We start from the raw sequence: 72,089 nt of genomic DNA, 5'->3' as shown, positions 1-72,089 counted from the left end.
TGGACTTGATGCTTTATTCCCCAGCTCTCCAGCGTTCTTGGTCTCAACGTTCTTGGGGTCCACAACCACATGTAGCTGCTGTTGTTTTCGATGTTTTCTCCTCTTTTTCTTGGTGAGTGAAGGTGCATCTCTCAAGGACTCAGGACCCTGGACTAGGTCAACCATTGATGTGCTTGGTTGGGCCTCAACATTCTCTTTCTCTAGTGTGTCCTTATGGGACATGGCCGTGGCCTGCTGAATAGCCTCGCTAGGTTGTGAGAGCACAACTGCCTCCCTTTTCGGAGAGTCTAGCTCTTCAACCAACTCCCTTGTGTGTAACTCCTCCAGCCTAGGCTTTAGGCACTTTGAAAGTGCTGGAGTTGTCGAGGAAGTTGGTTGTGACACCTCCTCCACAGGTAAACTTCTAAGGACATGTTCCACAAGGGGCATTGTCATGGCCAAGGGCTGTGACTGCTGTGATCCCTGATTGGAAGTAGTAGCAGCTAATTTAGTGGGCTAGCTACCCTTGGTGGATTGCGGTGTCAAGTCCCTAGGGCGATCAGAAGTGGTTGTGTCTTTTGTTGGCCTTTGAGCACTCATCTGTGTAGATCGAACATGAGTTGATCTAGTCACATTAGGTGGCTCAGGCATATCCTTGGGTCGAGAGCTACAGATGGCGTTATGTCCCACCTCTTGGACGGTTGGAAGCTTAGATGGAGATAGAGATTGGAATTGAGCAGTTGCCCTTGACAACTGCTGTAGTGCTTCCTGTGTCTGTTTGGGAGAAGAGGGCATAGGAGATCTAGGACTCATAGGTGGATGTGGCACTAGCTGAATGATTTTCTCAAGGCTATTAGACGATTGTGCCATTTGCTTTGTTGAGCGAGTAGCCTTGCCATGAGTAATGTTGTGCCTATGATGTTTGTTCTCCCCTTGGGAAATCAAAGGCTCATTGGGCATTAATGATTTTTGTGCATGCTCAATGGGTACATATGACATCTCTCTATTTAGCATGCTAGGCTGAGGCTCTTTCTTTTGAACAATCATGTCTAGTTTCTTGCCTCAAGACCTAGAGTTTCTCTTAGATTTCCTCCTGTGCTTCATTGCTTTTGATGCACTTTGGCCTTTAAATGATGGAGGCGGTTTAGCAAGGGATTTTGGTACCCAAATCCATCGGTTACCTGCATAATACCCTTGAGCACGTAGCAACGCTTTGGCTATCCATCACGGCGTTGTGCTGACCCTCCATCGATACCTGCATCTATAAGGCTTGGGCTTCTTTTGGGGTCTTCTACAATATTTGTAAGTCCAAAGCCCGTCCTTGGCATTGTCTCTTGACCTTCTTGGTTCAGGCATGGCCTCAGTCATTGGCTCTTGTTGTTCGACCTGTGCTTGTATTCACTCTTCCAACAAGTCCTTGCTCTCGTCAGCAAGCTTGACTGTTATGTCAGCACCTTGCTTGCCTTTCTCTTGAGGTTTGATGAGGTCACCCTTGCTAAAGGTTGTGACTATCCTCACACCCGATAGTGTCAGGTGTATCCTTTGTGCTACATAGTCAGCCTCACACTTGGTCGCCCTTTTGAAGGGTCTTCCTAGGAGGGTTTCTTTCCCGCAGCTAGCACTATTTGGAGGAACATGAAATAGGATAGGCAAGATTTCTGTTTCAATTGTCACAAGGATTTTGCACTTCCTTACGAGTGCTTGTGGGTGTCCCCCATAAGGGCTAAGAGTTGCACTAGTCGGTGTGAGCTCTGGTTGGCCTAGTAGAGTCCATGATTCATAGGTCAAGATGTTAAAATCTGCTCCTTTATCAATTAGAGCATCGATAGTATGCTCTCTTTTTGCGGTGAGTTTGACCCTAAGATAAGCAGGTGGTACTATGTCTTCATCTTCCAGGTCTTGGCTGTAAATTTAAGCCTTCTGACAGATGCCTTTGAGCCCCTAACTGCACAGTCAGACGTGGATTCTCTACTGAGGTCTTGGGTCATTTGTGCAGCGCTGCTCAAGGTACATCTATCGTCAGGACTGCCATGTCTAGACATCCTCGCATTGATAGCTTGATGATGCTGTATTCTGCTCGACTAGACGCAGTTTGAACACAATGTACATGTGTTCTTGTGGTGTGGCCTTTTTGCCCTGGATGACTAGATTGGCCCGTTGAGGTTCTAGGGTCTGTGTTTCTCTCTGTTCAGGTATGGGCTTTTGGTTGCTCTTTTACAAGTGAGGATCCATGCTCGTGTAGAGCCATTACTACACTAGGGTCTAATTTGGAGGACCTGTCACGATGCGCGTTTTCCCTCCAACCTACTTGGGGGAGGTGCGGAGGGGGCAGAGCCCCCTCTGCTGGGGTCCGGGGGGGGTAGCCCCCCGGCCCGCAGGGCCATTATGGTAAAAGCCATGCACAATTTGGAGGACCATTTATAGCCAAAATTTGAACTACGTGCTCTAAATTTTATGATGGATCTGTGATGTGCCTTTAGCTCTACGTAGCCTTTGGGGTCAATCTCGGGGTTTAGAAGTGTGAAAATATGCGTTCTAGATACCTGTCTGATTTTCAAGAATTCGATTATCAGAATCGGACGTCCAATTTTGGGTTGGTCCGATCGGCCTAGTGGTCCGATTTTGGTCACGTCCGATTCTGGGAGTCGGATCGAAAAAGTGGTCTGATTTTCAAAGTGGTCCGATTCTGGGAATCAGATCAGATAGGGTGGTCCGCTGGTCCGATTCTGATTGGCCAATTTTGACTGGTCCGATTTCCAAAGTCGGACGGGTTGGTCCGAGTGGTCCGATCGGACAGGATGGTCTGATCGGCTCCCGAGCGTCCGAGTGGTCCGAGTCCAAGTGCTCTGAGTGGTCGGAGTCCCAAAATCGGACGGGTTGGTCCGATCGGACGGTTGTCCGAATGTCCGATTCTCAAAATTGGACATCCGATTCTGAGACTCGAACACTGAATCGGGTGTCCGATTCCGCCGACCCGAACGCACTTTTGAGCATGAAATCGTCCATAATCTTAAGGTATTGCTTATTGTAAGCTACAAGATTCCACAGGAATGATGCTGGAGTGATGGGGAAGAGATCTATATGCCTGGGATAGCCAATAAACTCCAAAATGCAAATCAACAAACGAATCAAACCCTCATATCTTGTTATGATAGCAGAAACCCTGATACTTGTTTTTCTTATTTTTCTTTGTTTTTTCCTATCCTAATGCACCCAAATCACAAAGTAAATACCTACACTACTTCATTCCACAACATAAATCTCAAGAAAGGAAAAAACCTACTTGCCAAGGAGATCGAATACCATCTTCAACCCCCTCGCTTCCTACCTATCTCAAGCACCGGTTCGGGGAAAGCCCTTACTTCGATGCTCAATTCGAAGCGCGCAAGCACTCAAGGCTTGAATCCATTGGTCCCGCCAATGGAACCAAAATGTGGGAGCTTTCACTCAACCGCCAAGACCCACGGACTGCTTATTGTTTCAAGCGTTCCAAGCCGAGCACTAATGGCTACCTCTCACATAGCCGATGCGCCATCCATACCTACGAGTGTAGTGAGCTTATCTCCATGCCGTTCGAGTTACCTCCTCTCCCGCGCACTCCAGTAGCTCCACGATCCAAGTGCAAGCTTCAAGCAAGCTCCATCCTCAAGCTCCATGCTCCAAGCTCCATTGCCGCGATCAAGACAAGAGAAGAGAAGAAGAGAGGAGAAGATGGAGAGCTTCTCCTCCTCGGTCCCTCACCCACACACCCTCACACACTCACTCCCTCACACTCTCACACTCCCTCTCTCAAGCACAAGCTCAAGCAAGCAAGAAGAAGAAGAAGAAGAAGAAGAAGAAGAGGAGAGCTACTTTTTGCCACACACAAGAATGAGCTTCTCATTCACTTTTCCACTTTATATACAAAACCCTAAATCCCTTTTGGGCGGTCATCCCCTTTTCCCTTTTTTACATGGCTGGCCGTAGCCTAGGCCCTTTTTCCCATTGTCCTTCTATCTTCTTAGCTTCCTTTCCACCGCCCATCTACATTTACAAATTGCACGGGTGAGAGCTCGGCGCTCCTTGAATTAAACCATGATGCGCTTGCGCTCTTTTATAAAAGTTTTGACTTGTGCTTTTCCTTGTGCACCTTTCTCCCTTATTTAGGACTCTTCTCCTTGTGCGTCTTTGTCTTCTGCTTTAGCTTTTCCGGATTTTCCACCTTCATTCGTTTGAGGGTTAACATTAGGGCTAACTAAGGCCATCGGACATGCCTAACCTGAGGACCCCTAGGTGCAATGTTTGTGGCACTCTTATATACATAGAAAAGCTCATTGTTTCTTTCCTTTTTCTTTGTGGGAGTCTTTGTTTATTTGCGCTTTCTTTTTTTTAATTTTTTTTGTTTTGGAGATGCATTGGGAGGGGGCATGCTAGACATCATCTGTGAGGTGCCCGCTCATCGGCTTTCTAGGCACTCTTTTGGCGGTCTATCGAGAAACGAATCTAAGCGTCGCTGCTTGGCACTCCCAGGGAATGTTCCGAGTTTCGTTGCCTAGGGTTTCCGGAGTCCGCCTCGCAACGGAACGTTCATGACCGAACCCACTAGGATCGACCTGAAATTTGGGTTCCTAGTTGTCAAGGTCTCATGTTAGCATTCTAGCGTCGGGTTTTGGACATCCTACTTTACATAGAGATACCCAATCCGAAGCAGATCCATGCTGCACTTGGTTAAAAGAGAATGGGAAACAAGAGGGATGCGTTGCTCAACCTCTCTGCCCATAGGGCATAGTCCTATTCCGGTCCCCTAAAACGGCATGAATCGAGGTTCTATCCTAACAATTTCTAAGGTCGAAGATGGTAAACCTTGTGAGAAGCCTCCCAGTTCTCTCGGACCACCCTAACATAGGACGGACCTGTTGGGGGTTCCGCCCACCCGCTTCCCTTTATAGCTTTAGTTTTCTAATTAGGTCCTACCACATTTATGTGTGACACTTAAAGCCAGCTTCATTAATTAAGCCTTTTAGGGAACAGGGTTCGTTCGCATAACTTATAGCACAAACACGAAAACAGAGCAAAGCAATCTATTGACAAACAAGATCAAACAAGTTCCTTAACTTATCTTCAAGTTAATCTTTGTCTCCCGCCCATACAAGAGAAATTATGTATCGCTTTTGTCCAACAGAAGTATCCCTTCTGCCCTATAGAAGTAACTAGTCCAATTCACATGGCACCACAAACTCAATCCTTTATCTAGAATAGGATCTCCCAACATACCCAGATGTTGGGGGCCACGGAGGTCTTCAACTCCATTCTAGACCTAGCAAGGGGTGTCCAGAGCTCCAACTGACCCGCAAGCTGTCTAGGAGCGAAATATCATTCCCATGGTTGGCCTTTTTACCACTCGACCTTCGGCCCATGAATCAAGCAGTGCCCTCTTGGGTTAATACACGGTGCGACCATGGAGGTGATCCACCCGTACAATATATCCTTCCTTAATTAAATCCTTTAAGAATCAAGCACAAAGAAGGCATTCAGCCTAATATCATTTTCCAAGAACTGTCATCACAGACCCTTGCCATGCATTTACCATAAATCACAAGCACTTCGAATAATCATCCAAACAACAACTAACAACCAGTTGAATATAAAAGCATTTAGGATGTTGCTCGATCAATCAACAAAACCAATTGCATTCTTTCCAACCAATGAAAAAATAGACTATATAACATTTCCATCGTATATTTGCTCTCTCCCTTGGGATCTAAGAGCAATACCATGCAAACATGTTCTTAACACTTCCTTCCTTTGGTTAGGGCATATGTTAAGGGTTCAAACACTATTCATGATGTAAGTTCTATAGGTCACTTATCTTGCTTGATAACCCAACCCTGGATTTGGATTGGCAAAGTCATTGTTATCCAACGGATCTCAAGACATCTTAGTTTTAACCCTTATGATTAATTTCTTGTACTAGCTCTTAGTCAAGTCATGAGGCAACTAGAAATTTATCCTCATATATCAAACATGTTATAGGCATAACGTGTGAATACTTAATAAGATAAGTGCGAGATGATCTCAAGCAATTGGACTCCTAGGCTCTTAGGCTAAGTACTTTTGAAGTATCTAAACTTTAAACTAGTACTTTCTATTCATGATTCTCAATGTCATATTCTTTTAGTAATTATGCTATTTGTAACCCTTGACTATACTTTAATCTAGCACTTGTATGCACAATCTTTTAATGTCGTTCTTTTGACGGCTATGCCATTCATAATGCTTGACTAATTCTTCCTTGTAATTACTATGCTAGCAAATAAATCATATGTAACTAGGTGCAATTATCTTCCCTTGATATATACACTTTACAAACTCCATCTTCCGAGTAGGTGAGATGAAATTTAACCTTTCCCATAACCTATACTCATGCATCGTAGTATGGGGCCTAACGTATCTCATACGAGAATCAAAGCAAGCATCTATCAATTTGAAAATACATTACTTACGAACGAAGCTGCAGTTGGATTGACAGTGATGCCTTTGCTCGAAGCCTTGTTGCTGGTTGCAGGATTGTCATCCGTACGTGACATTCTTCGCTTGGAGGCCATCGACCACAGGTAGACTCAAGAGATTAAGAAGGTAGAATAGATTCAAGATGGGAGATCGTAAGAGAAGATGGTTAAGTCGAGGATTGAGATAGAAGGAATTGAGCTAATTCTCTTCCTTGTAGGCTCTCGGGGTAACTCTTCTCTCTCTCTCTCTCTCAAGCTCTCTTTCAAGCTCTTCCTCACAATCTCTTAGAGGAGTATCCTCCTCTCTACCTCTCTCTCGCAGCCTCTCGGGGTCTCCTTATGATTTTTTATGCCTCTCCCATGCCTCATATTTATAGTGAATTAGAGAAGAGGGCTTGTGGTTGAGAAGTAGAGCTCTTTGTGGAGGGGGATCTTGGAAAGATTAGTGATCTGATGCTCAGATCATAAATCTGATGGTTCCATTGGCTCCGTAAGGGGGGTAAAACCCCAAGACACTTATTTAGAAAGCTCTCAGTTCACTCCTTCTTCTTTTTTCTGTTTCGAAGTGCTGTCCACTGCCTATGTACTGCGATCGTGGCATGCGCGATTTCGCAAATCCTCTTTATTTTTTCTTTTTATAAAATCTCCAAACTAACTTAAATATCACTTTTCTTTTCTTTTAAATGACATCCAGTTCTAAAAATCTCCATATCTTTTTTTAGGATAATATCTAAAATATCTAAAATATACTAGCTTTGCCCAAAATCTAATGTTTTTGGACCATCTAAACTATACACATGAACTTAGTGATTAATATAACTCATAAGTCTCGATCACATTGTAATTAACGTGAAGGGTGGCTACGGTCCTTGCCAATTCGAGAAAAATATCGAATTTACGACTCTTCATTTTTCTAAATAAGATATTTTAAATTAAATAAAAATTATTAATAATTAATGTTAGTTAGTTTTTACCTTAGTTAGTCTTTAGTTAGTAATCTTACTAACTTATTAATTGACTAACTAACTTTCAAACTAACCAACTAACTTTTATTGTGTGGAAATATTACATCATCCTAATGCTCTATAGTAGTTACATTACGAGGGGATCTAAGAGATTTACCTAAGGAATGCATGGCTTAGCATGGAGCTCTTTTCTCTTTTAACTGTACTTATTGTGGCCACACGGAGGGGGCTTGGTTCCTATACTTGTTCTTTCTTTTGTTGATCTAATTTAAGTTATGCCCTTCTTCATGGACTAACTCCAGTGGCTCTTGTTGAGGTGGCTACATTTGCTGTTTTGGATCTCCAAACCCCTAGCAAGGAGAGTTCTTGTGAGGTTCAGCCAGTTGTGATTAGGGGAGCATATTGATCCTCTACTCCTAAGCCAGTGTTAGGCTTAGGTGTCATAGCATGGAGTCCATGTTGTAGTGATGTGCTAGCTTGTAAGCTAAATCTTTGATTCTATCTTCATTAGAGTAATCTCCTCCTCTCTTTTACCTTAGTCATTCTTCTCCTCTTCTCGATTTTTCTTGTGCTCTTCTCCTAATCTCCTCAATTCCTCCTCCACCCTTTGTAGCTATTTGTTTTCTTTGGAGGTGGATTGAGTTATTCTTATGGGGATTTTGAGGGTGTGATCTTTCCTTTCCACTTGACTTGACAAATTTTGGGCCTTGCTACTCATGAATTGTCCTCTTTCTCTCTTGTTGTTGAGATGGTTGGTCATTCTCCTTTTCATTAGTAACTCTCTCCATGTTGTCCTGCTATTCCTTATGGACTTTGTCTCCCTCTTGTTCTTGGATTGGTGATGGCTCACCCCCAGCATATTATAGACATCCCTCCTTGGGTGTTTCTCAGTCATGCTGCTGCTGTGGCTAAGCCCAGGGCCTTCTCCACCACCCCGGGGCTCCACTCCACCTCTACTTGAGGAGCTTCTCTTCCTCTTCTTACTGTCACCATGCCACAATTTCTTTCGGCATCAAAGCTCCTTGGAAATTTTGTGCACTTGCTGTAATCGATAGCCTGCCCGATCTTCTCTACATACTTCTGCAAACTGCACTGGTCCAGGAGTTGTTTTAGGGCTGGCTCCTCCATATTGGCATATTTTAGGTTTGTGGTAAGCTTGAATGTAAACTAGCTGAAACCCCCCGTTTTCACCACTAAGCTGTACTTTACTTGCTCTTCCACTGTGAATGGGAGCTTGCCACCTTAATCTTGCCCTGAATGTAGAGTGTGGCCAAGAAAGAGAAAGTAGCCAATGTCTATGCTTTGGGCCATGCTCAAATGCAATGTGTGCTTTCTATAGGATTGACTTTCTCTTCCAGTAGCAGGGCTTCCATCATGGCTCTTTGTTCTTATGTTTCTTTCTCCATAATGGTCCTTTGTGGGGTTGGTGGTCTTGTGGTGACTTGGACATTGAACGCTTTTATACAGAGACCTGTGTCATCCTACATTCACTTGGAAACTTGTGAGAATACATGCAAGTCATATGCTTTGACCATAATGAATGGGTGCAGCTCAAAGAGACATCACTTATTTGAATCCCATGGTGTTGACTTCGATGCATATCACCTATGCTTGGTTATCATTGCTTGTGTGTGTGATGGCTTTGTTTTTCATGTGTTATCTATACACAGTCACAAAACACATTGCTTATTCATATACACATTTATAAATCCATGTCACTTTGTGAGGATAAAAACCAATTGTAGAACTCAGGATTGTACTGGAGTGTGGCACACGCATCTAGTACTCATGGTAGCCTACTTAATAACAATAAATATTTTGCAACATTGAGTAGCATGGTACCTTGTTTGGGTCTACTTGCAACATGTAGCTCCTCCTCAGTGAGAATTTTATCAATCATAGAGTTTTCTTGGCTAGTTTCGGCTAAGTCCATACCCGAAATGACAGTCAATTACTCGAAAGGAAGTTGGCACCACATAGGTCGGGTGTCTTTGAGACCGCCATTTGGCCAATCGCTCCTCTGAGACTGTCATAATTTGGGCTCCAAGTTGAGCCTTTGTAAGCACGATTTTCAAACCAACATTTTTCAAATTGACTTTGACCCTCTAATTGTTGCTTTAGCATCTCTATCTCTAAGATATTTGGTTGGCAGAGCACGTCATTGAATGTCACAGTTAAGCGTAGCTTGTCGGCTTTCCTTGTCAGAGATGAGTTGCATGTGTTCATGTAGGCACTTGTCATAGTGCTCGTTAAGATATTCTTGTTCTTCCCAAGATAGCAAATATGAAAAGTATTCTTCAAATTTCTCCCTAGGGAATGTGCCCATGTCTACAAAGGACGTAAGCACGTGCAAATAATTTGAGTTTAGTATCCAACTTAGTCAAGCACTCTATGACACTTCTATGTTCTATGAAGGCTTGCTTAGTTGCTATCTCATGCAAGGTTTTGGGAGTTTTCCTAGGTTTTAGCATAGTTGGGGTCTCAGACCTAGATGAGCAGGATTAGTCACTGCTAGGATTGCTCCTGCTTTTAGGTTTTTCATGTTTCTCCTAAGGCTTTGTTGCTATTGTGTCACGGTTCTCCTCGGATGTGACTGGTATAGTTTGTCAACATGTTGTCACAATGTTGTATCCACTCTTGATTGATCAATGTAAGTTTTACTGTCGGTGGATTGAGTGTTGTAAGCAACAGTTGATGGTAATGGTTGCTTCGACTTATCAAAACACATGCATTAGGGGAGTTTTGAGGTCTCAAAATTTCCTTTTAAGAGATAGAAAGAGAGTGCTCTAGACCAATATGAGCAAAGCCTCCGTAATGGAACTTCTATTTTAAAAAAGGCAAAAATTTATTTTACAAATATATATATATATATATATAAGAATATTAGAAATTTGTATTATCAATTTCTATTTTTAGCCTCTTATATTCATGATTATGATATTCTTTGCATTAATGATATACAATCCCGGTCACTTTTATTTAACGATATGTTTAGATTAATGATAACGATAGGTTTTGCTCTAAATTCAAATTAGTAAAAAGTTTGGCACATATTTTTTTCCCTCCTTTCTTTTGTTCATCTTGTGTTTTTCCCTCCTTGGCAGTAGCCTAGTCTTCTCTCTCCCCCTCTCCCTCTCTCTCTCTCTCTCTCTCTCTCTCTCTCTCTCTCTCTCTCTCTCTCTCTCTCTCTCCCCTTGTGTGTGCTATGGATATAGACATTCAACCTTCAACAAGGCATCCAAGCTCTCTCTCTTCCTCTCTCTTTGTGCTATGGATATCGACATTCGACCTTCAACAAGGCATCCACGCTCTCTCTCTCTCTCTCTCTCTCTCTCTCTTCTCTCTTTGTGCTATGGATACAGACATTCAACCTTCAACAAGGCATCCAAGCTCCCAAATCCATCCATATCAATGTTTAACTCATTCCAAAAAAATGAAAGATGGATTTCTACAAGCATTAGCAAAAGTGTTTGGATCACCATGCAACATGCAAAACATGGAAAAAGGCGAAGATATGAGAGCTCGTTCATTTTTTCTTGGAAGGGTAGAATCCAAGATTTCAGGCTTGGAGTAAATAAGAATAGCATAAAAGAGGTATTGGTGCAATATGTGTTTATGCATAGAGAGCTATATTTAGAACCTGGAACTTCAAATCTTCTAATGTGTAGACCAAATTTTGAGAATTTGATTCTTAAAGTCTTTCTTTTCTTGAACTTAGTTTAAGGTTTTCCATTATAACATTTGTTTGCTTGTCTTGTAGATGTCTATCCCTCTGATCTTGAGGAGTGGCAACTGGTTGAGCCTATTGTTGATGTTATTGATGTGATGCATGGTTCGATTGGAGAAGAAATGTACAAATGTAGAGAGAAGATAGATCTTGCAGAGAATGGAATATTCTTTTATGATCATTCTTATATTTTTCCCATACCGCGCAACCAATGGGGATCAATATCCCCCCTTCCTTTGCCCATTTTTTCAAGCTTTGAGTGCTTTCATATGATCATGTCATACAATTTGTTGATAATGGATGGGACACTAGGACAGGAGGAAAAATTATGTGTAAGATAGATCAAAACTCTATAGCTTGTAAATATATGATTACTACTCAAAATTTCATCCTTTGCTTTTATTATAATAGATGGCATTATGTTGGTGGTAGTCTGGTTGCTTTAGACCAAATCTTGATAATTCAGCAAAGATCCTATAGTGGATCTTGATGTTTGGTTCAATGAGGACATTATTGCAATCCTAAAGGTTAGATCATCATGTATGCTACATCATGTGAGGATGGATTTACAAAATGAAGATATTGAACTACCATGCTCATTTGTGTTCCAACTTAATAATACACGAGTAAGTTTTTATATCATATTATATCCACGTAGGTGTATATCTGATTCCACTTCCTGATTATTAAACATTTGCGACATATTTTTTGCAGATATCAATAAGGAGAGAGAAGAATATACAATGCAAGGATATTGAAGAAAATATCTCTTTACTATCAATATAAAATACATGTACAAATTTTGTGGCAATTTTTTATCAGCCATCTCCATGACTTATAGACACATGGGCTTACAAGCAATGAAGCAAAGCTACTTCTTTTTTTGAGAACTTTGCTTAGGAGAAGGGACATCCTTTTTAGGAGTCATTTTTCATTTCTTTAATGCTTTGGTTGCCTTGGGTGTTGAAGGCATAGCTTCACCTACTGCAGTTACGTGCACCTCCTCTCCTTCAATATCCAAGCCCCCACTATTGTCCATTCTTGTCGGTTGCATACAATTTTCCATTATGTACTTCATGACCTTTGCTCTTATATACCAAACATGCTCACTTGTATAGCAATCCCTTGTAAACTGTCATACATTTGTAAGAAAAGATTTTTACTTTATCGTTATTTTTTACAATGGACTATATTATTACCATCAATGGACTATTTTGCAACGAAACCTCAATATTAAAGTTTAGTGTCTTTCACATTACCTTTATACGTTTATCTTCATTGAGATAAATAAATCCAACCAATCTTTAGGCATTTTCAATTACTCTCCAGCCACAAGAGTGACTATCATCATAATGAGGACACTGCAATCAACAATATAAAGTAAAACTATGAAACTTGTTTATGGTAGTTATAGAATAAATTTTCTTATTATGTTCCAACCATTCAAATTAAGACCTTACAACATCTTGTTTATATTGCATTGTTGCAAGTAAATTAGAAGGCATGGGAGGCTTTTTCTCTAGCACTTCAATCAATATTTTTATAGCTATGTACCAGAAATACAATAAAATTTAGAGTAATTACAAAAAGAAAGATCAAAATATCAATGAGACATTGGATTATATAACTTACAACTTGGCATTTCCATGGCTTCCTTTCATAGAATTGATGAGGAAACATTGCGTCTCCACACAATCTATTCCAATTAGGCTCCAATGAGTACTAAAAATAAAAATATTTAAATAATCTAACAAAACAAGATCTCATAAAATCTAACAAAATATCAAATTATTTACTTTTCATTGTATGGAATTAGAAGAAGCTCCAAAGATTCAAAGTCAATTGAATTGAACCAATGGTCAGATGCATTTGCATCAAGCTCACTCCTCATATAGTATGAGATAGATGGACCAAGGACCTCAACTTTTTGTTGTATATCAAAGGGGAGCTCATGCATTATACACCTAGCAAAGAAATAGATATCATAGTAAGAATCAACATGAAAGCCTATTGCTAGAAAAATATAGTGAGTAAAAACAAATGTTGATATATTATACCTCATATCCTAGAAAGAAGAATAGAGTCATTTACTTCTCTCATTTTATTCTTGAGGATTTGAATACAGTCAGAGTGAAAAAACATCATATTTGTTAATATCACTAGGTAAAAAGCAATAGACATCGAAGCCCTTAGGGTCAGCCCTTTCAAGAAGGGAAGATAGCTATTCTTCAAAAGATAGGAGCTGCTCTGATTTCTTTTCTCATTCCTTCTTTCTTTTATACTCCCTCCATTTATTTGCTTGCTCTTTTGTGGCCTTTTCATCTTTCTCATGTAGTTTTCTGTCTTTTTCATATGTGACATCTTCAACCTTAGGACCTGGATCACCTTTCTTTTTTCTATATGGAGGCACATTTAAAATATTGAAAGTCCTCGCATCAGAAAGGGGGATTGGCTCAAGGACCTTTGAAAACCTGTATATCTCAATGTCCTAAGAATTATTATGTCTTCGTCCATATGTGTAAGCCTATGTGCATGAGCAACACACATATAGGAATCTTGAAAAAACTCAATCAAAAAATCTTCTACAACATCTTGAATGCAATTGAGAGCTGCCCTTGTCTATCTAAAACAATCAAGTCTATTCTTGTCGCAAATTTCATTGACAAGCCTCTGAAAAGGTAATTTTGGAATTGTATTATCCGGAGCCTTCATTGCACTTCTAATCTCCTTTAGACATCTAACGTGCTATGAAAAATTTTCTCCTTGGCCTTGATTTCCTTGTAAGTTTGGAAGGCTTGTAGGACTAAAGCAAGACCTCTAGGATCAACTTTGTGCTTTCTTGCAGTAGCCTTAGTTCTAGCCATTTGACATCTCCAAATAAAACAAAAAATAACTCAAAATTAGAAAAGATCCCCAAAATCTAATATAATGTCATTTGCAATCACTTATTGGTAAACAAACACTACTCAAATAGTTTCAATCCCAAGCCAATCATATATTTACACTTTGACAATAACTTATTTTATCAAATGATAAAATTAAACTTTAATAATTCATTAAAGTTCTACTAACCTTCCAACTTGACTTTCTATTGAACAATACAACCCTCTGAGTTATGAAACACGATCTGGGACTTCTAGGTAAGGGAGACATATGCTTTTTCGCGTTTCATATGCCACCTTTTTTTTGTGAAAATTTTAGTCAAATTCGAAAACAATTTGAAAAATAAGTCCGTAAGCAAGTAGAATATGATTTTGCTTGTCAAGATATTTTAAATTTGTTGTTTCTTGAACACAGAAGCATAGTAATCAATGCATTTAGTTACTCAAACCAATCTTAGCATAAGATTGAGCTATTTTAATCAGTTATAGAGCCCTTCCCAATGTATGAAACACGAGATGGAAAATTTGCATGGGAAGAGCTATGCCTTATCACATTTTAGTCATCAAACTTTTTTGAAGAAAAAATTTTGGCAAGTTCAGAGAAGATTTCACAGATAATTTCGGTAAAATGAACATTGCTATTGAACTTACTAATAGTTTTTAAAAAAATTACATTTTTGAGACTTTAGCATGTTTTGTGCGAGGTGATGAAGTCTTACCTTGTCCTGGAGGGTGTTGAAGAATTTTTAGCTGTGACAAAGTCACCTCATGTTGATGTTTCGAAGGAGGGAAAGGGCTTGGTCTCTTCGAAAAAATGCTTTTTTGGTTTGAAATTTGGTTTTAAAAGGACCTTTGTTCACACATGTGGTTGCTATAATACGCAGTAAACTTGGCATGTGCGCCACATAGACCGTTGTTGCCTCAAAACTTGTGCTACGTGTCACTGACATTTTTGGACATGATGGTGCTTTTATGGCACTACTTTTCGGTGTAAAAGAGAACTTTTAGCCTTTTCATTTTCATTATAAATACAACTCTTCTGAACGAGTGTAGGGTTTTTTTCTGAACAAATGCATGGTAACCGTTATATAAGAACTCAGGCTCGTGTTTATGCAAAATTTTCTTCCAAGCAATTTGATTTCTCTTCTACAACCATATAGTAGTGAGGCTCTTCGTGAGCAAGTCTGCAGGATTCTGTTCAGTCGGAATCTTGACAAGGTCAACAGATCTGTCCTCAACGACCTTGCGAATGAAGTGATACCTCACCTCAATATGTTTCGTCTTCGCATGGAAGACCGGATTCTTGGCCATCGAATGGCACTCATGGAATCAGAATACAATGTAGGCATGAGTATTTGGAGGAATCAAAGATCATTAAAATTGATATTTTTCATCTAAAACGACTGATTGCTGTATGAAACACAAAATTGTCAACAACCTGTAGAGGGTTTTGGAAACCTATTTTCACGTTTCATAAATCTTCTAGCTAAAATAGTGTCCACCCGATAAAACGTGAAATGTTATGCCTGCTCTGCTGCCCAAAAGGGTCAATTCGCATTTCATAAGGCATTGTTGTTTTGTTTTGTACAATTTAACATGTATGCTATGTTATCCAAGAATTTGCAAATGTGGAGTATGATATAAGGATTTAGATATCCAAGATGAATGAAATAAATTGTCATTGTGGCTCATTGTTCTAGTTTCACATTGATGGCTTGCCCAAGTTTTCTCAGTGAGCATGTCATACATAGCTTAGAAATTTTTTTTGGCTATGAGAAAATATAAATTCGTATATTTTTTCTCTAAACTTGTGCTGTTGTTTCAGGATGACTAAAAGGAAGTTTTCTCTAGAGGGAATGGAGGAAGAGGATCTGAAGGATACCTGTGATGAGAAGCACTTTGATTTCCTCCATGCAACTGGAAATTCAACCAAATTTGTTTACATAAGATATATGCTTGATGTTTCTTTTGATTTGCAAGAGCTCTTGAAGAAACTTCGAGACAAACTGAAGGATTATAGGAAGTTTTATGATGGACATATTGAAGGCCTAGAGATTGAGGGATTTGTCCATTACAATGATGTAGTGGATGCTACCAATGTTGCTAGAACAACTTTCAACAAATAAGGTTGAGCCTTATTGATGAGAAATTCAAGAAGTGGGAAACAGATTGCCATTTTCATTGGAATCAACTATGGATCTACGCGGCTGGCTTAAACTGTGGTTCCTTGTTGTGCCTAGAGGGAGCTCTATTCCAATTTCTTGAGTTCAACTCTATGGCTGGGGATATGTAATACAGGCAAGGAGATCTGGAGTTGGCTCCCTTTGATACATACATTTGAGTGTCTTTAAGTCACCAGTTATGTGCTACTCAATCTTGTAGTTCCCAAATCCTTCGACAAATAGCTCTTCTCTTGCTTGTTGTCTCTTAATAACATTAGGTATTGGTGTTCGATGAAAAACCCAATACAATACATCAAAATCCTCTGTATCTACTTTGCATGCTCCTAGCTTCAACAAAATCCTTCAACAAATAGCTCTTCTCTTACTTGTTGTCTCTTTCTAACATTAGGTATTGGTGTTCGATGAAAAACCCAATACAATACATCAAAATCCTCTGTATCTACTTCACATGCTCCTAGCTTCATCAAAATCCTTCAACAAGTAGCTCTTCTCTTGCTTGTTGTCTCTTAATAACATTAGGTATTGGTGTTCGATGAAAAAACCCATACAATACATCAAAATCCTCTGTATCTACTTCGCATGCTCCTAGCCACCAGATGTTGTATTCTGATTGAACACTAAATGACATTGAGTGATTGCAGTGATATGATGAAAGTTCTCTATTCATCAAGGTAATAGAGACCCTCTCTAGTTTTGTGCATTTTAAAATCTCACTTTCATCAAGTTTAACCACAAATATACCCACTCCTTGCGCCTCTTCTAGTGACAAGTTATAGAATCTGATAATTAAACATTGTAGGGTGGGCAAGTCAAGGAAAATATTGTTAAATTCATTAAATACAACTTCCTTTTTCTTACCCTTGAAGCTAGCCTTGATATGGAAAGGCTCACCTAGAATCTCTATCACTTTTATTCACTCTCTATCTGATAGTTCTAACCACGAGTGGCCTTGGAAGTATGCAATTGCATACTTGTTCTTGCTTCATATTTGATTGTAAAAGTTAGAAAAGTTTTATATAAGCATCTTGACTGCTACCAACACTATATAGCGTCTTTTGCACTAACTCACTATCCAAAGAATGATTCTTTATAAATGACTCCAAGCATTGTTTCTTTGCCTTTTTAAATTTCTTCTTCTCCAAAATATCTTTTGAAACTACAAGACTCGGGACCCTGAACTAGGTTAGCCGCTGATGTGCTTAGTTGGGCCTCAGCATTCTCTTTCTCTAGTGTGTCCTCATGGGACATAGCTGCAGCCCTACTGAACATCTTCGCTAGGTTGTGAGGGTACAACTACCTCTCTTTGTGGAGAGTCTAGCTCCTTAGACAATTCTATTTCGTTTAGCCCCTCATCCGATTGCATTGGCAATTGCTCTTGGTCAGGGGATGTTTGCTCTAGGCTCTTGTCCTTACCCATTGTTGGAACATGCCTCCATTGCTTCTTATCAGTGCAAGTGTTGTGTTTAGAGTTTTTTTTCTCTTGCTCAAGAGGTTTGGGTGATTTTAATGTAGAACCAAGAGACAGTTTAGGATTCCTATCATGTAAGCTTGGATGAAACTAGCTGAAGAAGTCGGGGTTGTATTGATGGGAAGCATAGAGATCTAGGATTGCAGGGACTTGAGTGAGGCAGAAGATATATACACTAACATCCAATACCATGCTCCCTACTCCTAGCGTACTAGCCACATGTAGATCTTCTTCTAGAATAAGTTTATCGTACAAGGGATGCTTTTGGCCAGTGGGCAAAAAGATGGACCTCATGGGCCATTTCCAACACTCTTAATGAGGTCGGGGCAGTGTATGTGGGATCTTGTAGTGATGTCCAAAGGGCTTTCCTTTGCTCAACGAGTGTCATTAGTCGGTGGCCAATTTTGGCTGCCAAACTCTGGTTGGAGAACCATTTCTGCACAAAGTTGCCTTGTCCTTTCCCTTTTCATTTTCTTGCTTCGAGCTTTTCCTTGTTTGTCTCACATTGAGCAATATAGAGTGAGGGTATCAAGCACAATTCTCTAGCTGTGACCTTTGGGATGCCCTTTATGACTTCTTTAGCGATAACTACATAGTGGGACCAAACATGTTGTTGCTTGTCCCAAGTCAGGGGTTTGGCTATGAGATTTTTGTGCTTTGGTGTTGGCCTTCCAATGTCCACATGGATGTATGCACGTGTGATGGTTGTTAGGTTGTGATCAAGCTTCATCAGACACTTCATCTATGGTTCATGGGTTAGATGCGCCATCTCCTTGGCCAAATCTTTGAGAGATTTCTCCTCAAGCCTAGGATTTAGGTGCTTTGGAAGTGCTGGCAGTGTCAAGGATGCTGGTTGTGACACCTCCTCCGTATGTGAATTGCTAAGGACATGTTCCGCAAGGGGTGTCATCATGGCCAAAGGCTATGATTGCTGTGATTCCTGATAGGAAGTAGTAGCGGCTAGTTCAATGGACTGGCTACTGTTGGTAGACTGTGGTGTCAAGTCCTTAGGAAGATCAGAAGTGGTCGTGTCTTTTGTTGCCTTTTGAGCATTCACTTGTGCAGATCGAGAGCATCAGTTGAGCTAGCCACGATGGATTGCACATGCATATCCTTAGGTTGAGAATTAGGGGTGGTGTCATGTCCCACACCTTGGACATTTGGAAGCTCAGATGGAGATAGAGATTGGGATTGAGTAGCCACAGTTGACGACTGTAGTTGTGCTTCCCGTGTCCATTTAGGGAAAGAGGGTGTAGGAGATTTGGGAGTCCTAGGTGGACTTGGCATTGGATGAAAGATTTCATCATGGCTATTAGACGATTTTGCCATTTTCTTTGTTGAGCAATTAGCCTTATCATGAGCAGCACTTGCCTATGGTGCACATTAACCTCTTGAGAAGTCAAAGGCTCCTTGGGCACTAGTGGTCTTTGTGCACACTTGACGGTTATATCAGACATCCGCTCCTTAAGCATGCTAGGCTAAGGATCTACCTTTCAAATAATCCTGTTTAGTTTCTTGATTTCAATCGTGAGGGGCTCAGTCACTCCAGTGTTGTTGACCCAAGACTTGGATTTTTGTTTAGATTTCCTCCTGCGTTTCTTTGCTTTTGATATGGTTTGGCCTTCAACTGACATATGTGGTTTACCAGGGGTTTTGGTACCCAAATCCATTGGTTACCTGCATAATACCCTTGAGCACATAGCAACACTTGGATTTCCATCGTGGCATTGTGCCGACTCTCCATTGATACCTTCGTCTATAAGGCTTGGGCTTCTTTTGTGGTCTTCTATGATATTTGTAAGTCCAAATCCTATCCTTTGTATTGTCTCCTGACCTCCTTGTTTCAAGCATGGCCTCGCTCATTGGTTCTCTCTGTTCAGCATGCGCTTGTATCAACTCTTTCAACAAGTCCTTGCTCTTATTACTAGGCTTATCTGGTATGTCAAGATGTTCCTTGTCTTTCCCTCGAGGTTTGATGACGTCACCCTTACTAAACGTTGTGATTATCCTTACACCCGGTAGTGTCAAGTGTATCCTTTGTGCTACATAATCAACCTCACACTTTGTCGCCCTTTTGAAGGGTCTTCCTAGGAGGTTTTCTTTCCACAATTTGCACTATTTGGAGGAACATGGAATAGGATAGGCAAGCTTTCCATTTCAATAGTTACAAGGATTTTGCACTTCCCTATAAGTGTTTGTGGGTGTCCCCCATAAGGATTAAGAGTTGCATTGGTTAGTGTAGGGTCATAGGTCAAGATATTAGAATCAGCTCCTTCATGGATGAGAGCATCGACGCAATGCTCTCTTTTGGTGGTGAGTTTGACCCTAAGATAAGCAAGTGGTACTATGTCTTCATCTTTCGGGTCTTGGATTATAAGTTCAAGCCTTCTGATATATACCTTTGATTCCCAAACGACATAGCTACATTTGGATTCTCTACTGATGTCTTGGGTCGTCTGTGTAGTGCCATTCAAGGTGCATCCACCCCCAGGATTGTCACGTCTACTCATCCTCGCAGTTGTAGCTTGATGTTGTTGCATTCCGCTTTGACTAGATGTACTCTGAATGCAACCTTTACATGTTTTTGTGGTGTGGCCTTTTTGACCTTGTTGGCTAGATTGGCCCATTGAGGTTCCAGGGTCTCTTTTAGTCTTTGTTCAGGTATGGGTTTTTGGTTGTTGTTTTGCAAGTGAGAATCTTTGCTTGTGCAAAGCCATTACTACACCAGGATCTAATTTGGAGGACCTATCACGATGCACGTTTTCTCTCCAACCTACTTGGGGGAGGTGCGGAGGGGGTAGACCCCTCTGCGGGGGTCCGAGGGGGCAGCCCCCCCGGTCCCATAGGGCTATTACGCTAAATACCATGCATGATTTGAAGGACCGTTCATAGCCAAGTTTTTACCTCCATGCCCGATCAAGTTGCCTCCTCTCCCGAGCACTCCGGTAGCTCCACGATCCAAGTGCAAGCTTCCAAGCAAGCTCCATCCTCAAGCTTCATGCTCCAAGCTCCATTGCCATGAGCAAGAGAAGAGAAGAGAAGAAGAGAGGAGAAGATGGAGAGCTTCTCCACCATGGTCCCTCACCCTCACACACTCACTCCCTCATACTCTTACATTACCTCTCTCAAGCAAAATCTCACGCAAGCAAGAATAAGAAGAAGAGAGCTACTTTTGGCTACATACAAGAATGAGTTTCTCATTCACTTTTCAACTTTATATAAGAAATTGTAAATCCCTTTTGGGCGGTAATCCCCTTATCCCCTTTTTTACATGGCTGGGCCGTGGCCTAGGCCCTTTTTCCCTTTATCCTCCTATCTTCCTAGCTTCCCCGTTTTTACATGGCCGTGGCCTAGGCCCTTTTTCCCATTGTCCTCCTATCTTCCTAGCTTCCTTTCTACTGCCCATCTATCTTTACAATTTGCACGGCGGGTGAGAGCTCGACGCTCTTAAAATAAATCATGATGCGGCTTGTGCTCTTTTACAAAAGTATTGACTTGCGCTTTTTCTTATGCGCATTTCTCCTTGATTTAGGACTTTTCTACACTTCTTGTATTTCCATACTTTTCTTGGCGCACCTTTGTCTTCTGTTTCACTTTTGCATTGGCCTTGTCTTTTGCTTTAGATCTTCCACCTTGTTTGTCTGAGGGTTAACAATATGAGATACGGTACTTGCAGGGAAGATAGATCTCCTACATGTCATAATCAAAGACCAAGTAGCTGGTATCTTTACCAAGTCACTTGGTAAAGATAAGTTCAATCACTTTAGAGAGCTTCTTGAAGTACAATGTCTGTCTTGAGCTTGAGGGGGAGTGTTGAGAATCAAGATCTACTGACTCTTCAATATAGTTATAGTCTTACTGTACAACATGTGTGATACCATAAGTGAGTTAGTGACTCAACCATAGTTAGTTAGTAAGGTAAATTAGACCTTTGTCTCTTTTCACTATTATATACCAAGTGTGTGACTGATGAATAATGAAGATGGAAGAATGAAGATTTTGAGAGAGCACTCTGCTCTTTGTTCTAGCTCCAACCCCTTATCTCATTTTCTCTCCTGAATTTTAACAATAAGGTATCATTCTCTACTTGAGAAATATTGAATATGACTTTTTTTATAATTTTATTTGATTTGTAATATTGATCTCATTTAGGTCTCTTCTTCAACCAAGTACAAGTAAGAGAGATACTTCAAAGGCATCTCTATTTTATTATCATCTTCTAGCCTTGACAGTCCCAAAGGACATTCTTGAGAGAAAGAAATTTCAAAAGGTAAATAAACTATGCTTAGATTGTTTTGTTAAGCATTATTCTTTAGATACTAAGCTAGTGGAGAATACATTAAACAATATCGATATTAGTCAGGATGCATACATGCAAAATTTTTAGCTAATGCAATCAAATATGAAAGAAGGTCAAGTATGGAATTATTTACTTCCAAGACCATCTATGGGGAAGTCTATCAAACAAAGAGTTAATGGTAAAGTGATAGAGGTTTTGGGTGAGCCTTTCCATATCAGGGCTAGTTTCAAGGGAAAGAAAAAAGATATTCTTTTTAATGAACTTAATAACATCTTTCTTGACTTGCCTACCTTGCAATGTTTGATGATTTGATTCTATGAACTCTCTAGAAGAGGCATAAGAAGCATCTAGGTTTGTGATTAAGCTTGATGAAAATGAGATTTTGAAGTGTACAAAACTAGAAAGAGCACTTTCATAAAGTCCATGTAGTGATTCAATGCTATTTAGTGTTCAATCTGAACACAATATCTAGTGATTAGGATTTTTTGAAGTAGATACAAATGGTTTTGATATACGATATTGAGTTTTTCATCAGACTTCAATACCTAATATGATTAAGACGGTGATCTCAAAGACTTCAAAGACAAATTAAACCTTTAAAAATAGATAATGATAAATGCCTAGGATAATCAACACTTTACTCACTATATAGTAAGGATCTTGCATTATTATACATCTCTATTGTCCAACTTAAATAATATTTCTAAGTAAATATATTTGTTGGTTAATTGTGTAACATATTTTAAATAACCATACCCCATATTTCAATATTAAGTAATATGGAAGTCTATCTATCTCATCAATTCAAGACATGGAGAAGTCACATTATCAAGCAAAAATAAAATACTTTAGATACACAAGACATGGAGGTGGAAGAGTTAAAGAAAATAGGTTGCTGGAGGTCTTTCAATGGTTCTATAGACAAATTTAGCATAGATTGAAGCTTAAAGATACAACCACTTCAAGTAATATATCATCTTTGATAACAACTATATAAGTGGTTACCTAAAAAAGAAAAGAGGGATATCTAAACTCTTGCTTGTGCACATTGAATATTTTTAGAATGGCTACAAAGTAGGAAAAAAGAAGGAAAAAGATGGATTTCAAGGAATCCTTGACCCTTTAATGTCTTTTAGTTTAATTTTGTTGTTCTAGAGGACTCTAGATCCACTATAACTAAACATATAGCCAAAACCTCTTGTGGCTTTTTGCTTCTCCACCAAAATTAACTTTTCCAATCCTTTATGGAAAGCTTAAGATCTAGTAACTTTGGAAATATCTTTCAAGGCCATAATTGATAAAATTGGATAGATTAACAATTTGGTGTGATTAATTGCAATAGTTTGATTATTCAAGCTTCCAATGTAGTGACCAAAGGCTCTAACCTTTTCCAAGATTTAGGGGTGTAGAACCATTAACTCTTCTAGGAAAGTTATCAAGGACTTCAATCTCAATCTACATACTAAGAAAAAAAAAATCTCTCTAGATCCACTATAACCAAACATATAGCCAAAAACTCTTATGGCTTCTTGCTTCTCCACCAAAATTAACTTTTCCAATCCTCTATGGAAAGCTTGAGATCTACCATTGATAAAATTGGATAGCTTGACAATTTGGTGTGTTGAATTGCAATAATTTGATTGTTCAAGCTTCCAATTTAGTGACAAAGGCTCTATCCTTTTCCAAGATTTAGGAGTGTAGAGCCATTAGCTCCTCCAAAAAAGCTAACAAGGACTTCAATTTCAATCTACATACCAAGCAAAAAATTTTCCTTTATCAACAAGTGAAAAATCTTAAGCCACTTATCCATTAAGTCTAATAAAACATTAGCACTTTTCTATATAAAAATCTTTAAAATATCTTACACACCTTAGGGTTTTTATCTTCTTCAATAAGTCTCTAATAATAAAGATTTATTGAATTCTTTAGCTCCTCCACTTGTGCTGAAGCTGGATTTAGTTTGTCTTCATACTCCATATCTTCAATACCAAGCATTTTTTGAACCTATAAGAACTCTTCATCAGTGGGGGAAACCCCTTCTTTACATAGTCCTTTACACATGCATTTAAAGCTATAGAGCAATCTTGAAAATTTTTCTCCTTCACATCAAGAGTTGCAAGTGAGCATGGTTCATAATTCATAAGTCCTTGTCATTTTGGTCCCACCTTGGAAGGATAGACAAGCAATAATTTTGGCTAATACTGAAAATATGTTGAATATCATTGAGCAAAGCATATCTTATCTTGTGAATAAGCTAACTTGGGAATGTTAGCACATAAAAAGGAGTGTCTTCATAAATTTTTGCGTTAAAGTCCATATTATTTTTCTCCACTTTTGTGATGTTCTCAGTCTTGAAGATAGCATGATCAAAACCTTATACCAACTGGTTCTCAATCTCCTCCTCAAATATCTCTACCCTCTCTTCAACTTCTTCATCTAGACTTGCAGCATCTTCCTCCTCTTTCTCTTGCATTGCATTTGAAGAAAAATCTTTCATATATTGATGGAAAATAAGAAATCCTATGTTTTTGTCAATCAAGAGACATTGTTGTTGCAACAAGGGAAATTCATCCCATTCTTTTTGAACTCCTCATCAATAAGGTTCCACCTAGTAATAAGAGTTGTCATGGGTGCATTGCATAAGAGAAAGGCAGTTGATTATTTTGTGGAAGTGCTTCGAGCATTGCAGACAATTTTGCACAGCTCTTAACCCATGGAAGTGTGTCTTTGGGGTGCCTCTTATGGGCTATTGTTAGGCCATGTGGTCAGTTTAGTAGGGATTGTGACTGACCATGAAAAGATCAAGGTCATAGTTGCCATGAGTCCGCCGCGCGTACTCCAAAGGAAGTACATAGCTTTCTGTCAGTAGGGTAGTATCGAAGGTTTATAAATGCCCTGGCAGAAAGAACGTTGCAACTTACGAACCTATTGTCCTTTAACTATTTTTTTGCATGGAGTGATGCTTGCAATGTATCTTTTGATGATGTGAAGCAAGAGCTTGTCAAAGCACCTGTTTTAAAAGCACCTAAAAGGGGTGAAATGTTTTATATATTTTCAGCAGCAACAATGCATAGTATTAGCTGCTATTTGGCCCAAATTTGGAAGTAAAAATGGTACCATTCAATAGCCTTTGCTAGTCAGAAGTTGGGCATATTGAAAATTAACTACACTTGTATGGAGAAGTTGTGCCTTGCAATGGTATTTGCGACCAAAAAGTTCAGGCACTACATTCTTTATGAGAAGGTGGTTTTTTATACGAAGGCGGAAGGGCTTCTATTGTTGCTGAACAAGTTACAACTACCTGATTGTTTAGCAAAGTGGTTAATCACTTTGCAGGAATTTGATTATGAGATTAAGAGCAAGCCACCAAAGCTATAAGGCATTGTAGAATGTATTGTGGATTTTAGAGAGCCAAAAGAGGTCTTGACTGAAGGAAGTGACATGGAAACATTGTTTAAGATTGATACAATGTCTATTCCCTCCTGGTATACTGTTATAACGTACTATCTATCTACAGGAGAGACTGGAGCTACTCTATCAAAATCCGAGAAGAGGAAAATTAAACAACAAGCATTGAAATTTTCCTTAATCGTAGGAACACTATATCGGCAGGGTGTTGATGATATCTATCACTGATGTGTGATGCTTGACAAGGTTCCATTTATCTTGGAGGAGTGCAATGACTCTGCTCGTGGAGGTATCATAGCCACTGATTACTTCACAAAGTGGTCACAAGCACAGGCAACAAGGCAAGACAATGCAAAAGAGACTTCAAGTTTCCTACTTGAGCAGATCATTTGCCATTTTGGTCTACCAAAGGAATTAGTATCGAACCATGGAACCCATTTCCTAAACAAGGTGATTAAAAATCTGACTAAAGCTTGGCAAATCAAGCATAACAAGACGACCCCCTATAGTCCACAAGCAAATGGACAAGTTGAAATTACCAATAAGCAGCTTGTGGGTATCCTTTCCAAGATAGTCTCTACAAAGAAGCGTGACTGGGATACAAAATTGTATGTGATGGTGTGGGCGTATAACATGACGTTTAAACGAGCCACTGACCACACCCCATTCAAAGTAGTTTATGGGAAGGAGTGTGTCTTTCCCCTAGAAATTGAGTTACAGACCATAAGATTTGCAATCAATCATTCTTTGGGTACGAGGATACCATGTTCGAGTATTTTACGACCATAGCCCATCTGGATGAGCTCAAATTGCAGAGTCTGTTGCACCAGAAAGCATCTAAGTGTCGAATGAAGCAATTGTATGATTCAAAAGCAAAGAAATATACCTTTAAAAAGTGGCAGTTAGTTATGCATTATGATGCATGTAGGGAGCTATTTCCAGGGAAGCTGGAACCTAGATGAGATGGCCCTTACAAGATAGTAAGGATAGGTAAAAATAAGTCTACAGATTTACTAGTTGATCTACAAGGAGTGGAATTTAAAAATAAGGTTAATCTTAATAAGATTAAACGTTATTATTTATGAGTATGCTAACGCGATAAATGCATTGCAGGTCCGTGCTAGGGTTGATCTGAGACCTGCAAGAGAGCTTAAACTGGTTGATGGGACGGTTAATTTCTTATTTGGAGCACCCATATCTAGAGCAAAGATATCATCAAGGAAAGCTTATCTGGTGGAGCAAAGGATACAAAGTGGTTGAGCAAGAAGACGGAACCTTTGTGTGGGAAATCAAAGTTTTTTGCCATCACTACCTACAAATTTTGACAAGCATCCCTGTTGAGTTTAATGAAGAAGGTGGGATGGAGCCGTCAGTTCATCCTCTAAATATGTTGAATTTTGACTATTATAATTATGAATAGAGGATTTCGTGATGGCTTGTTGTGTAAACCCATGGTGGATGTACACATTATACTTTGATGGAGCGTCCAAGGGGCCCTAATAAAAAAGGGAGCATTGGAGTAGTTGTCCAAGATCCCCGACTTGGAGTTACAATGAAGCTGGCTATTTATCTCGGGGTAGGATTCACTAACAACATAGCAAAGTATAACGCCTTGATTACGGGGACTGAATATTGCCAAGAAAGGTGGTGTTCGACAGTTGTTAGTAAAAGGGGATTCCCAACTAATCTTAAATCAACTAAATGGGACATACACAGTTTGGAATCCTATCCTTTGCATGTATCATCGAACTGCTATGACCCTACTTGATGAAACAACAACCTCCCACTTAAAGGTGGATTTTCCCCAGTAAGGAGAAAAAAGAAAAAGGAAAGACAAACAATGTACACATGTACAATAGGATGAGGAAAAACATCATCTCATCCAATGCCCATCAATCTCCTGAGGAAGGCAAAGCGCTCAGTAGTGAGGCTTTTCGTGAGTAGATTTGCAAGATTTTCATCAATGGAGATCTTGATAAGGGCAACAAACTTGTCTTCCATGACCCCACGTATGAAGTGATACCTCACCTCAATGTGTTTCGTCTTCGCATGGAAGACTGGATTCTTGGCTAGCTAAATAACACTCATAGAATCCGAATGCAGTATAGGGATAGTATCAATCCCAAGGTCATGAACCAAACGGCCCAACCATATGGCCTCCTTGCAAGCCTCAGTGACTGTAACATACTTGGCCTCAGTGGTAGAGAGAGGCATACATTTATGAACCCTGGACATCCAAAAAACAACACCTCTAGCATAGGTAAAGACAAGAAGTGGACTTCCTACTATCTGCATATCCTACATAATCGGAGCCTATGTAGCCTACAACTCTTGTATCTTGGCTGCCATAGAAAATACACATATCTGCTATGCCCTTCAAGTATCTCATGATACCATTTACGACATCCCAATGCTTTTTGCTAGGTGTAGCCATATAACATGCCACAACACCAACTGCAAAGGCAATATCTGGACGAGTGACTATCATGGCATACATCAAACTGCCCACGGCTGATGCATAAGGGATCTTGGCCATCTCGGCCCTTTGCTCATCTATTTCCGAACAATCGGCCTATGAAACCTTCACATAAGAAGGTAATGGACAACCAATAGGCTTTATGTCTTGCATGCGGAAATGCTCAAGGACTTTATGAATGTACTCCCTCTATGAGAGGTAGAGTAGTCCATGATGCGTGTCGCACTTAATGCGCATAACAAGAATGTGAGAGGCATGTCCCAAAGCCTTCATCTCAAAGCTCTTCTTCAGATAAGATTTAAGAGCATCTAGCTCATTATGAGATTTTCTTACTATCAGCATATCATTCACATAAAGTACCAAAATAAGCAAGGAGCCATCACAGGCTATCTTCGTGTAAAGACACTGATCCATAGCACTCTTGATGTAGCCCTTAGGCTGCTCCATAGATATCTCATCATGCAAATACCCATGCAAGAATGTAGTCTTGACATCCATCTGATATATGTCCAAGTCAAGCTGCACAATTAAGACCAAAACCAAGCGTAGGGTGGTCATCTTGACCACAGGAGAAAAGACTTCATCAAAGTCAACTCCATGCTCCTGTTTAAAACCCTTAGCGACAAGTCTTGCCTTATAAGCCGGCTTGGGATTTCCAGAGGGTACTTTTCAACTTGTACACCCATTTGCATGGCAAAGCCTTCTTTCCTTGAGGCAATGAAACCAAATCCCAAGTCATATTCTTATGCAAGGAGTATATCTCAGACTGCATAGCCCTCTCCCATGAGTGCATTAGGGGAGTTTTGAGGTCTCGAAAATGCCTTTTAGGATGTGGAGAGAGAGTGCTCTAGACCAATAAGAGCAAAGCCTCCGTAACGGAACTTCTAATTTAAAAAAAATAAAAAATCATTTTACAAAAATATATAAATATGATAATATTACGAATTTGTATTTTTATTATGTATTTTTAGTCTCTTATATTCGTGATTATGACATATTTTGCATTAATGGCATAGAGTCTCGGCTACTTTTATTTAATGATGTTTCTAGATTAATGATAATGACTGATGTAATCAAAATTCAAATTGGTGAAAAGTATGGCGCTCAGTTTTTTCCCTCGTTTCTTTTATTCCTCTATTGTTTTTCCCTCCGTTATGATAGCCTAGTCCTCTCTCTCTCTCTCTCTCTCTCTCTCTATCTATCTCTCTCTCTCTCTCTCTCTCTCTCTCTCTCTCTCTCTCTCTCTCTCTCTGTGTGCATGTATCTCTCTCTTCTACCATGGATACAGAAATTCGACCTTCAACAAGGCGTCCAAGCTCCCAAATCACATCCATATCAGTGTTTAACTCATTCCAAACTGATGGAAGATGGATTCCTACTATCATTAGCAAAGGTAGTTGGATCACCATGCAACAAGCAAAACGTGGAAAAAGGCAAAGACATGAGAGCTCGTTTATCTCTGCTTGGAAGGGCAGAATCCGAGATTTTAAGCTTGGAGCAAATAAGAATAGTATCAAAGAGGTACTAGTGCAACATGTGTTCATGCATAGAGAGCTGTGTTTGAAACCTGGATCTTCAAAGCTTCCAATGCATAGACCAAATTGTAAGAATTTGATTCTTAAAGTTTTTCCTTTCTTAAACATGGTTTAGGTTTTTCCATTATAATATTTGTTTGTCTTGTAGATGTCTATCCCTCTAATCTTGAGGAATGGCAACCAGTGGAATCTATTATTGATGTTATTGATGTTATACATGGTTCAATTGGAGAAGAAATGTATAGAGGTAGAAAGAAGACAGAGCTTGCAGAGAATGGAATATTCTTTTATGACCATTCTTATGTTATTCCTATGCGGTGTTGCCAATGGGGATCAATAAAACTCCTTCCTTTGCCAGATTTTTCAAGCTTTGAGTGGCCTTTGCCAAGTCCAGCTACTAGTGAGGGCTATAGATGTAAGATATTTTCTGAGATCCAGAAAGCACTAAAATCTAATATCTCAAGTAGGCTAAGCAAAGTTACTTTATTTATGCCTATTAATATATTTATTGATTTCTTCTCTAATATGGAGATAAGAATAACAAAAACCATGCTTTCAGTGAAGAGACTAACATATGATCATATCATACAATTTGTTGATGAAGGATGGGATACAAGGACAGAAGGAAAAATTATATGTAAGATAGATCAAGACTCTATAGCTTGTAAATATATGATTGCTACTCAAAATTTTATCCTTAGCTTTTACTATAGTCGATGGCATTTTGTTGGTAGTAGTCTAGTTGCTTTAGACCAGAATCTTAATGATTTCAGCAAGGATCCTATTGTGGATCTTGATATTTGGTTCAACGAGTATATTATTGCAATCTTAAAGATCAGAAAATCATGTACGCTACATCAAGTGAGGATGGATTTACAAAATGAAGACATTGAACTACCATGCTCCTTTGTATTCCAACTTGACAAGAAACGAGTAAGTTTTCACATCATATTATATCTACTTAGATGTATATCAAGATCTCACTTTCTAACTAACAAACATTTGTAATTTATTTTTTGCAGATATCGAAAAGGAGAGAAAATAAAATACACTGCAATGACATTCAAGAAAAGATATCTTTACTATCAATATAAAATACATGTACAAATTTTGTAGCAGATGTCTATCTGCCATCTCTATGAGATATACAAGGGCTGAAGGGCAAATTTCTATATATGAAGGCCTACAAGGCGATATGGCAAAGCTATTTCTTTTTTGGAGAACTATCCTTTCTAGGAGTCCTTTTGCCTTTCTTTGATGTCTTGGGTATAGAAGGTGTTGAAGCTGTGGATTTGCCTTCCGTGGTTAAAGGCACCACATCTCCTTCATGGTGCAAATCCCCACCAATCTCTGTTGTTGGTTGTATACAATTGATTATCATATACTTCAAGAGCTTTGCTCTGATGTACCAAATATGCTCAGATGTATAGCAATCCTTCGAAAACTGTCACACATTTATAGAAAAAAGAGTTTTAGTTCATTATTGTTCTTACAATAGACTATATTTTTATCATCAATGGACTATTTTCAATTAATATCTATCTTAAAGTTTAGCATCTTTCATATTACCTTTACATGTTTATCATCATTAAGATAAACAAAGTTAACCATTCTTCTAGCATTTGCAATCACCCTCCAGCCACAAGAATGGCTATCATCCTGATGGGGACACTGCAACCACCAACACAAAGTAAAACTATAAAGAGGACGAATGGTAGTTCATAGAACAAACTCATGTTTCAATTATTTTAATGAATAACTTACTGCAACTTGTCTATATTGCATTGTTGCAAGCAAATCAGATGGCATAGGGGGTCTTTTCTCTAGCTCTTCAATTAATCTTTTGGCACCTCTGTATATAAAATATGTTGAAATTTAGAGTACTTACAAAAAAAAGAATTGAAATATCAAGGAGCCCTTGGATAATATAACTTACAATTTAGCATTTCCATGGCTTCCTTTCATAGAGTTGATTAAAAAGCATTGCTTATCCACAAGGTCTATTGCAATCAAGCTCCAATGAGAACTAAAAGCAATCATATCTCAACAAATTAGTAGGATAAAATCTCAAAAACTCTAATAGAATATTGAATCACTTACTTTTCATTATATGGAATTATAAGCAGCTCCAAAGTATCGAAGTCAATCAAATTGAGCCAGTGCTCAATAAAACTTGCATCAAGCTCATTCCTCATAAAGAATGAGATAGATGGATCAAAAACCTCAATTTTTTGTTGTATATCCAAAGGAAACTCATGCATTATACACCTAGAAAAGGCATAGAAATAGTGAGTATAAACAAGAAAAATCTTATTGCTAAAAAAATATCAAAAAGTATAAGTAATTATGGATGGACATACCTTAGGCCAGCAAGAATAAGACTGTCATTTACTTCTCTTCTTTTATCCTTAAGAATCTGAACACATGCAGCATCAAAGGAGATAACCTCAGTTCTTTTGCCTAAGTCACCAGGTAAGAAACAAAACACACTGAATCCTTTTGGATTAGTTGCTTCAAGAAGGGTGGCTAGCTCATTTTCAAAGGACTCTAGTTGCTCTATTTCCCTTTCTTCAACCCTTTGCCTCCTATACTCTCTCCATTTATCTGCTTGTTCCTCTTTAGCCTTCTCCTCTTTTTCATGTTGCCTTGTATCCTTCTCATGGGTGACATCCTCAACCCTGACACCAGAATCATCTTTCTTTCTTCTAGCTGGGGGCACATTAAGGATATTAAATGTCTTCATATCAGTGAGGGGAATTGGCTCAAGGACCTTTGAAAATCTATATCTTAGCCTCCTAAGAATTACCATGTCCTTGTCCATGAGTGTGAGCCTATGAGCATGAGCAGCACAAATGTAGGCATCTTGGAAAAACTCAATTAGAAAATCCTCTGTGGCTTCTTGTATACAATTAAGAGCTGTTCTTGTCCATCTGAAACTATCCAAACTATATCTGTCACAAATTTCCCTGACAAGCCTCTGAAAAGACAACTTTGGAATTGCATTATCAAGAGCATTTACTGCCTTCCTAATCTCCCTTTGACACCTGACATTTTGAGAAAACCTTCTCCTTGGCTTTGACTTTCTAGAGAGCTTCTGAGGCTTTGAAGACTGATGAATCTTTGATGCTAAATCCCTAGGATCAATCTTCTCTTTTCTTGCTGTTGCCTTAGTCCTAGCCATCTGCCAAAAAAACATATGTTACTTATTCTCCAGCATGTAAAGCAAAACGCAAGTCCCAGACAAGAGTTATCTATGCTGCATGGCGTTTTCTCGTATCAGCTGAATTTTTCTCGAGCTGTCTAGTGAAACGCGAGTGTCAAGCAAGGCGCCTCCTTGCAGCTGCTTCTTTTCGCGTTTCACCGGACTTGTTGTCCATTGTGTCCAGTGAAACGCGAATTTAAGCCAGGAAACCTGCTTGAAGTACCTTATTTTCGCGTTTCACCGGACAGCTCATGAATAGCATAAAAATTGACCAAGGAAAGCTTTTAAGATTACTTAAAATATCCATAGAATTAGGGAGGAAAGAAACAGTCACCGAGAGCATGGAATTCTCAGATAAGTAATTATTTACAGCAGCATGGATTTCAGATAGCTCATGCAGATCACAGTAAGATTTTCTTAAATATCCACTATATTAAGGAATGCTTTCACTGTGGAAAAAATTCTTTTGTAGTGGTCATGAGCTAATAATAACATAAAGGATTAAGGAAAAATATCAAAACAATGCATTGAATGGAGCTTGTTATTGAAAAGCAAGATGCAGAAACCATACCTTCTTCTTAGCTTGTTCTTCACAATTTCAGCCTAAAGATGACAATATGCTTGAAGGTTTGCTTTGTTGGGGAAGCAGTGAAATGCTTGGAGATTAGAAGGAAATGCGTGGAGACTGGAAGGAACACCAAAAACAAAGATGGAGTAGCGATGAAATGCGATGAAAGCTGAAGGCGGTGAATTTGCATGGACTCAACGTTCTTCGCAAAGTGTTAATAACACACGTGTGACGTACCCTCGCTTATCGGAATTTTTTATTTACTTGGAAAAGGGTTATTTAACACACGTAAAACGTATTTTTGGAAAAAGAGAATGCGCACGTCTTCTGAGGAGTTTATTACGCTGTGTTAAGTCACACACGTGTATTTCCATTATTACACAAACTTTTTCGTTGGAACTATCACCACATGCTTAACGGTCGATATAAAAGCATTTCAAACCCATTTCTCCGACATTGTCTTCTTCTCTGCCAAAATTTCGTCTCGACTTCCCTTCAAGGTCCTTGCATCCTGTGTGGAGAGCAGTTCAACAATCTTTGATAGGTAACAATTTTTTTTATTACAAGCATTTTAACAAAATAAATTTGATTAATATAGAAAGAATGTTTTATAACACTTAAACAATTAAAGATGTTATGTGCTTTCTATCTTTCAAATGCAGCATATCTTTTCCAAAAATGATTATATCATCAATTTGTGTGTTTCCATAGAATTTATTTATTGTTCATGTTTCTTTTCTTCATTTGCAATTTTTGACAAGTAAAACGCGAGACAATGTCTCTGTTGATGATATTTTTCTTAGTATCGCGTTTCACCGGCCACATTTTAGAATAATTTTTGTCTTCAAGCTAGTGTCTGATGAAACGCGATTCCTTCACAGGCATTTGCCTTACACACTTGAATTTTCGCGTTTCACCGGTCAACTAAAAAAATTCTCCTGTTTTGATTTTTTTGTCTTGGAAAATCAATGTTGGGGCCTCTTTCCATGATATCATCTTGTTTTATTGGATATTGGTTCTTTTCTGCTTTTTTTTTTCAGGGATAAATATTTTTCTGGTCAAAATGACAAAGAGGAAGCTATCTCTGGAAGGAATGGATGAGGAGGAGATAATTGAGACATCTGATGATAGGCTCTTTGATTTTTTACACATCACTGGAAATTCTTCCAAGTTTTGCTATATCAGGGAAATTTTCAATGTTCCTTTTGATTTGAAGGAGTTATTAGAGGATCTTGATGATAAACTTAAGGAGTACAGATGTTTTTATGATAGACATGTGCAAGGTTTGGAAGTCAATGGATTTGTTCATTATAGTGATGTCATGGGAGCCACCAATACATCCAGGTCAACTTTGCTCGGCAGGTTCAACCTCATTGATGAGGAATTCAGAAAGAAAGAAACATGTTGCCCTTTCCACAGGTATCAACACCAATGCCTTCTAATCCACAAGGACGTTGGATTTATTGTGTATCTTCAGTACATGGAAAATTCTTCTCCAGATATAGACCAACAGAGAAAGCTAGAGGATATTGCAAGTATGGATAAGGAGGTCGAAGAGAAGGAGGAGATGTTCCAAGAAGATGTTGAGAATCAACTTGTCCAAGGTTTTGATGTAGGTTTATTCAAGAGTGACAATATCACAATGGTGGAAGAAAAGGAGATTGAGCCAAGTGCACAGGTTGATGAAGAAGGTCCTCTTGCCTGTGTTCCAACATTTCCCACTTATCTTATCAACAAGAAGAGATATGTGTTGCTAAATGATATTCAACATCTTTTTGATCTTAGAGAAGATTATTGCTTAGCAATCCTTGCAGGTTGGGGCAAAAATGACATGAATTTTATAGGTTATGAACAAGAACCACTAGCAAGTCTTGATGTTGAGGGAGAGAATTTCCAAGATAGCTCTATAGCCTTACATACATGTATTAATCAGATCATAGAATACGAAAAGGGGGGGCTACCTACAGAAGAAGAGTTCTTGCAAGTCCAGAAGAAACTTCATATTGATGATGTAGGGTATGAAGAGAGATTGAAGTCACCATCAGATGAGAAGCCCAAGAGTTCAATAAATCTTTATGATGATAGTCTTCTTGAAGAAGATGAACACCCTAAGGTATGAAATATAATTCGAAGTTACCCATTGAGTTTATGTTAGACTTTATTATGCATTATAGATAAATATCTTATATCTTGTACTGTTGTGGTTTGTTCTATAGATTGAGATTGAAGATCTGGACAACTTTCTTGGAAGGGCCAAGGGCTCTAGGCCAATGAAGCTTGGAAAAAATCAAAGCCTTGGCCATTATATTGGAAACTTAAACAATCAAACAATTGTAATATATCATAGTAGATTGTCAAGCTCTCCAAGTCTACCAATGATGGCTTTGAGAGCTATCTCAAAGGTTATTGGATCTCAAGTTTTCAGCAGAGGTTTGGACAAGATCATTTTGGTGGAGAAGGAAGAAGCCATAAGAGTTTTTGGCTTTATGCCTGGATACAGTGGTTCTAGAGCTGGATATTTTGGAGTTCTTGGCTCCTATTTGCTCTCTTATGTAGGAGATAGTAAGAATTTGAAGCTTCTTCCGGGCTATCGAAAACAAGAGTTTTTGAAATACAGAGGTCTTATTGAGTGGGATGAAACAAAAGATTCCTCTAGAGGCCCTGTCGAGCTACCTGAAACCAAGGACTCCACTGAAGGCCCTGTTGAGGTGCCTGAAACTAAGGACTCTTCTGCAACACAATCAGACTAGAAGATGCCAAAGATTAAGGGTTTCTTGAAACCCATCTTTTCCCAACTCTTTGTTTGGTTTGTAACCATTCTGTAAATCTTTGCTTTGCGCAAGAATTTAAATATCTATCTTTTCTTCTTTGGGTAACAATTTGTATAGTCCTTGCTAAAGATGATGTATTGCTTGATGTGGTTGTATCTTTAAGCTTGAATTTATGCCAAATTTGTCGATAGAACCATTGAAAGACCTCTAATAAACTGTTGGCTTTGTGTCTTCCACCTCCATGTCTTGTATGTCTGAAATATTTTGTTCTTGCTTGATAATGTGATTTTTCCATACCTTGGGTTGACCAGATAGATAGAGATCCATATTGTTTAATAAAGTATGGAGCATGGTTGTATAGAATATGCTGCATAGTCAACAAATAAGGAAAGTTATTAAAAAACATTATATGAGTTCGACAATGAAGAAACAAACATATACAAACTTCTTACCATATAGTGAGTAAAGTGTTGATCACCCCAAGCTTCTGTCATCGCCTTTTTGAAAAGGTTCAATTGGTTTTTAAAGTCTTTGAGATCATCGTCATTCCATTCAGTCTTATCACAATAAAAAAACACTTTGTCTAGTGTTTCCCAAACTTTAGCTTTTCTATTTCGAGCTTGTCCATTATCAGTGTGATCCTTAACTGCATTATGTAGGGATTTCCACTGATTAAATTTAATAGTTGAGCCACCATTTCTCGAGTTTATCTTGCCAAGTCTCCCATGAAAGCCTAGAAACCTTCTAGCCTTCACTCCACCAATAGATGGTTTTTTTGGGACACAATTACCATCCTTAGACTTTTGAAGATCTGGTTCAATAACAACATTGCCACCATGCAAACCAATTGCAGAGAGAACTTTTTCAACCTTTGTTATAGCATCTGTTCTAGTTGATAATGGCTTCAACTTCCATGCAAATCCTATATAGAGATGAACAAGCTTTTCGATTATCCTGCAAAGTGCATGAAGTGTACAAATATGGGCATTCGCTAAAGGAATGTCCAAGACTGGTTTAAACTGTGGATCCTTATTGTGCCTAGAGGGAGCTCTATTCCAATTGCTTGAGTTTAACTCTACAGCTGGTGACATGCAGTATAAGCAAGGAGATCTCGAGTTAGCTCCCTTTGATACATTATACATACATTTGAGTGTCTTTAGGTCACCAGCTATGTGCCACTCAATCCTGTAGTTCCCTAATCCTTCAACAAATAGCTCTTCTCCTGCTTGTTGCCTTTGAATAACATTAGGTATTGATGTTTGATGAAAAACCCAATATAGTATATCAAAATTCTCAGTATCTACCTCAAATGCTCCTAGCCACCAGATGTTATATTCACATTGAACACTAAATGATGTTGAGTGATTGCAATGACTTGACGAAAGTGCTCTATTCATCAAGGTGATAGAGATTCTCTCCAATTTTTTACATTTCAGAATCTCACTTTCATCAAGTTTAATCACAAATCTAGCCACTCCCTGTGCCTCAACTACTGACAAGTCATAAAATTTGATCATTAAGCATTGTAGGGTGGGCAAGTCAAGGAAAATATTGTTAAATTCATTGAATGTAACCTCCTTTTTCTTGCCCTTGAAGCTAGCCTTGATATGAAAAGGCTCACCTAGAATCTCCATCACTTTGTTATTAACTCTCTGTCTGATAGTCCTAACCACAAATGGTTTCGGAAGTATGCAATTGTGTACCTGTCCTTGCTTCATATTTGATTGTAAAAGTTGGAAAAGTTGCATATAAGCATCTCGACTGATACCAATACTATCCAGTGTCTTCTGTACTAACTCAGAATCCAAAGAATGATCCTTCACAAATGACTCCAAGCATTGTTTCTTTGCCTTTTTAAATTTCTTCTTCTCCAAAATATCCTTTGAAACCACTGAAGGAAGAAGATGATAATAAAACTGAGCTGCTTTTAAAGAATCTCTTTCACTTGCATTTGGTTGTAGAAGAGATCTAAGCAAAATTAACATCACAAATCAATGCAAGTAGTTTAAATAAAGCCATATTTAAGATTTTTCAAGTGAAAAAAAAAATACCTTGCTGCTTGGATTCTTTTACCACAGCCTCCTCCTCCTCGTTTGAGATTCTCAATATTTTTAAGAGCTCTTTGTCGATTTCGAAGGCCTAATAAAGTTTGCTTTTGTTGATAAGCTTTGATACGCTTTTCCAATGAATTAATTTTTTGTTGACAATCCTCTAGCTTCTGCAACAACTCTATATTGTGTTTCATCAAAAGATGATTCTCTAGTCCAAGGATATCCTTTTCTGCAACAAGATTAAGTGTATAACCTAAAAATCCATTGTAGCCATCGCCAATAAACCTCATTAATGACGAGCTATTATAGAAAGGAGGAGTGCTATTTCTGCTAGGATCTTTGGGATATAGCTTTCCATCTAACCAAAGATCAATATTCTTCTTTCCTTCAAACCTCAGTATATGTTTCATAGACTCTGTAACCGTGATAGATTTTGTTCTCTTTCTTATCGGTTCATACTCACTGTCCAACTCAATATGAAGATGATAGAGAGGTCTTTTATGAGAGCTACAGAGATCATTAGATGATTGATCCATAGCTGAGTTACAGAGATCATTGGGTGATTGATCCATAGCTAAGGATATGATTAGAAGCAAGAATGAAAACAAAGAAGAGACTAATAAGGAGGAGAAAAAAAGAAGAGAGAAACGATGGAGGGAGGCAATCGAGTATCCACCAAAATTCAAATTGAATATTACTTTTCACTTTAATGAGGAGAGGTAAGATCTTCATTATGACAACCTTGCCAACTTTATGGCGACCTAGATTTCTAGGTTTGATGTGACCACGAGAATATCACGACAATGACTTATTAACGAATTTTGATATTTTAACTTACCAAAATATAAACCTTTTAAAAATTCTATAAAATGATTTTATTTCGTAAATTGTTTTCTCTCTCTAGGATCTCTTACAGGGCATTTTCGAGACCTCAAAACTCCCCTAATGATTGTCACCCCTACGCATAGCCTCATCATAGGTGAGAGGCTCTCTTGCATCTATAACCAAGACATAATGCATCAAGGGCTCAAATCTATCAGGTGGATGTCTAGCTCTAGTAGACCGTCTCACGGCAGGCTTTGCGACTGGTCCAACACCTTGGCCATGTGTACCAATTGCTATTGTAGGCTGTCCAATTGGCTGTGCATGAGCACGAGGCTCCTCCTAGAATATAACCTTGCATATCTCTACCACCCTCTCAGGCCGCCTATGCATCTTATCTTCATGGAAGACTACATCATGGCTGCGGATGACTTTCCTCGCTTGCGGATCCCAGAGGCGGTAACCCATCTCGCTTGCATCCCCATAGAAAAGGAAAATGCATTTGACACTTTTAGGATCCAACTTAGTACGCTTGTCTTTGGGCACATGGTAGAAGGCCTCACATCCAAAGACACGTAGATGCACATAAGACGGAGGTTTCCCAATCCATACCTCCTTTGTAACTTGGAAATCCAAACCACTAGAAGGTGATCTATTTATGACATGCACAGCTGTACTGACTGCCTTAGCCCAAAATTTTTTAGATAAGCATGCATGGCTAAGCATCTCCCGGATGGTTCTATTCATCTGCTCAGCCAAACCATTCTGGGGTGGGGTATAGGGGGCGGTCAACTGATGCTTAATACCCCTCTCGTCACATAGTTTCTCAAATGCACATGACACGTATTCTCCCCCATTGTCAATCCTAAGGCATTTTAGCCTATGCCCAGTCTGGTTCTCAACCAATGCAAGCCATCTCCGAAACACAGCCAAGACTTCGGACTTAAGCTTAATGGGGTAAGCCCAGACTTTATACAAAAAATTATCAATGAACATCACAAAGTACTTTGCACCACCCATAGAATAACAGGGCATGGGGCCACAGACATCCGAATATACCAATGCCAGGGGCTCACTCATGCATGTCCTACCAAACTTCTTGTGCTTATTCCTAGTCTGTCTGCCATAAAGAAAATGCTCACATGAATCAAAATATGTGTAGTCAAGGGGCGGTAAGTATTGCAAACCAGAAAGAATTTTCATTCCCTTCAAGGACATATGGCCCAAACGGGCATGCCAAAGAGATACATGTGGGATGGAACCCACTGACAAAACATGGTCAACAGAAGACCCATCAACTACAAGAGGATAGAGGCTACCAGCTTTGGCGCCTTTAGCAAACATGAAACCCATCATTATCAAGCTGCCCTACAGACATAAGACTGCGTCTCAACGCAGGTACATGACATACATCCTGTAACAGAAAATTACTGCCAGTAGAGAACTGTAGACGTACATCCCCAATGCCAACAATAGCAAGTGACGTGTCATCACCCAAGCAAACTGAACAAGAGACAGTGCGGTAGGAATGGAACCACTCATGGCATGGTGTAACAAGAAATGAAGCACCAGAATCCAAAATCCAACACTACGCTTACATAGAGTGAACATCGGTCAACGATGTAGCATCATAAGAACTAGCTGTAAGTATGTACTCCCCATTGGAGTCATCAGTCTCCATGACATTTATCTCCTTAATTTTCACACTGGATTTCACAGGCATAATGCTGTGATCAGAGGACTTTTCATGTACTCTGTCTTTCCCCTTCTCATTGCGCTTCTCATTGCGCAACTCATGACACTGTGGGCATATATGACCCTTCTTACTGCAATGATGACAAATCACATTTGCATTTCTCCCATAAGACTGTCTACGAGACTTACCACGCGACTTAGACCTAGACTTGTGTGAGTCTCTACCATGGCCATTCCCACGGTCATTCTTGCCATTGCCATCTCTGCCTCTAAGAGTCAAAGCATGCAGCACATGAGAGGCATCCAAGTTCTTACGGTTAATCTCTTCCTGCTCTGCAGAAGAGCACTCTCTACATCAAGCAAGTTCAAAATAGTAGGAGGAGCACATAAGGCAGTGGGGAATACATCCCATGACTCATTTAGAGTCCCAAGAAAAAACAATGGAGTAACGTCATCATTAAAGGTAATACATGCGAAGTCAAGTTCTTGAGAATAGCATGGAACTGGCTCAAATGAGCAGACATTGTCATATTCTCCTTCATGCGCATGTCCATAAGCTGCTTCAGCCAATACATCTGGCTTGCTGGACTTTTCTTGTCATAGAGGTTCTTAATTTTATCCCAAAGCTGCCAAGTACTCTGTGCTTTCTCAACGACATTTTAATGCACCTGTTCAGTGAGAGACAAGATGAGGGTGGACTTGCATAACTCATCAAGATCATCCCATTCGTCATCAATCATAGTTTCAGGCTACTCGCCATGCATCCTTAGTGGCTTTATCTGCGATTTCTGCACCAATACCTACCAAATTTGGCTCTTCCAATAGGCATAATTAGTATCATCAAATTTAGTGATGTTGAAGATAGCACTGTCAATGGAAGAAGAACCCATAATGCAGTCCAAAATTGCTTGCTGTTTTCAGCTGCTGTAAACAGTCAAAATACCACCAATACCAAGGCAAAATGACCATGAACTCATAGCTAATGATGTTGCCCACCAAGTACCATCAAAAGTACATAAAATTAGGATGCTTCGGCATGAAAATTCCACATCAATCCATACATAACTGCTTGCTATAATAAATTACAGCCAAGTACAATGAGAGCAAACTATAGGCAAAATCAATGCACTAAGTCAATGATAGCAGACTGTCAAAGCATAACCAGCATCAAGTGGGCATAAATTAGCATATGATAGGGACATTGAGCAAACACCCAAGCATGTCAAAAAAATCCATCAGTAAGCTAGCACACCCCCTGTGTAATAGGGCAAAGTGTACACAACACTGGCAAGACCTAACACAAAGAGGTGTATGCTCAGGGAGTGCGAAGCCCAAATAAGCCCAAGTACATGTATATGGACCACGGCATATCAACCATGCAACATCCAAGTGAAGAAGATCCCATTCTTAGAAGACTCAAAGCTCAATAGCATAAACCACCTGTTCTGTCAAACATCCAACGATGCTCCCACTGGCACAAAAGCCATATGGATCGAGCCAAGAAGCTTAAGAAAGGCATATGAGAGCACCAGTGATGAAAGATCTAAGACCAGACATCAATAAGACACCATGAGCATATAGGCTTTGTAGCCTCCAAGTATAGCATCCATATACATCAATTGTATCCCAAACACAACTCTGGCAAGCCAAGAAATATCCCAAGTAAGTTTCACGAAGCCAGATGGAAGCCAAGACAAGGCACTAGTAGAAATCGGCTCCAAACAATGTAACTAGCATGTAGTAGTGGCATAGGCCAAGCATGTCAAGTCTGATCAGACATAGGTAACATACATGCCATATGTACATCCAAGATGGAGCATGAAATGCATTCCAAAGCCGAGCTCAAGCTCAAATAAAGATCAGGAACCAAAGACAAGCTCGATGTCATAACCGAAGATCACTACTTCATTGCATATCCCAAAGACATAGCCCGAAACCAATAGGAATAACCAAACATGCGGTAATAGGCTTTAGCCCACTATGGTACAGAAGTGATTTACTATTCAACACTGAGTATTTTCAGCAAGAAAATCAGTCCAAAATGATGGCATTCCATGTGCCTTGCATCCCCCAAACAATTGTTCATCAACAGGTATCAAACCGCTTAACTAGGAAGCACCAAACAAGCATAGGCATCGATTGCTAGTGTAGCATTGAATTTTAATGTTTGTAGGCTGCTGTAAACTATTTCAAAATAGTGCTACAGGACCTTAGATCAATGTCCAAGGCTTGGGAGGCTTCAAAGCATATCAAGCATCAATGATAAGGGTGCCACATTGATCCAGGAGCAGGGCATGACCTTCAGCAAGTGGGAGATGAGCTATCCAAGGAGCTTGTAGATCAAGCGCAAATCACGATGATATGATGAGGACTTCTACTGTTGTTTTTGTGCTAGTCAGGATGGTAAGGAAGCTCCAGGGGGTGCCCAAGGAGGCACACAACAAGCCTCAAGGGTTCAATTGCAAGAGGGAACAAGATCCAAGCTCCAAGGGTTTGAGCTATGGCTACCCTGATTGACTGCAACCTAAGAACTGAATAGAAGCACTAAAAGAACACTTCAATACCTCTGCAGCAATTCCCTAAGGGTGCCTCAATAGGTCGGGAAGGTGCTCGGGAAGTTGGGGAGTGACGGGAGCTTGGGAAGGTCGACTAGGCTGGGAAGGAGACCCAATGTTGTAGGTATTTGAATGGAAGCTAAGAATGCCATGAACCAAGCTCGAGAACTTGGGAAGCCTCGCTTTGATACTAGTTGGAAGGTGAGAAGGATTGAAGCTTGCTTAGAAGTGAGCTATGGCAAAGAGCAAGAGCAAGAAGAGAGAGACACAAATGGGAACTCCAACAGTCACAATGTGTGACTGGGCCTTCCTTTATTCAAACTGTCACAAAAAGAATAAAGAATAAAGTGACAGTGATGGGCGCCTGCCACCTGCAATGTGCAATGGCGGGTACTATCAGTGTAGTAATACATGGGCGGCTAGGCAAAGGCGCCTTCACCCCCAACACACTGTGAGGAAAAACCGTGTTCTATTGGCATGCTAGGCGGCTCTTCTAGGAGTTTTTGTTAGTTGTGAGGCAATTAGAATAGTCTATTAGAACAAATATATGCAAAGAAGAAAAATCCTACATAGCTAAAGGATAAAAATATAGTGTGTAAAAAGGGGTTCAACCCCCCTATAAAAATAAAAAAGGAAAGAAAGAAAAATCCTTGAGCAGTTGTTTATCGCCTTGAAAAGGCCTAGTAGGTTCCTAGGGATGAGACAAGACCCGAGACCCGGGGCCAATGCCTTGTCTTCCTAGGGGTGGCATCTAGCTGGAAAAATAAGAATAAGAGACGATTGGAGCGAAAATAAAAGTGAGCGTCAAAAAAGGATTAAGTGTTGCCTTGCGAGGGCTTGGTAGGTTCTTGGGTACCGAGACAGGACCTGAGGCTGATGCCCTATTCTCCTTGGGTCACTATGCTCAATTCCCTCCTTTTTACACGCCCAAGTATGGAAAAAATAAAAGCCTCAAGGACCAATATGCTAAAAGAAATAATAAAAGAATATTTCCATCCTTCCAAATAATCAAATTCATTCTAAAAGCATCTTTGTATGACTCATAGTCTTTGGGGGGTCATTCTCTGTACTAAAAACAACCCTCATAAAATATCTCGTTTTAAAAATGGTATACACTTAGGGTCGAGATAACAAGTATAGGTAGTTGCCTCATGACAACAATTTCATGCCATGAGCACTACGATACAACCTTGCATACTATGAGACCACATCTGTCAAGTACATAATTCAATCATAGAAGCTTGACTCACCCCCCAAGTTAAAACACTACCCGTTTCTTAAGAAAATCCTCATTGAGTCTACAAAATATACCAATTGATTTAAGGGACCCTTCTTGCTCTAAGACATCATATCCTATGTATCTATACTTACAATTCAAACTTTTGACTTAGATGGACTAGTAGAGCTAGAGTACAATCCTAATTTTCACAATTAGTGGATGCCAAAAACAACATCCCCATCCATTGTACATAAATACATGTCTCCATTCTTTTGTAGACACTAATGTATCATTTGTTTAACATAAAAACAAAGCAAACAAATTTGCATACACTATGATGTAGCTCATCAAGCTAGGAAGCTTGAGAGAAATGCATTTGGTGCTCCAATCATGGAAAATGTTTAAATCAAGAGGTAAAGGTGAGTAGACTATTGAATAAAATTTCATGCCATATAATTGTCATGAAAGTGTTTTGTTGTTCATGCAGATAGTCGTTCCTCAACCATTTGAATTTACAATCATACCTTAATCATACTCATGCCAGCCACCATGCAGATCAAGGATCCTTTCAATGAGGCTAAGATCATGTTCATCATTCAGCAATGCCAAGAGTTCAACATGGAGACAAAAATGTAAGGAGTGGGACCATTGATATTTGAATTGTTGAGTAATCTTGAAAATCTTATCGATAGATACCAGTCGACCAAGGAATTGATAGCAAGTTGTGGATTGGTAGAGTCTGCTAGGGATACATGGACACCAATGCACCTCATAATAGGCCTAGATTTTATAAAAAATTGTGGCCCTGATAGTAGAACCAACATCCTAATCTAGAGGGCGGGTAATGTCTAGATATTTAAAGAGAGATCAGTAAAAATATAGCTCATGCCAAAGCTAATAGAATAGACCTTGGGGGGTCTTGGAAGCATAGAAAGGCACATCAAATACCCCAAGTATCTCAAATATTGGAGGATTTACTAGAGCTAATCTATAATGGACTCCTACTAAAATCTATATAGAGGAAAAGCTAAGAGTCTCAGCTCATGTCTTGCACCACTTATTCACATATAACAAGACCACTATGTACATGGCAAGTCTACAAAAGTGGCTAATGGAAGATGTAAAATGACATGAAGCATCAAGAATCAAGATCTGATGCATTAAGGTTGGAATATATATGTGAATCCCTCGCATGATCCCACAAAGTCCTTTAAAACGTTCAAAGAGTGAAGCTTAGTAAAGCAAAAAAATAGCATAATCAATTATGGCAACACTTTCACAAGGGTCAATACCATAAGCTTGGGAGTTTCCATTCATGACATCCTACCATCAAAGTATTCCATTCCACTACCATCACAAAAAATCCTAACAAGGGAAAATAATACTCTGGAAGGGTTCAAAAGAGCACAAGGAAGGGAGCAAGCAATGTAATAGAAAGAGAGAAGATAAAGAGAAGCAACAAATAGCCCATCCCCATGTGGAGAACACCAAAGAAGAAACAAAGAAATGAAAAAGAGAGAAGCTCATCTTCAGAAACCTCTAGCAAAGGGGAGACCAAAGAGCAATGAACACTTGAGGAAGTCACTCATAAATGTATGTGTGTATCATGTGGGTTCAAAATAAAGGATTTCTAAAATACTACTTTTACACATTTTTTATTTGCAGAAGGGTGTCATATAAAGAGATTATTAGAAAAGGGTTGTGTTTTATTGTAGAACCTTTTTGTAGTCCGTTAGTAGATTTTCCAATTGATGTCATCCGGTGGTGCTCCCTTGGAACATTAGGGGGTTCATCACTTAGACTCCATTGAGTCTACATCACAACGGAAGTGTTCTGGCCAAACCCACTGGGATCAGCCTGAATTTTTGGGTTCTAAAAATTAGACGGGTCTCCTAATAGCTAGCTAGCATCAATAATTTCAAGTTTCCACTTCCTATAGGATTACTCGAACTGAAGTAGACTTGCGATTGCACTTGGTTTAAAGAGAATGGGAGACAGAGAGGAGTGTGGTACATCAACCCTCCTACCCATAAGGCAAAATCCCATTCCAGCCCCCCTAAAACAATGCAAGTTGGTTCTTCTTAAAACCACTAGTTGGTTAATTTATCGTCTTCATATTTCTATCGCCGATTTAGAAAAGCTCCCAGCTAACCGGGACCACCCTACCGTTGGACAGACACGTCAAGGGTTATGCCCACCCGCTTTCCTGTGATTGATGGAATCATCTTTAGTTTTTTAAATTGCCTACATCACATTTATTGGAATATATACAACTAGCTTTCTTAATTAGTCCGTCAAATCACAGGTTCCTTCACATAATTTATCTCATGGACATGTAGATAATTCAAACAATCCTTGAGTAAAACAAATTTCTTTATTATATTGGAAGTTTATTACAATTTTCATCTTTCCGACCTTGCAAAAGATATATAGAATTCCACGAGGGTATACTTCCCACCACCACCAAGATTCCACCCTTGTAACTAGTATTTAGGGTTCCAGGATTCCATCATGGGTCACGAAGGGGCTCGTCATATTCTAGGAGTAATGTGGAATTTACGGCCAGAGCCCCCCTAGCACCCACATTTCCTATTGCCCGAGACTATCCCTATGGATAGACCTTTCACTACGGAGTTGATCTAAGCCTCTCGAAGTGATAACCATGACCCCCTTGGAGTAGGGTCTCGCAGCTAGCTTGGGGGTAGCCTAGTGTGATCTTTCCTTTTAACCTGTTTGTCAATGTTTTTAATTAGAGATCTAGATTCTAGCAAACACAAACTATCCTTTCAAACAATGACAATCACACCATTGTGCAATTCACAGCTTCCATAGCCAAGGTATACCTTATCCTAAGGTAACCTTACATTCTAATGAGGATTCTCCTCCCCATAAAAAAGTGTTGAGTACATCTCTTACAACATGTTAAGTAAGATATGAATTTCCCGTTTGGGCCTAACCTACCCAACATAAGCAAAATTCCTTTAGAAAAAATATTGTGACAATAGTTTAACAAGATGATTTACAAGACCCTTAAATAGACATTCAATTTTCATAACAAGTGTTAATCAACCTTAACCTTATCGCGTTGACAATATATCGACTTATTTTATTAATCTCGAGTGCGCATATAGTCTTTTACTTATTTTGTGCGATATCCTCTTGCAACTATTTCCATCATGATCTTATGAATCATGATCTTGATTAATCTAACTACAAATCATAGGTGGTAGTTAACCATTTATACATGTATTAATATGCTCTCTAGATAAAATTGTCAATTTGTGTAAGTGAAAAATTTAGAAGCTAATATATATTTTTTGTACTTGATTCTTATATGGATGATGTCCATGCAATCTAACAAGTAACTCTTGTACCATTTAATGCAAAATCAAACATCTTATGCAAAATTTTAGTAAAAAATAGTATTATTTTATGTGGTGATCTAAAAATAATACCCTATTTTTGAAAGGCGAATAACCTGGTTTGGCACGACGATATTGGGAATTTTGTCTTTGCTTGCACTTGAGTTCGCCACACTTGATGTTTTGTTGGTAGTAGCAACTTCAGCAACCTCAGGCACTCCCGTATCTTCGGCAATATCCATTCTTTGACTGTTGTTGCAGTAGTTCTCATGGTCTTTTCACCTGGTCACTTTGGAACCATCATTCGCAAGTGGATTCGAGAGATAAAGAAGGAGGAATGAATTTGGGATGGGAGAGTTTAAGAGAAGATGGCTTAGTCAAAGACTACGACAGGGGGTTGAGCTAACTCTCTCCCTCACAGCCTCTCGGGGTAACTCCTCTCTCTCTCTCTCTCTCTCTCTCTCTCTCTCTCTCTCTCTCTCTCTCTCTCTCTCTCTCTCTCTCTCTCTCTCTCTCTCTCTCTCTCTCTCTCTCTCTCTCTCTCTCTCTCTCTCTCTCTCTCTCTCTCTCTCTCTCTCTCTCTCTCTCTCTCTAGCTCCATCTCGCAGCCTCTTCTTGGAGGCGGTATCCTTCTACCTCCCTCTTGCAACCTCTCAGGGTCTCCTTGTGCCTCTCTAAACTGCTCCCCATGCCTCTTATTTATAGCTAAATTAGAGAAAAAGGGTTGTGGCTAAGAAGAAGAGCTCTTTATGGAGGGGATCTTGGAAAAATCAGCAATCTAAAACTTCTAAGATGCAATCTGATTCTCAAATCACAAATTTGATGGTTTCATTGGCTTTGAAAGAGGGGTAAAATTGTAGAGCACCTGCTTAGAAATCTTCTAGAGCAGAGGTAACTTGAGGTAGCACTCTGAATTGCAGAAGCAACACACTATTGCTACACAAACAGATGATAACTTCACGGTTTATTCAGTTGCACTTGTAAAGAGGCGCTATGGCATGGATAGAGAAATGTAGAGCAAGAAAGAATTGCAGGTTTTCATGGCTTTCAGTGTGGCTATTGTACACATGAAATGTACATATCCATGTATGCTTGGATGAACAGTGCATAGTTTAACACTTTGAATACGAATACTTGCAAACCCTTGCACAAAATCCCAAGCTTGTCAATGGAGACAATCCAATCTACCATAGTAGGTAATATCTGCAAGCGCACTGACTATAGGCCCATTGTTGATGCATGTAAAAGCTTCACTGGAAATAATTTTTGCAGGTCATGTTTACCTTGTACAGCAGGTCTCTCAGCAGTTAGTTGAAGGAATATTGAGTATCTATTTCCTACATGTATTGGATATTATGCAGTCATCATATCAAATTGGAATGCAGAGTTGTTGATGCATTGTAATTGCGGTTGAATGGGAATAGGAGCCCATGTATTGGCTGAGAATGCAATAGTAGTCATTGTTGGAAGTTTTACAGTAAAAACTTGTTGCATTATAGGGTATTGAAGTACCTTGCCTACTGGCATTTTGGGAAATTGACTGGTTTTGTAAAGGTGAAATGTTGTGAGCATTAAATGCTCAGTTTTGAACTAATTTACTACAGTTTTTGCAGTGGGGCTGACTATTAACAGTTTGTGGCAAGCATGTGTGGCATTGTTTCCTAAAGAGCTAGACAAACATTGGTGCTTTGCCACATGTTTGGAAGTGTATGATATTGGTGTGAACTAAAATCTACTGGTTTTGCAAAGCTGGAGACCTTGAAATGGCAAACACAAGAGAGAAGGACACTATCACTCAAATAGTTGGTGAGAAGCTAGACTACAACAATTTTTTTCTATGGAAATTCAAGATGTCTAATTTCTTAATTCGAAGAGGCTATTGGGACCTAGTTACAAGTCTTGAAGATGAGCCCAAGCTACTGGAGGATAGACCTCCAACATAGGATCAGTTAAAGGCACATAGGACTTGGTTGGAAAAGGCCAGCAAGGTCTTGCATTGGTTGTCATTATGTGTGTCAGACACAAAAGCTATGCAAATTGCAAACTGTACTTCCCCAAAAGCTGCTTGGGACTTATTGATGAAGAATTCTGGGCATGTCACTCATGCGAGAAAGATACAACTGAAGCAAAAATTCAGTCACATATCTAGGAATGGAAGGTCTATTGAAGACTATGTCAGTGAGATCAGATCCATTGCAAAACAACTAGGTTCAATTGAAGCTAAAGTTGAGGATGATGATTTGGTGGCTACTACCCTCCATGGACTTGGACAAGAGTATAAGTAGTTTGATATTTCCATTTTAGTGCGTTAGGAGCAGCGTGACTTTGATCAGCTTGTGGCACTTCTACTGCATGAAGAAGTGAAACTTGGACTCAATACGAGTTCCAGTGGGTCTAAAAACAACAAGGTCAATGTCTTCTACTCCAATCAAATGGGTAGAGGTGGAAGAGAAAGATCAAAATTTAGAGGAAGAGGTGCTGGAGATGCATATGCAGCCCGTGGACAACAAGCTATTGGATGGCAAAATAGGCAACCTTAAGCAAATAGAGGTGCCTCAAATGCGCATGGAAAAGGGGGTTATTCAGCTAGAGGAAGAGGCACTTGGTAGCAGCCTCAAATGAGTCATGGACAACAATCAAATGCAAATAAGGATTTTCATTATTGTGGCAAATATAGGCATGTAGCTAAGGATTGCTACAAGAAGCAGAATGATCAAAGATCAAGAGGGAAGAAACATGGTAATTATGCTTCTTCTAGTGGTATGCAAGAGGATGACAGGTTGTTTGCTATGCAACATGTGACGAAAGGGTTGCCTACACAAGGCAAAGTAGATGATGTATGGTATAAAGACTCAGGGGCATCTAACCACATGACTCCACATGGAGAGTGGTTCAACACTTTGGTAGAAGGTGCTCATGGATATGCTTGCACAGGGGATGATACACAGCATGACATTATGCATATAGGTAAGTTTCCCTTAGTGATGCATGGTGATAGAAAAAAGAGTCTCTATGATGTGTTACATATACCCTCCATAACCAAAAACTTGCTTTCTGTGGGACAAATGGCTGAGTAGAATCTACAAGTTCGATTCAATAGAGATGGATGCTACATTGAAGAGTATGGTCAAGGATGCAAACTCATTGCTAAAGGCAAAATAAATGGTAGGATGTTTACATTAGATACGAAAATTTCAGCATTGAATGATGCTATGTACTCACATGACAATACTGCAATAAGGGACATTGAGATATGGCATAAAAGGATTGGTCATGTAAATGTTCAAAAGCTGAAGAATATGCAGCATAAGCAAGTTGTACTTGGACTCCCTAAGTTCAGCATGTGGAGTTGGGACATGTATGTCAGTCCTGTCAATTTGGGAAGCAATCAAGGGTTCCATTTATGAGGCATGTAAGCATTACTACTAGACCATTACTTTTTGTACATTCTAATCTATGGGGACCCTCACTATATGCATCTCTTGGGGGACTTCAAGAGACATGTGGAGAAAGAATTGGCTTGCTACATCTTATGCTTGAGATCTGATAGTGGTGGAGAATATGTTTCTAAAGACTTTGATCACTTCTTGGCAAGCCATGGGATTAAAAGGCAATTGACATGCAGGTACATACCACAAAAAAATGGTGTGGAAGAAAGGAAAAACAGGGCGATCATGGAATCAGCTAGAGCCATGTTGAATGAGAAAAGCCTACCAAATGCATATTGGTTAGAGGCTATAATGACTGCAGTGTATGTCATGAATCGTACACCAACAACAAGTATACATGAGGTGACTCATGAGATGCTTTATGGGATAAAGCTGGACATTAGCCATCTTAAGGTTTTTGGATGCTTGACATATGTACATGTTCCAAATGAAAAGAGGAAGAGCTTGATCCAAAAGTAGAAAGTCCATCTTTATTGAGTATGCACAAGATAGGAAAGCATACAAATGATACAATCCTTCTACTCATGAGACATTGGTCTCAAGAGATGTGGTATTTGATGACTTGAAATCATGAGAAGAAGATCACCTTGCTGAATGATGATGATGGTTATCAGGAGACTTATGAACATGGAGGTACAAATGAAAGTACAAAAATCTTTGGGCCTTCTAATGATGCTATTACATCATAGTCCTTGGACAGGTAGATTGAGGACTTCAGTATCTTTGTCCATTGACACGGGCATGTTAGTGAGGGAGAGAAATGTGGATAAAGGCAAAGGCAAACTTGATGATGTTATAGGGCCACTCACCTGTGGTTATGATTCACATGGCACTGACAACTTGGATAGTGAGTTTGGTATTCCATCAGTTGTGACTCCTAGTGTGAAACACTCCTAGTGTGAAACATAGATACATACCACCTCATGAGAGAGAAGAGCCTCATACTGCATCTCAGTTGAGGAGATCAGAAAGAGTCAGGAAGCTTGTGGATAGGCTTACATACAATGGTTATACAATGAGGCACTATGCATATATGGAAAAAGTCACTAGCTTCAAGGAACCCACAAAGTTTTCTGAAGCTATTTTGGATGATCATTGGTGTAAGGCAATGGATGAGGAATATTCAGCATTGGCTGAAAATGACACTTAGGATTTGGTTGATTTTCGTGAAGGAAAAATGGCTATTGGTTGCAAATGGGTATACAAAGTGATGTGCAAATTAGATGGTACATTGGAAAGATACAAGGCAAGACTTGTGGTAAAAGGGTATGCACAACAATGTGGTCTTGATTATGAGGAGACATTCAAACCTGTTGCTAAAATGGCAACCGTGAGAATAGTGATTGCATTGGCAGCATCTAGAGGATGGATTATGTACATCCTCTTTATCATTGATATTGAAAGTTTTATGGGGGTAGCCACAAGACACACCCTAACAGCCTCAAATGGCTCCCATGTGGCAACCCCCTCAAAGATTATATATTATAGATTATAGACTAGGAACTCCATGCCTAGATTCTCTCAACACTTTACATCTTGATGCTTCACACTCCTATTCTCAAAGAAATGGTATTCTTCGATGCTTCACATCGATATTCAAAGGCATTTTTCAAATCGAAAGAGGGTTCATAGGTTCTTGAGTCAAAGAGAAACCAATTGTAAGAGATCCCAAAGCTTTTTTGTGAGCTGAGAATTTCTTTATATGCTCTTGGTGTGTCACACGAGTTTTAGGCCAATACTGCACGCTTCTTTTAGTCTAGTGCTTTAAACATCTTTTATTATGTCTTCAAATTTTTTATATTCTCTCTCTCTCTCTCTCTCTCTCTCTCTCTCTCTCTCTCTCTCTCTCTCTCTCTCTCTCTCTCTCTCTCTCTCTCTCATATATATTATGCGCACACACAGTATATCGTACATACATTATTTATGTTTTGTGTGTGTGTGTGTGTGACATACATACATACATACATACATGCATGCATGCATACATACACACACACACACATATTATACAATAGACTGATATATCATATATCTCTCATACCAAAAAAAGAGTATGATATTTACTATATTCCACAAAGTTGGAAGGGTGGGTGTGTGAGTTTTTCTAGTTTGATATTCATGGAATTAGATGTTTTCTTATTAAGATTATTTTCAATGTACCTTGATACATGCTCACAATTTGAGCATAATCTAAGATGTGCTCTCTCTCTCTCTCTCTCTCTCTCTCTCTCTCTCTCTCTCTCTCTCTCTCTCTCTCTCTCTCTCTCTCTCTCTCTAGGCTCGCCTAGAGAGAGAGAGAGAGAGAGAGAGAGAGAGAGAGAGAGAGATTGCCCTCTCAACTACACACACAAGAGAGAGAGAGATTGCCCTCTCAACTACACACACAATCTCTGAGATTGCCCTCTCAACTACACACACACTCTCTCTCTCTCTCTAGGCGAGCCTAGAGAGAGAGAGAGAGAGAGAGAGAGAGAGAGAGATTGTGTGTGTAGTTGAGAGGGCAATGTTAAGGATATTAGTCATATAGCATTCCATGTACAAACTAAAGCTATAGAAACACATTATATTTATTATGTGCTATTTAACTAAATGTTTCATGAATATTGATAAGTTACAATACAAAAAAGTAACATATGAGAAATTAATTTAGAATATCTAAACAAAGAGAGTATGTCTTATGTGCATCTTTCAAGAGTAAAGGAGGGATGTTCGAAACATTAAAAAACATGTTAAAGTGCAATATTTTGAAGAAATATACGTGTGTACTATATAGGCAATCCAATCAATAGACATTAATGTGGGAAGTGAGGGTGGGGGAGTTTGTGTTTTTCTATTGGCAGCGCATAGAAGTCGGGTCCTAAGGGGAAGGGAGGGTTTTGTTGACCAAGAGGGTCATGATGCTTGCACATGCAAGTGCGAGCATGTACAATATGGTAGTGTTGAGGGGCAATGCAAGAGGGGCTCCATGCACACCACATGGTACACCCCTCGGAACTCCCCTTAATATATAGGATAGATTATAGGAGATTATAGATTATAGATATAGGTGATTGATTATAGATCGAGTTATAGATATAGATGATTGATTATAGAAGATTGTAGATACAAAATATAGATTTGCATAATCTTGAGTCTTTTCTTCAATTAGGCATGAAGAATGTTGAGTTTAATGAAATTGATTCACATTGCATGCAAAGGACTTTGCAAATCAAGTCCCAGTGGGAAGCAAGCCATATTTTAGATGTTCCCAACCCAACTCCACGTAGAGTGGTGCATTAATGATGAGGCTTAGTCATCTTGAATTGTGATATGAGGTCATGATCAAGGCAAGCATATACAACAACTTTGCGATCATGAGAGTGAAAATATATGAGAGAATGCAAGCTAGACTAAAAGATGCAAGAAAGCACAGGTTTGAAAGAACCATGAATAGATAGGACAAGCTAGTTTGAGATGAATGGCTTGCTTGCATCATAACAACAACCACCAATTAGCATTATAACTCTATAAGTTAATATAAATCTCATTGTAAGCACTACCCAATTACTTGGAATATTAGGTGAATCACAATGAAACATGCAAACACAAGGCAATAAAATTAGTTTGTCTAGCAGAAAAGTGAATAATAAAAATAAAAAGTAGACCCTGAGCATTGTTGGCAACCATTATTTAACATGTCTATTATACAATGAATATTCTAATTAGATCCACATGTGGGCAACCACTTGTTGATGAAAACTACCTCACGTCAATATTCTAATATTAAATCCATCATATATAAATGAATTGTCGTAAACTAGCAAGACCTTGTGAGTATGCCGACCTATGTAAGGTCGGCCTATAAGGGTATATACTTGTAGAACATGTGGGCCTAGTAAAGTAGGCATGGATTGGTTTTAAGGGTGACTCACCATGTTAACCCACCCTACGTACATTGCAAATCTCTTCTTTCAAGCACGACCAATACAATTCACAAACTAGATAGTACCATGTGAGTTTCCATGCCCTCTTGCAATTTAATAAACATATTTTAGAGAGTAGAGGTGTGCATGAGTTCAAAATTATTATGTGTACTATCAAAGTTGAAAATGCAAAACCCAAGAAAGAGTAATGTGGAGCATTAGGGAACTTGATTGAGGTTGTTGCAAGGTTGTGATAGAGCATATGCCCAACCATAAATGAGTAACTACAAATGATTTTGCGTTGTTTGGCATTGAAAGAATTTCATTCATTGAATTGATTATCATCAATAAACTTTTCTGAAGAGAAAACCAATGTGATTAGAGTGCTCTAAGTGTTTAAGAAGGCACGCTAATTGAAAAAATTGATGTTGGGATGTCCATCGAGAAAGCGCAACAACTATTGCAGATTTGTGTGATAATGTGCTTTGATGCCGCTTGCAGTCTTTAAGAAAGCACAAAGCACACTAGTCGTGGCCGAGTGCAGGCCATGTTCTAAGCTTGGTAGTGATGAAGAACACAAGGTTCCTTGCTTGGAAAACGATGGTCCCTAGCTTGGAGATGGTGGAGAACCAAGGTTCATTGCTTGGAAAACCAGAGTCGATGTAGCCCAATTGGCAATGTCGACGGAGACGCAAGATTAATCCTTGCTTGGAAAACCAGGGTCAAGGCTTGCTTGGAAATGGTGGAGAACGTCCAAGGTTCCTCGCTTAGACAGCCATGGTTGTTCCAGCTAGCTTGGTAATGGTGGCAAACCATGATTTCGGGGGGTTGATGATTTTCTTTGCAATTGTTTGCAGCTGTTAGAAGACGGTAGGCATTTCCGTGATGGTCTCTAGCTTTGGGCTCCAAGACTTGGTTCTGCAGATCATGCCTTGCTGCAGCTGAAGAGCGACCGAAGAAGAAGGGGTAGGGGGAGCGATGGAGAAGGAGTGATATTGGCAAGAGGGGTCGATGTTAAGGGAAGGGCTCCGAGTGAAGATGATTGGGGAGGAGAGGGGGGCGACTCGGCTGAGGGAGGTGGAAGGTTTGGCCGGCAGCTTGGGGGCAGTGGCATATATGTGGGTGTGTTTGAGGGGAGAAGAAGAAGAAGAGAGAGAAGGAAAGAGGGCATGGGCGTAAGCGGCGAGGTCGTGGAAGGAGAGGCGGGAGGAGAGCCTGGCGATGGGGATGAGAAGGTAGCAGTGGCCCAGGGCCAGCTGGTGGTCGGCCGAGAGGGGGCTCAGGCGGGCGTGCAGGTACTGATGCTGCAGCTGCTGGAATTGATCCCGTGTCTGATGATGACCATGATCATCATCGTCGCCATTGGCCGCATGATTATGATGATGATAGCTTGAGAGCGCCGCCACGTGGCTGGTGAAGTCGCAGACCACGTGTCCAGGGCCGTATTCCAGCATCAGCTCCGCTGCAGACGTGGGCTCGTATAACTCCAGGACGAGCCCGCTCTCGGGCTGCAGCACCTTGGACATCACCGGATTCTTAACGGAAGGAGTAGTGCAGGGGGCAGCGTCGGCATGGTCGTAGGAGCTGGAGGAAGCGGAGACGCACGACAGATGGTTGCCCATCAGCCACAGATGATCAGAGATGCTCTCTCTCTCTCTCTCGGGCAGTCCCGCTGATATCTCTCTCTCTCTCTCTCTCTCTCTCTCTCTCTCTCTCTCTCTCTCGGGCAGTCCCGCTGATCTCTCTCTCTCTCTCTCTCTCTCTCTCTCTCTCTCTCTCGCCTCGGCCGCCTCGATGATCAAGCACAGTCCACGAAGAAGAAGGAGACGAAGCAGCAGCTGCAGCAGCAATATGCAGTGCCTGTGGGAGGAGCTGCCCTCAGAAGGACAAGAGACGAGAGAGAGAGTACGTGAGGAGCCCTGAGAAGAAGAGACTCACTCTCTCTCTCTCTGTGCCTGTGTGTGTGTGTGAGAGAGATATTTTTCGATGGAGTTCCGATTGAATGAATGAATGATGAGGTTGCGCTTGTGCTGTGGCTTTTAATCCCGTCGCCAGCCAGCCGCGTTCCCCCAAAGACGGATTCTACGCGGCACCCAAAAAAGAAAAAGAAGAGAGAAAAGCCCAGTTGCGCTCCCCAAGCCCCCCAACCCATCCTTGTAATGTCAAAACCGTTGCGCCCTTCCAGGAACATGCGCCAAGTAAAACAACGACTCCTTCCCCCTCCACCTTTCCTTGCCCTTTCTAATGTCCCAATCCCCTTTAGCTGTGTGCACCTCACCTCCTCGAACCCCTTTCACACAACCTCCACCTTGACCTTTCACACATCCTCCATTTGTAACTCTTGTCTTGCCTATACACAGTGCTTTTGTCTTGCCTTTACCCACCTAATCTACCTAGTCAAATAACCCAGAACCTTGTAATTGTCGTCTTGCCTATGCAACTACCCCTCCCTAGTACAATGACTTAGAGTAGAGCACTCGAATTGTATGTCCTGCTTATACAGTTAGGCCTACCTAGTAGAATGACTTTTTGGTGATGTCTCTATTACCAAAGCATCATAGCTTTCGTTGTTTCATAAAACACAAACTATGTCACTCCTCTTTTCCATCCCTCCCCTTCCTAGCTACAAGCATGCCCTCTTACACTTTGACTTTTCGATTCCTAACTCACCTAAAATCCCTCCTCGATTTGTCAAACACAACGTTTTCAAAGACTCCTCTCTTGTTCAATTTCTACTAACCTTGTAAGATGTAAACCTATGGCACAAGGTTTTGTTATCCCAAAAACTTTCAACACATCCTATGATGGGAAGTTTTGGTGTCGATTCTTGCAAAAATTTTATGTGAATACTATACCAACAAGACATTATATACATTTTTTTCTTCCCAAATAATAAATTTTAGCTCATATTGAGGACCTCCATCATATTCTAAGCCTAAGACATTTTTTTTCTAAACAATGTGTCAAAAGTTAACCAAAAGAATGTATCTATGCTTTGAGATTCCAAAGTTCTCTTTCTAAATCATAACCCACTTACATTTTCGTCCTACTTCATGTCTAACGAGACTTTTTAATCAAATTTTCCTAGAAAAGTGACTCGATTCACGAGCTAAGAGTTGGACTTATCCATCATGTCATTGCAAGGGCACATCCACCCATGATTCTGATTCCAAACTTTATGTGTAGCCCTATTTTGTGATTGCAGCAATCTATCTCCAAGTAGGACAAAATCTACACATTGAAACTCCATTTGCACTTCATATCTTATTATTAATTTAGGACTTCACCATTACTTGGAGATCAACTCTTTCTTTATAGTTATAATGCAATCCAATCAACTTCACAAACTACCACCTATGACATTGACATTCACAAGTATTGTCTTTATAGTTATAATGCAATCCAATCAACTTCACAAACTACCACCTATGACATTGACATTCACAAGTATTGATACGCATAGTGCTTCAACCATAAATTTTTGAAGTACTCCTAAGAGAGTAGGTTTGTGATTCATTGAACTTTTCTTATAAGTGCAAATTTTAAGTTGTCATGTCATGAAAGCCCACTTTAGATGCCCTTGATTCTTTTATTAATGAGTTGTACAATTTTTAATGAAAAGTAAAGAAGTTCACAAGAATGCACCCATAAATCTACAATGCTATTGTGGTTCATGCCATGTTACTATCATATAATTAAATAATGAGGGCAGTTTTCCATATTGAATTAAAGAACTAAAGTTTTCTTTCATGTCTCATCTATCATCTTATTCTACTTTAATTCTACCAAGTCATCATTCCGTAGTCCTTAATGTAACTTGAGTATATTAGTGGTGTGATTTGATTCTGTTATTGCATCATCCATGATTCTCAAAATTACTTAATTAGTTGTGCATAATATACATAATACTTGCATTTATAAGCTCCTGGTGATTCTTCACAATTGTTATTCAAATACTCATTTACAATGTTGTGGCTAACAACCACATTCAATAAAAAGGAATGGCCTTCTACAGGGTAAAAATTAGGGGCGAATTTTAGCCCAAATGCTATTTTTTGGACGTTTACTTCATCACCAAGCTAAAATTTTGGACTTGAAAACTCAAAAAGTACCATGCACATCCAAAATTTTATATATTTTGACATGAAATTTGCCCAAAAACTACTCTAAAATCACATTTTCTCACAACATTTGCCCAATTTTCTAAGCTCTTCACCTTTGATCAACCAAACATTTTTCCACTCTATCTACAAACTAAAAATCATGGGGGTCTCTTATTTTTTACCCTAGCCTTCTATGATCATGAATGTTTAATATAAGAGACAAAAATGAAACATTAACCCAATTTAGATTATTACACAAAAATGAAAGAATGTCATTCCTTAAGTGAAGGCATCTCTTCATGCTAAAAACAAGTTATGGCATAAAGCAATTCATATTTAAGCATGAAGATCAAGAACATAAGGCTTAGTTCACTTGGTGTACTTTACATAATCTATATATTAGGAAGCATTGTGGTATATTTATTTGGTTAACCCTCGTATTAAACATGAAACCTTCGAAATGTGAAACCCTTTCTTATTTGTACATGTTTCACATGACTTCCTCAATAACTTCAAATGTGGCCCACCATTTTAATCTATATGATCTATTAATTTTAAATCTACCAAGTCAAACACCTAACTTGATACCTTAGCAAGTTTACATTTTCTGAATATATGAAATGCTCTTTATAAATTTCTACTAGAAATATTTCTAAGGGATTCACTCTATTCTCTCTATATATTTATTTATTTATTTATTTATGTTTGAGTGTGTTTTGGGAAGCATGTGACTAAAGATCAATGTACTCAAAGAGGGGAGCTTCTTAAACAAGTAAGGTTGTGCACCACATGATGAGTCATCAAGAAAGGGCTTGATGCAATATCTACCCACTTTTCTGTAAATGACTCTCAATCTCCTCCCTCGCCCTTTTTTTACTATTATTTTGTCTTCTATCTCAAATGCATCAAAGGAGGAGGAAGGAGTAGTAGAAACAACTCTAGAATGTCCACCCCTCCTCCTCTTTACCCTTGCATCAATAATTGGATATTATTTTGGGTGATGGGATAGTGGTGATTACAATTGAAAGGCAATGATAGTGGAATCATAGGGACAAAAATCAAAGGTTCTTCGAAAAAAAAAAAGATTTCTCTTAGTTTCCATTGTTAGCATAATAATTTCAGTGGTTTACCTAGAAGTGCTATTGGCATTCAAGCTTTGCTCGAAGGGTTCACTATTAAGTTTGATCAAGGAATAATTTAAAAACACCTTTTCTATTCATTTTATCACAAATAAAATACACCTCTTTCCTATTGAACCTCTAGGTATGACCATTAAATGATACCCTATGTTGGATGTAAAAAAGGTCTAAAGAAGGGAATTTAAAATGCCTTCTATTGAATCCACATGATAGACTTACAAATTCATGAGTGACCTCCCCCCTAAAATACTCTTCAACATTAAGCTAGCAATGGGTTTCTAGAGTGAGCTCATTTTGTTAATAGTGCAAACTCCACAAATGGCTCTCTTATGAGTGACACAACATGTATAACAGTATGTAACAATGATGACCACAATTGTGGTGGCAATGTCAACAATGGAAAGGATGCCCATCAGTTGGAAAATATACTATCAAACATGCCCTCAAGTACTTCTTCACAATAGTAACACTAGTATGGTTAGTGATCATGGTAAGATGCTATTATACGAGGGTTTCTCACCACATTATCAACACATTTGTATCATGTATCAAGGTCTTCTCCTTGGCCATAATGTTGTGACCACATGCTAGTTGAGGGTTAAAGGCCGTATGTGTCTAGCTACCTATGTTTACCTTGTACTCAGTGCCCACACACATGTACACTACTAGTGGCAGCCACCCATCACTTTTATATTTATTCTTTATTCTTTACTATGATAGAATAATAAAGGGACAAACATTGTGATTCCCACACACCGGTATTATCTTGAGTTCAAACATCCATAGCCATTGCTCTTGCTTCCACTTGTGCTCTTTTCTCACTCACCTCTACTCATCATTTCAATGGGTATCAAAGCGGGCATTTGAGGAGCCTTAGACATTCCACTTCATTTCGGGAATGAGTCCATGATAGCTCACATCTTCAACCAACTGAAGTAAATATCATTTCCCTACCTTCTCTAACTTCTTCCTTAGCTCCAAGAGGATATTTGTTCAACTCTTAGTGAACTTTGAGGTCATGAGCAATAGGTAGAGCCCTAGGACAACAACTTGCAATTTGCGGTGCATTTGTGGGGGCATGTCCTGCATTGTTTGTATTAGCCACTTGCTTTCAACACTCCTCCTAATCATTGCTCAAACATTTAGTACTTACTGACACTTTGATCTCTATCTTGGACACTATTCGAGGAAAAGATGATTACCCATTCACTATCATTTCTGGACTAACCTTTTGTTCATTGTTTGGGGCAACATCCATTTGAACATTTATGCTTGACATATGCTTGTTCACTAAAGTTTTAATGTTGGGATGATGTATTTATTCTTGGGGATAACTCATTGATGTAGCTTGATAGATTTCATTGTTGCTTGGAGATCTCTTATGCACATTTAGCTTATATACTTGGTTAACTCTTGGTTTAGGATGCATCTATGTATTTAACACTTTTGGTTCTCTAACATTGTTCGGTCATTGGAGTTGTATGCTCTTTCTTAGTCACTACTAGTTGCATTATAAGTCCAATTGCTATCCAGACTTCCCTAACAATGAAGAAATTATGGAGGATATGAGAGAGAGCCATTCATAAAATAAGAATGGATGCAAGAAGATGATTGATTTATACTTGAGCAAATATATGAATTTAAAGATTTTTGACTTGCACGCTCTTCCTTCTCTTTGCCTATGGGATGCATTCCATCCATTTGTATGTGACCTCTTTGATTGCCACCTCATCCATCATTATCCAACCACATCTCTTAGACCTATTTCCCATATGCATCAAATATGCTAACAAATGCCCCCTTGATATGTGGTCGATCATTACCAATCACCACTATCATTAGGGATGCGATTACAAAGTAAGATTTCCTCCCTCCCCCCATCCCCTATCATACTCATAAGCATGTGGTGTGACATAATCAAGATATAAGCAAATAGTTTTGGATTGATTTGGGAAGTTGTCCCCTTGTGGCGACACCGTTGGTGCCAAAGTATACATTACAATTGTAGTATTTAGAATAGATGTCCATTGGATAGAGATACATTATTGGATTCATTGGATTTAGATACATTATGATTTTGAGGTGACTTCTTTGCATAGTTTGCTTGGTTGGAATAGCACTCTGTCTCAAAATGACCAAAGCATCTATAGATTGTGCATTGATGCTTACCCTTGTTTCTAAAATCCTTTACTTCATGATTAGTTAATCCACAACAATTGCATTTGAGCCTTGAGTTTCTTGTAGTAATGAAGGCATTGTCAAAAGTAGTGGTTGAGGTGCTCCCAGTGGATTTACTTTTGTGCTCTCTCTCTCTCTCTCTCTCTCTCTCTCTCTCTCTCTCTCTCTCTCTCTCTCTCTCTCTCTCTCTCTCTCTCTCTCTCTCTCTCATGCTTCAATGTTATGTAGCTTTGAATCTTCCAAAATAGACCATGTTTTGACTAAAATTTAATAACCATCAACATCATAGCTTGCAAATAAAATAGCGTTGGCCTCATATTCATCAAGTGTTCTTTTTAGAACAACCAATTGTTGTTTAATACCCTTATACTTGTTCAAGTGACTTATGAGAACTTCTTTTGGGTTGAACTTCAAATTATAAAGTTAGATTAGAAGTTTCACCTTGGAGTGCTTATATTTAGTGCTGAAAACTTTGATGAGCTCCTCCAATGCAAATTTTGCACTTGGAATACCATAAACATGATGTATGCATTCATCATCTAAACGTATTGACGGGGTAGTAGGTGTGGCTCAAGAGTTGTGCCAATGCTAGTCATTTTGATCTATGATCCAAGGGGATGCCTTCTTATATGCATGATGAGAAACAAGTTGATCTTGTGGGTGTTTGAGCTAGGTGGTACATCGGTGGCACATACTAGAGGATGTGCAGGTTCAGGGGAGGTGGATATTGTGTCGTTATGCGGACACAGTGTGAAAAAGCCTAGAGTGCATCATCATCTGGCTTTCTTATTGATCTACAAAGTCAATGCCACATTAGTCATCATTAGTGCCAATGTCCATAGTGTGGATAGTTCCAAAATACGGGATTTTCGGACAAGTTTAGCCTATTTTTGATATTTTGGATATTATTTCTTGTAAATATCCTAAAAATATTTAGAAAACTTCTAAAATAGAGTGACATGCAAAAAGCAAGTGACTTTTCAGCTAGTTTTGGGAGATCTCATGTGAAAAAGAAGGGCTTCCAAAATGGTGTGGCACGCGATTGCAGTTTACAGGCAGCAAACAACAGTCTCAACGGGGAGAAGAAGGAGTGATCTGGGAGAATTCTAAGCAAGTGTTGTGAGGTTTTACCCCCCTTTCAGAGCCAATGGAACCATCACCTTTTCCATTTGAGCAGCAGAGAAGAAGCTAGTGTTTGGTGCATATTTTTTATCTACCAGGGAGCTCCAGGAGATCTAATGCCTAGAGATTACTTTTCAGTAGTCCCAGATAAGGATTTTGTTTGTCTTCTTAGGTTCTAACAATACATAGTGCTTTGATTCATTGAGCTTTGTCTTTATCTTGTGTACCTCTTGTCTATTCTTTTTCTTCTCTTCTATCTCCTATTCTCTACTTCCTTCTCTCTATGATCCCCAAATGGATATGACCTTTCAACTAAAACCCATTCGACATTGGTGAACCCAATGTGAAAGGTCATCACAAGGAAATACAAGATGGGAGAACCATCAAGCACAATTTCTAGTGATGTTTTACAACAATTTAGTGGAGAATATTAACATGCTTATGTAGATACAACAACAACAATAGGTGACGCAGGTTTTTGCTCAAACTGAAGCTGTTGTGATAAATGCTTTGCTGGAAATAGAGTGTGAGATAAAGTTATTTGATGGCAAGAATGTATCTGCATATTTAAATACCTATGCTCAAAAGATGAAGCTCTTTGGGTTGGCTCAACTTGCATGGAGCCAATATTTTGTACAAGTCATTGTACATGAATTGAAAGCCCGAGTTACTAAATTATACATGCAGGATGCTGGACTAAGTAGCTTTCAAGAAGACACTCAGAGAAGAATTTTACATTGAAGACACCAATTTGATTACCCACAAGACTTTTCAAGAGTGGTTTCTACAACCCAATAAGGGTCATATGGCTACAGAGTTATTAAGAGAATTTGAAAGTCAGTTTGTCCAATTAGATCTTGCAGAACAACAAGCTCTTGCAAGTCAAAAAATTGAATTGTTTCTACAAGCAGAAGATCTTGAGCTTCAAGAGAAGCTTGATGATTTGTTAGAGGATCAGACTACAGAGATAGGGCTTAAAACAAAGTCGAGGCATGTTAAGGAAGTTGTTACTCCACTGGTAAAAAAGCATAGAAGAAGAGAAAGATCGCATGTATCTAGCTTGCCCATTGTTATGGGTAAAATAGCTCATGTATCTAGAAAGCCACCCACTTCTGTGGCTAACCCTATGCCTGCACCTATTGTTCCCACTATTAGGAAGATGTATTAGATGAATTGATTAAAGGCATGCATAATATTTAGTTGAAGGTCACAACATTGGATGAGAAAGGACAAGAGGAAAGGGGATCGGTAGCAACCGCTATACCAAGGAAAATATGTATGTGGTGTGATAGTTTGCAACATGAAAGAAAGGATTGTATTGCTTATCAGGAGGCCTTGGCATGACGGCCCATCTTTTGGAAAGATGGCAAGATCCATGCACAAGAAATAGGATTGCCTCTTGCTTTGAATTTTGGAAAGGGAGGTATGCAACTTGGCTGTTCGAAATGCTTATGCAATTGTACATGCTTCTACTTTTGGTCTATAGTAAGATAGAATGCCTAGCCAAATGAGGTCCAAAGCCTACAATATGGACACATGCTTTGCATGTAGCTAAAAAGAGGAAAGTTACTAATAGTGAAATGTCTTATGCAAGGCAAGACATTTGTGACATAACTAGTTAGGAATCATTGGTAGATGCATATTCAGTGGATGCATATTTAGCAAAAGGACAAAACACGGATGTACTTGTGGAAGAGAAACAAAAGAGAGATGAAGATAATGTAGGGATATCTAAGAGAGTGACAAGAATAAGTGTGGATCTGCCTAAATCTGCAAATCATCCACCTCCTAAGCATGTTATGGAAGAGGTTGGATAGGAGCAAAAATAGGATAGCAAGCAAGAGGACAAACAATTGGAATATGAGTTGCAATCTGATATTGAGACAACCATGGATGCCTTGGAAGATCCTGTAGTGGAAGAGTCGGCCATTGAATCTATAGATTTTCTTAATGCATCTAAAGAGGTTTATGAAGCTCATGTTTTACTTGATGCATGGACTCAGAGGGAGATTGATGAAGTGTTGGATGCACATGATTTGCAGGATACAATTATCATTTCTGAGATAGTTCATGAGCTAAAGGCTATGCAAATAGAGATCCTATGTATGATGCTCCACATCTGGAAAACATTTCAGATGCTTTGTTAGAGGCCTTGATAGGCAATTCAAAGATACTTCAAGATATGGACTGCTTCACTATTTTCAATGATGGTTAGAATGTGTTGGATACAAGTGAGACTCAATTTATGTTTGATGTGGTACATAGTTGTCAATATAAGCAGATTTCCATACATTGGATTCTCAAAGAGCATGCATGCTACTATGTATTTGTTGATGGGTGTATCTTGAGCACGTATATGGAAGTTCCAAAGCCTCTAGTGTATGATGCACACCCAAGGCCTTACGACCCTAGAGGTGGTACTAGGTGTGGCTTAAGAGTTGTACCAATGTTAGTCATTTTAATCAATGATCTAGGGGGATGCCTTCTTACATGCATGATGAGTAACAAGTTGATGTTGTGGGTGTTTGACCCGAGTGGTGCATCAGTGGCACATACCGAAGGATGTGCAAGTTCAAAGGGGGTGAATGTCATGTCACTATGTGGACATAGTGTGAAAAATCCTAGAGTGCATCATCACCTAGCTTTCTTATTGATCTATAGAGTCAATGCCATATTAGTCATTAGTGTCAAGTGTCCATAGTATGGATAGTTCCAAAATACTGGATTTCAGACAAGTTTAGCCTATTTTTGATAAATTGGATATTATTTCTTGTAAATATCCTAAAAAGATGTAGAAAACTTCTAGAGTAGAGTGACATGCAAAAAGCAAGTGGCTTTTCAACTAGTTTTGGGAGATATCATGCAAAAAAGAAGGGCTTCCAAAATCGCACGGCATGCAATTGCAGTTTACATGTAGCAAGCAACACTTTGAACAAGGAGAAGAAGAAGGAGTGATCTGGAAGAATTCTGATCAAGTGTCCTAGAGTTTTACCCCCCTTTCGAAGCCAATAGAACCATCAAATTTGCCATCTAAGTAGTAGAGAAGAAGCTAGTGTTTGGTGCAGGTTTTTGGTCTACCAGGGAGCTCCAGGAATTCTAATGCTTAGAGATTGCTTCCAAGTAGTCCCAGATAAGGATTTTTTTTATCTTCTTAGGTTCTATCAATACACTGTGCTTTGATTTATTGAGCCTTATCTTTATCTTGTGTACCTCTTGTTTATTCTTTTTCTTCTCTTTTATCTCATATTCTCTACTTCCTTCTCTCTCTCTTTGATCCCCAATGGATATGACCTTTCGACCAAAACCCCTCCAACCACGTGGGATCTTCAAAATGCTAGATGTGCATGAATAAAAATTGATGAACTAGTACAATCACATAATTCAAGATAGCTTGGAATAGAAAGCCGTATAACCAACCCTTGCAAGTGACTACTTAAAATTACCAAAGTGAACCTGGCTTTAAGTGAACTAGGTCAAGGTTTTTTTAGCGTGAAAGGGCCTTAGAATTTATTGAGGTTAAAACCTTATTGAATAAGATAAGAAAGACAATAAGTAGGCTATCATGGACAAGGCGGTGTCATGAAGAAATGGCATGGGTTTCGACAAGATAGCGGCATGCACTCACAATAGTTGTTTTACTCATAAACAGTCTTTCACAAGCATCTCGATCAAATTTGAAGCTCCAATCTTCCATGAACCATACTTTCTCGCTTATCTTTTTCTCTAGCTCTATTCCGGAGCAGGTCCCCTACTTGACTAATAAGCAAGCCCTCTGCTTAGTTGATAAGCAAGCCCCTTAAGAATCCTCCTTACGCTGGGGATTTAAGTTGACCCCTTGCTTGGCAAGAAACACAAGCAATTTGACAAATAAATCTTTTAAAAATGCTTCGATGGCTGCCCTTCTTCCTCCTTGTGATGAAGGAAGCTTTCAAAGTGAACCAGAAAACAAGCACAATGAAAGTTATACCTTGCTTGGGAAAACCTCTTCCAATGTACTTGATATATTGGAGAGTCTTCAATCTTGAGCTTTGAGATTCTTTGGGTAGCATATTTTTCTTTTTCTTAAGCTTCTCCAAGCAACGTAGCTATGGATGCCTCTCTACCTCACAAGCCTTAAGGATAAGGCTCTGATACCAGCTAAAGAAATTATGGAGGATATAAGAGAGAGTCATTCATAATCATAATGAATTCAAGAAGATGATTGATTTAGACTTGAGCAAGTACATGAATTTATAGCTTTTTGGCTTGCATACTATCCCTTCTCTTTGCCTATGGGATGCATTCCATCCATTTATGTGTGGCTAGTATATTTTAATGTCAATGAGACTACTCACGGTGCATGGTAGTTATGGGAAAAGATATGTGATCTTTATGATAAGCAAGAAAAGTCCAAATTTATGGTGGCACTAGCTCAAGAAGGTTATGGACCTTCATATGAAGGAAGGCACTCCTATGTCTATTGTTAGTTGTATTTGGGGAAGGCTAAGTTAGAAGGCCAAACTGCAAGTGTAAAGACTACTTTTGGAAGGATTATTATCTTATGGAGCTTCATTATATTATTTTGAACACTTGTGTATTATTATTATACTTCATGGACATCAAATTATCATAATTATATTATTTTGTGAGAGTCAAGCTCACAATACACATGCGCATTGTATTTATTACATGTAGTTGTATTTGTCACACCCACAATTGTTGCATGGATTATGCACATGTATTTTTCACTGTATTAGTGTAGTCATAGTCTAATAAAGGCTAAGGTAGAAGTATACTTCCATGATGTGTCACCTAAAGCTTCTTTTAGGGCATGATTTTGGTGACCCATCAAGAGGCAATTCTAAGTTATGTTGGTTTTAGCACTCCTTGGAATGACATGTGGTTAATCACTTAGGTTTTCACAAATCCACATCACGATGGAAATTTTCTAGTCAAATGTAATAAAGCATAAGTCACCTTAGTCTAGAGTAGGCTAGGGGTTAAGTATAAAAGGGTGGAGATGTAACATGTGTGGGATCTTTTTGCCATTTTACAAAAATTACATGTTTGAGGTCTCAACCTCCCACCATCTAAGAGGGTCAATACTCTTGGCCACCATAGCTTGGGGTGCATACCTTGCTGCAGCCACTCATCATTTGATTCTCAACCAATATTGGTAATATCATTTCATGCCTAGCCACCTTGGCTCTGGTTTCTTGGCATTTTATGTCTATTTCTTTTATTTTTAGTTTAATGGCTTCATGTGGGAATTAGCTTCTTTAATTGGTATTAGAACATTAGTTTAAATCTTGTCAAAAGTCATTTTCCTGCACTAGATTTAGTTACAGTTACTAGGGAGTGAAAACTACAGTTAAAATTAATTCACAGGAGTTAGTTCTTCCATAACCATGGTCTAACATGGAGATCTGTCACAAATCGTGACTAAGATGGAGGTTCTTGGCATGAACCAATGGATGATGGTGGGCTCCAATCAAATTTAGTAGGTCGTGGCTCAATTTTGGCCCAAAAATGAAGAATCCATGGCCAAAGGAGAAGACCTCAAGAATAGGGGTTTCTTCCATTAATGAAGGTATAACAAGAACTAACTCATTCCATTAATGAAGGTATAATAGGGGTTTCTTCAAGAATCAATTTTGGCCCCATGCTAAGTCATGTAACTCTTGTTTTGTCCATCTCTCTTCATTTTTGGGCCAAAATTGAGCCACGACCTACTAAATTTGATTGGAGCCCACCATTATCCATCTGTTCATTGATGAGGGTTAGTTCACCAATGGAATGAGTTAGTTCCATTGATGAAGGTTAGTTCACCAATGGAATGAGTTACTTTTCAAGAATAGGGGTTTCTTCCTTTCCATGGCCAAAGGCTGATCAAATCTCTTGCCCGTGATCACTATCATACCAATGGACTTCATAGCCTTGTTCTCCGTCTCTTGAGCTTCCCATGGAATAATAGATTGGCACATTATGCCTCATTCTATTGCCTTGAGATCCAGGAGTAGGCAACAGGGTGAATTGCGCTTGCTGCATATTCAGGCCTGTCACGTGTCAAAAATGAGCAATGGAGCTCAAGTAAACCTTTAATAGTACTCAAGCACCATTGGCAAGTGGTCTCCTTCAATCTTTGACAATATTTCTTCCTATTTTTGGATTCTTCTCTCTCCCATGAAACCTTGTTATTGACAGTTTTGGATAGCAACAAAGAATCCTTGATTTCCTGAAGCAAATGAAGGGAGTATTGGTGGCAAATCACTCCTAGACCTTGCTTATGCACTTGGCTTCAATTCATTGACAACATTGAAGCAACATTGAAGAATATTTGGGCATATATTTGTCTATGGAAGCTTTGGACAACATGCATCTTCAATGTCAATGAAATTCTTGATTCTCTTTCCAATATTTGGAGTTTTTAGTCTACATTGGAGTTGTTCACTACCATCTTTCAAGTTCTTCATCAAATAGAAGAAGATTATACCTTCATCAACCATTCTTGAAGCATGGGGCAATAATGGAGTTCATAGGAGAAGAGTATGATGCTGAGAATTTATTCCAACTTGAAGCATGCTTAAGTTGGGGCTTTCTTGTATCAAATTGAAGCTAAATACAAGCTATCTTGTTGAGAGGTATCTACATCAACCACATTCTTCGCACTCAAGCATAATAGGTATTTCTAATAAATTTTAATCTCTCCTTTTGAATCCTATTGTTGAGCTGATCCAATTGATGCAAGAGGGATTAAAATGATCAAGAATTTCCAATCATTTTATCAAAATGCATTCCATAAATAATCCATAGAGCTACTTTAGTGATTAATCATTGATTAATTACTTTCATTCACTGAAATAATCACTCTCAATGCTCTAATTCTCATCCATTTTGCCTTAACCTTGTCATTGAATTGTTTGCCTCTTGTTTCAATGCCATGATTGAAAATTTTGCCTGATGGTAAGTGGAATAAAATTGTAAAGCAATGAGTCTTTGCTGTGGGTATTCCTTGCCTATCCCCATTTCAATTTCAGTCATATTCTATTTCCGTTCTTGCATATCATGAAATGGAAAGATTTTGATTCGGCCATGCATATCATGCATTGATTGATAGAAAACTATCTTTGCCATGTATATTCCGACCAAGGAAAAATGTCGAAGCCGAACGAGATATTAAGACAATAGAGAGGTGACCCTCCATTGCTATTTAAGACTCCGTAGGGGTGCACAACCTGGCCTGGAAGGAACTTTGCACACCTTACGGAATTTCAGAGCTCATTTAGGTGCACGTCCTACTGCTTTATCCCTCACCATAGGTGGTGGACCATGGAAGACCACTTGGGAAAGAGTGGATGAAGATTTGAAGACTAGTGATACCAAACATGGCAGTTTGTAACATCCTTGAACAGATATACAGGTGCCCTACAATAGGTACCCATCAATTGCAGGTGTTTCCTGGATGCCTATAGGTGCTCTACATTCCATCCCAGATTTATTAAGTGTTTTGGGGGTCTACAAGTACTACAGGACCCATTTTAGGGTGAAACAGGGCCTTAACAGGGTGTTTACAGGTTGCAAGGATTCACAGGACAGGTTCACAGTTTCTATTAGAATAATTTTTATCATGATCTCATTTGGGAGCTTAATATCTTGATTTGAAGAGGGGATATCAAATTTTTATTTGAATAAAAAATATCCGTAAAATCGAACTCCAAGAGCAAACGTTATAGCAATTTTTTTGACAGGGGGTCTAGTGGGATTGCACCTAGACAAGCTAATAGGGGTGCACTATTTGAGTCTATTTCATCCATATATCCTATTGTAAGCTGAGACCTTCCTAAATCTAGAGTACCCCCACTACATAAGCTTCCTTTAGATTAAGAAACCATTGGCATTGGTGTAATATTAAGATATTGACAATTTTCTTTCTCACAGTCATCTCTGACAACACCTATGCATAATGGCCAAAACAAAAGAAAAGATCAAGTCATAGAGGCCATTTAAGAAGACATCAGAGAATATATCAATGATCAAAACAACAGTAATGAAGCCCTCAATCATGACCAACAAGATGATGTTGTAAGCATTGGTAATGCTTATAGTGCACGAGTGGGTAATGATGGAAATCCCTTGTTTCATGAACCTTTTGACGATTCCATGCTTTCAAGAGAGATGCGTATGCTAAACATTGGGATGCATGATCATTATGAGCAACTATCCAAATCCTTGGAAAAGGCTGAGAATACATCCAACAAAGTGGATGAAGGACTTTAGCACGGCTGGTCAAGTTTATGAAGAGTGGATTTGAAGATGCAGTAACAGCTATCAAGGAGTTGAAGACTCAAATGACATCTTTCCCACCCAGTGTACCCACTTCTCATATTGAAGATATTTCATCCCAGTCCTTCAATATGAAAGGAAAAGGGATTGATCAACCTATAATGTCAGCCTTTGAGAAAGGAGAGCCATCAACATTGAAGAGTGCTCATTATCAGCCACACCAATGTCATCAAAGCATCATGCCCTTCCTCAATTCAATTCAAGACATGAGGTTACTT

The 72,089-nt window shown here is 39.2% G+C and overlaps 2 protein-coding genes across 2 annotated transcripts; both read right to left on the bottom strand.

Annotated features, from left to right (window-relative positions):
* Nucleotides 1–30,971: 30,971 nt before the first annotated feature.
* LOC148009692 (uncharacterized) lies at nucleotides 30,972–47,898 on the bottom strand. The gene is made up of 7 exons (XM_087672821.1): nucleotides 47,773–47,898; nucleotides 32,456–32,592; nucleotides 31,772–31,900; nucleotides 31,512–31,679; nucleotides 31,348–31,437; nucleotides 31,176–31,263; nucleotides 30,972–31,082 (listed from the first exon to the last, which is right to left on the bottom strand). Exons 1-7 carry the CDS (start codon nucleotides 47,896–47,898, stop codon nucleotides 30,972–30,974), a joined length of 849 nt encoding a protein of 282 aa, XP_087528947.1.
* Nucleotides 47,899–55,289: 7,391 nt separating this feature from the next.
* Nucleotides 55,290–57,428, bottom strand: LOC148009691 (uncharacterized). Its single transcript, XM_087673265.1, has one exon. It carries the CDS (start codon nucleotides 56,627–56,629, stop codon nucleotides 55,868–55,870), a length of 762 nt encoding a protein of 253 aa, XP_087529391.1. The 5' UTR covers nucleotides 56,630–57,428; the 3' UTR covers nucleotides 55,290–55,867.
* Nucleotides 57,429–72,089: the final 14,661 nt, after the last annotated feature.

The sequence above is a fragment of the Lygodium microphyllum genome, chromosome 30, assembly GCF_053477565.2.
Source record: "Lygodium microphyllum isolate KBCC chromosome 30, Lygodium_microphyllum_v1.1.10, whole genome shotgun sequence".
Lineage (NCBI taxonomy): Eukaryota > Viridiplantae > Streptophyta > Polypodiopsida > Schizaeales > Lygodiaceae > Lygodium > Lygodium microphyllum.
This window is presented reverse-complemented; position numbering and strand designations above follow the sequence as displayed.

Excerpts from the sequence above, each read along its gene's own strand:
- LOC148009692 (XM_087672821.1), bottom strand. The coding sequence starts at position 47,898 with ATGGATATTGCCGAAGATACGGGAGTGCCTGAGGTTGCTGAAGTTGCT. Across the intron at positions 31,901-32,455 it reads AGGTTTTCTCAAAATGTCAG|TGTGTTTTGTTTCTTACCTG; the intron begins GTGTCAAAGGGA and ends AAAAGGATTCAG. Across the intron at positions 31,680-31,771 it reads CTTATTCTTGCTGGCCTAAG|GTGTATAATGCATGAGTTTC; the intron begins GTATGTCCATCC and ends TGCCTTTTCTAG.
- LOC148009691 (XM_087673265.1), bottom strand. The coding sequence starts at position 56,629 with ATGGGCAACCATCTGTCGTGCGTCTCCGCTTCCTCCAGCTCCTACGAC.